General features: G+C 38.2%; 1 protein-coding gene and 2 non-coding genes across 3 annotated transcripts in view; all 3 read left to right on the plus strand.

The window, feature by feature from the left end:
- Window positions 1-11283: 11283 nt before the first annotated feature.
- On the plus strand, window positions 11284-11356 carry Trnav-uac (transfer RNA valine (anticodon UAC)). The gene has a single exon. It is a non-coding gene; the product is annotated as a tRNA-Val (tRNA).
- A 9823-nt stretch (window positions 11357-21179) lies between these two features.
- Window positions 21180-21252, plus strand: Trnav-uac (transfer RNA valine (anticodon UAC)). The gene has a single exon. It is a non-coding gene; the product is annotated as a tRNA-Val (tRNA).
- Window positions 21253-42709: 21457 nt separating this feature from the next.
- LOC129764505 (collagen alpha-1(III) chain) overlaps window positions 42710-72089 on the plus strand; it is a 30450-nt gene continuing 1070 nt past the window's right edge. Inside the window, exons 1-8 of the mRNA XM_055763630.1 lie at window positions 42710-43377; window positions 59138-59235; window positions 59302-59402; window positions 59470-59568; window positions 59624-63735; window positions 63791-63990; window positions 64053-64178; window positions 64363-64436. Of these exons, the coding sequence (XP_055619605.1) occupies window positions 43309-43377; window positions 59138-59235; window positions 59302-59402; window positions 59470-59568; window positions 59624-63735; window positions 63791-63990; window positions 64053-64178; window positions 64363-64436 (4879 nt within the window). The 5' untranslated portion in view covers window positions 42710-43308. The remainder of the gene's footprint in view (window positions 43378-59137; window positions 59236-59301; window positions 59403-59469; window positions 59569-59623; window positions 63736-63790; window positions 63991-64052; window positions 64179-64362; window positions 64437-72089) is intronic.

The following is a 72089-nucleotide window of genomic DNA, read 5'->3' on the forward strand; positions in this document are numbered from 1 at the left end:
GATGTGACAACTAGGGGCGCTCAAGTGAATAAAAATAAGCGACCAAATTATAACTGAAACACTCTTTATTTCTTAAGCTGCATTATAAGAACGCATACTTCTAAATTATGTCTGTGTTATTGATTATTTTTTCCTAACCTTCTGAATATGGATAGCCTGCTCAAAGTGAATTATGGTATAAGTGACAAGCTTTCTCAAAATTTCAGAAACCCAAAGTTAGTGAAAAAATCAAATAAAGTTTTTTTTTGAGGCGCCATTTTCATAGTTTGCCGGGGGCGCTGTCTACCCTCACTACGTCGCTGGTGGTGTGCAAGTCAAGCTAGAAATTCAAGAATGAAATGCTATAGTACAAACATTGGTAGCATTGAATGAATGCCTTCATTGAGTGAGCGTTTCGAGAAACGATAAAATCCCAATTTGAGCAGATTTTCAAAATAATTCCCAGAATGAACATGTACTGTTGATTGCTCGCTGACTAGAGCGACACCGAAACCCTGAACTTACTGAATATCCTAGTAGTTTTTCAGTATCGCTTAGCAAAAACAACATTCACTCCCAAATTAATATCGTCCATTTTTAGCAGCCCTAAAAAATTTGGGTACTCGCAGATACCTTTTGAAGTCTTTGGTTAAGGAAAAATTAGATATAATATTCCAAGGGCAGCGAAAAGGTATTTTTTTCTGGGTGGCAATATAAAGACCCTCCACTGCCTTATAAAGAGATAAAGCTTCTCAACAATTCTTCCGGAGTTTCTGGAAGCGTTAAAAATAATGTATTTTGATGATTATTCTATCAAACTTTTCAAATATAAATAATGAATGAAATTTCACTTTCCAGTAGCGAATCTGTATAGAGTAACACATCTCATACTTTTATCCATATTTTAACACACCCAACCGCTTCCAAGCCTGGTGGAAACTGTCAATGTTGGGCCATAATTCGGGCCCCGAACTCAATGTTTACAAAAATGTCCAATTAGTGGTGAAAATGCCCAATTAAAAGGGTCGCATTACATGTTTGCCCAATAAGCTAGATGTCGAATTGGATGTGATTTACTGTATTTTATTTTGCTGTTTTCATTGAACAATTTTATTAATTTTCCCTTTTTTATCACCATGTTACCTCTGATAAGAATATCTGTGTATTGTAATGTCCTACAGGAACGTTACCAAAATCAAATAAAACTGTTTGAAAAGTTTAATTGGATTTGCTTTTGACTTGGTAAAAGATTGTGTTAGTCTACAAAATCTTCGTAAAAACTAAAAGTAATCGATTTATTATGTCTTCCCGATATTTTATTTCACTACATCTACACAAATCAGAAAGTTTTAAGCTTTAATATGATTTACATCCCATCTTCATGTGCTTATTTTTTACAAGGTTGCAGCATTTCAAAAATCACCTAAAAATTTCAACTTCGCATTCTGTTCCTCTAATTGCTTTACCGAGTGTAAGGGAAGCAACATTAAATTTGCTGCCACCATTACATGTTCATTCGTAGTTTATGAAACTGTTCAATCTATTTCGTACAGTTGTTACAAGAAGTAATACTAGATGGCCGACTGGCGATCATGGCGCACTCTAGTTTTGAATAGCACGCAATTGGCATCTTGAAGATACAGACAGTGTCGCTGCCTATCATGAGCGAACGTAAAAATAAGACATGCGCATAAGCATCTCTAGCATCGGTAACGAAGGATGGTAAGGCGAAACCAACAAAAAAAAATTTTTTACATAGGGAGGAAATAGTGATCACCCAACGAAATAATAAAACATACCGAAGTCGCTTAACGCCAGCGATCCCGGGGACCCTGCTCGTTGCAACTTGGTATGGTCGATGTGTAATGGATCAGTTTTTTGTTACTCATAAAAAGCGTAATTTAGTTGCCGTTATGAACGGTAAATGTCTAACCTATTTAAAAAGTTGTCTCCCCTACACTGGATGAATCAATTAGAACAGAGTGCAAACTCGAAATTTTTAGGTGACTTTGAAATGCTGTAAAAAACTCAACGCATGAAGATGGCATGTACATAATTTTAAAGCTTAAATTTTCAAGGTTTGTATTATTTTACGAACAAATTTTCATCCTTATTTGTGTAGATGTAGTGAACAAAAATATCGAGAAGACATAATAAATCGATTTTCAAAGATTTTGTGGAATAACACCTTTTTTTTGCCATCTAAGTCAATAGCAAATACAAATTAATCTTATCAAACAGTTTTCATTTGATTTTGAAAACGTTCTTGTACGACCTTTCAATACAGAGAAATTTTACGATATATTCCGAAGAAAGCAACACTATCTGCTCCATTATTTTTTTTTACTTATCATAGCTAACCTAATGATAAAAAGGGAGGCTGTTTTGGGATGTTAAAATATGAATGAAAGTAACAAATGTGTTACTCTATTATATAGAACACATATTCGTTACTGGAAAGTAAAATTTCATTCATGATTTATAATTTAAAAGTGTATTTATTCTATCCTAAAAATAGATTATGTTTTTCGCTTCCAGAAACTGCGGAACCTTGGTTGGGAAGTTGTAACCATTTTTCATAAAACCGTAGCCGTAGCTGCACTTGGAATATTATATGTTTTGTTTGGAATATTTTTAAAGACTTCTAAAAATATCTGCGAGTACTCAATTTTTTTAGGGCTGCTAAAAATGGACAATATTTATTTGGGAGTCATTTTTATGTAGAAAAACCGAGATTTTAGAGCTGTTTATCGAGTGTATGAGGCTTAGAAACGATATAAGAAACAAAAGGAAAAATACTAAAATTAGATATTATAATTCCAAGTTCGATCGTTGTGAAATAGATCCTAAAAACTTATGGTCTATAATAAATGAAGTCGTATTCAACGAAACAAGCAAAATTCTAAATAGGGAAATAACGTTAATTAAAAATGGCATTAAAATTGAGTTGGCATACCGTATAGCTTAAATCAGTGAAATTTCTTATCAGTGGAATTTCTCTATCGCACGAGATATTTTGAGACAATAGAATTAACAAAATTAGCAAATCAAATGCTTAGAAACAGTATTTATCCTAAAACGTTAAACATTGCTAGAGTTATTCCCTTTATTTAATTCAGGCGGTCGTACTTCGAAAACATGTTTTAGACCAGCGGACTTTCTTCAGAGGGGCTACAAACATGTGTTATTGATGGTGTTGCGGGCCGCAAAAAAGGAGGGTGATGTGCAGTGGCGTAGTGTGCGGGCGGCAAACTCGGCATTTGCCGGGGGCACTGGCCCTTTGGGGCGCCAAAATCCAGAAATTTCGAATAGCATTTTTTCCTACTATTATATTTCCCAATTATTATATTTCATCAAGAGTAGTTGTTTCTGTCCGTACATTAATGAAACCAATAGCCTCTCTCTGATTTTCGCAAATTTGAAACACCCAATACCACATTACATCAACACCGTTTTGATTATTCGCTACGCATACCTGGGCGCCTCTCCATGCAATGCAAAACAAATGCATGGAGCCAATACAGAGGAGCGGAGGAGAGCCGAAATAGGCCGTGAATATTAAAATTTGGTCGCATAAAGTAGGACATTTCTCAGCATAGAAATAACGTAAAAAGGGAAGGATGTTATTTTGTAGGTTCATCAACTTTAAGCTAAAAAACATAAAAATTTATTTTCGAACTTTTCGTGTGATACGTTCAATTTCTGCACAGTACTGCTGGTAACTGTTTTTGCTATCTTCTTGGAAAAGTGGTGCATTTGAATAGTTTTTTGATGGTTCTGCCCCATTGCTTCAATTTGCCTTTGATATTGTCCAATATCTCTCGAAAATCCGAACAATTTGGTGGATTGACAGTTTTTTCAATGAAGTCGATTTTATTCTCCATATACCACTTGATGCCATCCCGGTTGTAATGGCAGATTGTCAAGTCAGGCCAGAACTTCACTGGACCATTGTGTGATAGAATGAATGGCAAAATCCTGTTCTGAAGACATTCCTCCTTGTGATTGTTGCCCCAGTGATGACAACTATTGTCTTCGTTCCACAACTACAGATCCCTGGCCAAATCATCAACTTACGGGCAAATTTATCTGCAACACACATGTGTCCTCCATGCATCCCTGGTAGGCCAACGAAAGGATGGCTTTTAGTTCCCTCGTCGCATCAATCGATCGATGAGATCAAGGAGACGTCGGTGTTCGACGTTACCCGGTAACGTTTGAGTACGGTATTTACAAACGATATTGGAAATTTGAGGAATTTTGTAATCTTTCCTCCCGACCACGTCGGGTTTTCAATGTGATTGCGCGAATTTTTTTTTTGCCTTTCTCGTTCCATCGTCGATAACTTTTTGGTGTATCCTTCAATCTTGACGAATTCTGTACTACAGAATAAACAAACCACCCGAATCAAAACGCTGGCAATAGTTTCTCGATGTGACAACTAGGGGCGCTCAAGTGAATAAAAATAAGCGACCAAATTATAACTGAAACACTCTTTATTTCTTAAGCTGCATTATAAGAACGCATACTTCTAAATTATGTCTGTGTTATTGAAAGGCATCGTGCGCATCGTGCGAACACAGTTCAGCAATCGTAAATTGAATGAAAATTTTTTCGATCGAAAATGAATCGCTAGCAGATCTTGATTCAAATGCAATCGAGGATCAGGATCAGTTGAAGCACGCACGGCAAAGATTCGACTAGCGAATAAGCGAAGCTGGTAATTATTTTTTCCTAACCTTCTGAATATGGATAGCCTGCTCAAAGTGAATTATGGTATAAGTGACAAGCTTTCTCAAAATTTCAGAAACTCAAAGTTAGTGAAAAAATCAAATAAAGTTTTTTTTTGAGGCGCCATTTTCATAGTTTGCAGGGGGCGCTGTCTACCCTCACTACGTCGCTGGTGGTGTGCAAGTCAAGCTAGAAATTCAAGAATGAAATGCTATAGTACAAACATTGGTAGCATTGAATGAATGCCTTCATTGAGTGAGCGTTTCGAGAAACGATAAAATGCCAATTTGAGCAGATTTTCAAAATAATTCCCAGAATGAACATGTACTGTTGATTGCTCGCTGACTAGAGCGACACCGAAACCCTGAACTTACTGAATATCCTAGTAGTTTTTCAGTATCGCTTAGCAAAAACAACATTCACTCCCAAATTAATATCGTCCATTTTTAGCAGCCCTAAAAAATTTGGGTACTCGCAGATACCTTTTGAAGTCTTTGGTTAAGGAAAAATTAGATATAATATTCCAAGGGCAGCGAAAAGGTATTTTTTTCTGGGTGGCAATATAAAGACCCTCCACTGCCTTATAAAGAGATAAAGCTTCTCAACAAATCTTCCGGAGTTTCTGGAAGCGTTAAAAATAATGTATTTTGATGATTATTCTATCACACTTTTCAAATATAAATAATGAATGGAATTTCACTTTCCAGTAGCGAATATGTATAGAGTAACACATCTCATACTTTTATCCATATTTTAACACACCAAACCGCTTCCAAGCCTGGTGGAAACTGTCAATGTTGGGCCATAATTCGGGCCCCGAACTCAATGTTTACAAAAATGTCCAATTAGTGGTGAAAATGCCCAATTAAAAGGGTCGCATTACATGTTTGCCCAATAAGCTAGATGTCGAATTGGATGTGATTTACTGTATTTTATTTTGCTGTTTTCATTGAACAATTTTATTAATTTTCCCTTTTTTATCACCATGTTACCTCTGATAAGAATATCTGTGTATTGTAATGTCCTACAGGAACGTTACCAAAATCAAATAAAACTGTTTGAAAAGGTTAATTGGATTTGCTCTTGACTTAGTTGGTAAAAGATTGTGTTAGTCTACAAAATCTTCGTAAAAACTAAAAGTAATCGATTTATTATGTCTTCCCGATATTTTATTTCACTACATCTACACAAATCAGAAAGTTTTAAGCTTTAATATGATTTACATCCCATCTTCATGTGCTTATTTTTTACAAGGTTGCAGCATTTCAAAAATCACCTAAAAATTTCAACTTCGCATTCTGTTCCTCTAATTGCTTTACCGAGTGTAAGGGAAGCAACATTAAATTTGCTGCCACCATTACATGTTCATTCGTAGTTTATGAAACTGTTCAATCTATTTCGTACAGTTGTTACAAGAAGTAATACTAGATGGCCGACTGGTGATCATGGCGCACTCTAGTTTTGAATAGCACGCAATTGGCATCTTGAAGATACAGACAGTGTCGCTGCCTATCATGAGCGAACGTAAAAATAAGACATGCGCATAAGCATCTCTAGCATCGGTAACGAAGGATGGTAAGGCGAAACCAACAAAAAAAAATATTTTTACATAGGGAGGAAATAGTGATCACCCAACGAAATAATAAAACATACCGAAGTCGCTTAACGCCAGCGATCCCGGGGACCCTGCTCGTTGCAACTTGGTATGGTCGATGTGTAATGGATCAGTTTTTTGTTACTCATAAAAAGCGTAATTTAGTTGCCGTTATGAACGGTAAATGTCTAACCTATTTAAAAAGTTGTCTCCCCTACACTGGATGAATCAATTAGAACAGAGTGCAAACTCGAAATTTTTAGGTGACTTTGAAATGCTGTAAAAAACTCAACGCATAAAGATGGCATGTACATAATTTTAAAGCTTAAATTTTCAAGGTTTGTATTATTTTACGAACAAATTTTCATCCTTATTTGATGAAAATTTGTTCGTAAAATGTGATGTGATGTAGTGAACAAAAATATCGAGAAGACATAATAAATCGATTTTCAAAGATTTTGTGGAATAACACCTTTTTTTGCCATCTAAGTCAATAGCAAATACAAATTAATCTTATCAAACAGTTTTCATTTGATTTTGAAAACGTTCTTGTACGACCTTTCAATACAGAGAAATTTTACGATATATTCCGAAGAAAGCAACACTATCTGCTCCATTATTTTTTTTTCTTATCATAGCTAACCTAATGATAAAAAGGGAGGCTGTTTTGGGATGTTAAAATATGAATGAAAGTAACAAATGTGTTACTCTATTATATAGAACACATATTCGTTACTGGAAAGTAAAATTTCATTCATGATTTATAATTTAAAAGTGTATTTATTCTATCCTAAAAATAGATTATGTTTTTCGCTTCCAGAAACTGCGGAACCTTGATTGGGAAGTTGTAACCATTTTTCATAAAACCGTAGCCGTAGCTGCACTTGGAATATTATATGTTTTGTTTGGAATATTTTTAAAGACTTCTAAAAATATCTGCGAGTACTCATTTTTTTTAGTTCTACTAAAAATGGACAATATTTATTTGGGAGTCATTTTTATGTAGAAAAACCGAGATTTTAGAGCTGTTTATCGAGTGTATGAGGCTTAGAAACGATATAAGAAACAAAAGGAAAAATACTAAAATTAGATATTATAATTCCAAGTTCGATCGTTGTGAAATAGATCCTAAAAACTTATGGTCTATAATAAATGAAGTCGTATTCAACGAAACAAGCAAAATTCTAAATAGGGAAATAACGTTAATTAAAAATGGCATTAAAATTGAGTTGGCATACCGTATAGCTTAAATCAGTGAAATTTCTTATCAGTGGAATTTCTCTATCGCACGAGATATTTTGTGACAATAGCATTAACAAAATTAGCAAATCAAATGCTTAGAAACAGTATTTATCCTAAAACGTTAAACATTGCTACAGTTATTCCCTTTATTTAATTCAGGCGGTCGTACTTCGAAAACATGTTTTAGACCAGCGGACTTTCTTCAGAGGGGCTACAAACATGTGTTATTGATGGTGTTGCGGGCCGCAAAAAAGGAGGGTGATGTGCAGTGGCGTAGTGTGCGGGCGGCAAACTCGGCATTTGCCGGGGGCACTGGCCCTTTGGGGCGCCAAAATCCAGAAATTTCGAATAGCGTTTTTTCCTACAATTATATTTCCCAATTATTATATTTCATCAAGAGTAGTTGTTTCTGTCCGTACATTAATGAAACCAATAGCCTCTCTCTGATTTTCGCAAATTTGAAACACCCAATACCACATTACATCAACACCCTTTTGATTATTCGCTACGCATACCTGGGCGCCTCTCCATGCAATGCAAAACAAATGCATGGAGCCAATACAGAGGAGCGGAGGAGAGCCGAAATAGGCCGTGAATATTAAAATTTGGTCGCATAAAGTAGGACATTTCTCAGCATAGAAATAACGTAAAAAGGGAAGGATGTTATTTTGTAGGTTCATCAACTTTAAGCTAAAAAACATAAAAATTTATTTTCGAACTTTTCGTGTGATACGTTCAATTTCTGCACAGTACTGCTGGTAACTGTTTTTGCTATCTTCTTGGAAAAGTGGTGCATTTGAATAGTTTTTTGATGGTTCTGCCCCATTGCTTCAATTTGCCTTTGATATTGTCCAATATCTCTCGAAAATCCGAACAATTTGGTGGATTGACAGTTTTTTCAATGAAGTCGATTTTATTCTCCATATACCACTTGATGCCATCCCGGTTGTAATGGCAGATTGTCAAGTCAGGCCAGAACTTCACTGGACCATTGTGTGATAGAATGAATGGCAAAATCCTGTTCTGAAGACATTCCTCCTTGTGATTGTTGCCCCAGTGATGACAACTATTGTCTTCGTTCCACAACTACAGATCCCTGGCCAAATCATCAACTTACGGGCAAATTTATCTGCAACACACATGTGTCCTCCATGCATCCCTGGTAGGCCAACGAAAGGATGGCTTTTAGTTCCCTCGTCGCATCAATCGATCGATGAGATCAAGGAGACGTCGGTGTTCGACGTTACCCGGTAACGTTTGAGTACGGTATTTACAAACGATATTGGAAATTTGAGGAATTTTGTAATCTTTCCTCCCGACCACGTCGGGTTTTCAATGTGATTGCGCGAATTTTTTTTTTGCCTTTCTCGTTCCATCGTCGATAACTTTTTGGTGTATCCTTCAATCTTGACGAATTCTGTACTACAGAATAAACAAACCACCCGAATCAAAACGCTGGCAATAGTTTCTCGATGTGACAACTAGGGGCGCTCAAGTGAATAAAAATAAGCGACCAAATTATAACTGAAACACTCTTTATTTCTTAAGCTGCATTATAAGAACGCATACTTCTAAATTATGTCTGTGTTATTGATTATTTTTTCCTAACCTTCTGAATATGGATAGCCTGCTCAAAGTGAATTATGGTATAAGTGACAAGCTTTCTCAAAATTTCAGAAACCCAAAGTTAGTGAAAAAATCAAATAAAGTTTTTTTTTGAGGCGCCATTTTCATAGTTTGCCGGGGGCGCTGTCTACCCTCACTACGTCGCTGGTGGTGTGCAAGTCAAGCTAGAAATTCAAGAATGAAATGCTATAGTACAAACATTGGTAGCATTGAATGAATGCCTTCATTGAGTGAGCGTTTCGAGAAACGATAAAATCCCAATTTGAGCAGATTTTCAAAATAATTCCCAGAATGAACATGTACTGTTGATTGCTCGCTGACTAGAGCGACACCGAAACCCTGAACTTACTGAATATCCTAGTAGTTTTTCAGTATCGCTTAGCAAAAACAACATTCACTCCCAAATTAATATCGTCCATTTTTAGCAGCCCTAAAAAATTTGGGTACTCGCAGATACCTTTTGAAGTCTTTGGTTAAGGAAAAATTAGATATAATATTCCAAGGGCAGCGAAAAGGTATTTTTTTCTGGGTGGCAATATAAAGACCCTCCACTGCCTTATAAAGAGATAAAGCTTCTCAACAATTCTTCCGGAGTTTCTGGAAGCGTTAAAAATAATGTATTTTGATGATTATTCTATCAAACTTTTCAAATATAAATAATGAATGAAATTTCACTTTCCAGTAGCGAATCTGTATAGAGTAACACATCTCATACTTTTATCCATATTTTAACACACCCAACCGCTTCCAAGCCTGGTGGAAACTGTCAATGTTGGGCCATAATTCGGGCCCCGAACTCAATGTTTACAAAAATGTCCAATTAGTGGTGAAAATGCCCAATTAAAAGGGTCGCATTACATGTTTGCCCAATAAGCTAGATGTCGAATTGGATGTGATTTACTGTATTTTATTTTGCTGTTTTCATTGAACAATTTTATTAATTTTCCCTTTTTTATCACCATGTTACCTCTGATAAGAATATCTGTGTATTGTAATGTCCTACAGGAACGTTACCAAAATCAAATAAAACTGTTTGAAAAGTTTAATTGGATTTGCTTTTGACTTGGTAAAAGATTGTGTTAGTCTACAAAATCTTCGTAAAAACTAAAAGTAATCGATTTATTATGTCTTCCCGATATTTTATTTCACTACATCTACACAAATCAGAAAGTTTTAAGCTTTAATATGATTTACATCCCATCTTCATGTGCTTATTTTTTACAAGGTTGCAGCATTTCAAAAATCACCTAAAAATTTCAACTTCGCATTCTGTTCCTCTAATTGCTTTACCGAGTGTAAGGGAAGCAACATTAAATTTGCTGCCACCCTACATGTTCATTCGTAGTTTATGAAACTGTTCAATCTATTTCGTACAGTTGTTACAAGAAGTAATACTAGATGGCCGACTGGCGATCATGGCGCACTCTAGTTTTGAATAGCACGCAATTGGCATCTTGAAGATACAGACAGTGTCGCTGCCTATCATGAGCGAACGTAAAAATAAGACATGCGCATAAGCATCTCTAGCATCGGTAACGAAGGATGGTAAGGCGAAACCAACAAAAAAAATATTTTTACATAGGGAGGTTAGAGGCGAATGAACTGCAAAGTTTAAAGCCTCTTAAAAACAAAGAAAGAAAGAAAGAAAGAACATAGGGAGGAAAAATAGTGATCACCCAACGAAATAATAAAACATACCGAAGTCGCTTAACGCCAGAGATCTCGGGGACCCTGCTCGTTGCAACTTGGTATGGTCGATGTGTAATAAATCAGTTTTTTGTTACTCATAAAAAGCGTAATTTAGTTGCCGTTATGAACGGTAAATGTCTAACCTATTTAAAAATAGTGTAAAACAGTAAATACCTCAATAAATCGTTGAGTTGCATTGAATTAAACGTATTCTCTTTCAAATCAATAAATCCGAAATTGAACGTATAGTTGAACATTTAGAAATTTTCAAACAACAAAAATTACATTATCAACATTCAAGCTTATGACCTGAACTTTTGAAATGTTATACTTATACTCAGGGAATTTCATTTAGTTTCACTGACACCGAAGACTTCACAATTGGATTATATTCGACTTTGTGCAAACCTATCAATCTATTCGGTTCCATAGTGTAGCGGTTATCACGTCTGCTTTACACGCAGAAGGTCTCCAGTTCGATCCTGGATGGAACCATATTCTTTTTTCCTATTTCATGCTTCCCTTCAATCACCTGCATCCCGGAAATCTCATAAATCGCACACACCTGAAGCTCGGCGGAAAATTTACGATCTTTTGCAGGTGATGATGTTATGAGCACCAACATCACCTACCGCCACGCACCCCCCCCCCCCCTCGATAATAAACATCCGATGATGAACAATCGAATCGTTTTTGTGGTACTCCGCAAAGGCTCGATCGAGCGGTTCGCAGCCCATATCAACCCCGGGATCTTGTTAGATTGAAATCAAACTGCTACCGCCCGGTACAAGAGTTGCAAACTGACCTTTGTTAGGTTTGGATTTGATGATGAAAAAAAGACGTGTATACGCAGCCTTCACACGTCATAAACGTATAAATAATGCTACTTAAGTTACGCTACTTAAGAGCGTATTATATGGAAATCTCATATCGTTCGTTTTCCTTTCGGTGTGTTCGAGAGAGGAAAGCATAGCGACACCTCAAAATTTATGGTTATGAAGATACGGTGTGAAGTGACTGACGCATAGCTCGATCGGAATACATGTACCTGTGATTGATGTTTAACTTAACCTTGTCCGATTGATGCGTGGCTGTCAAAACTTAAGTAGCATTATTTATCTGACAATGATATCACTAGTATTTATGCATAATTATTATGAAAACAAGCTTAGATCATTAATAAATTGGACAGATTCAAATGTGTCTATTTCGTTCTCAATTCAATCACTCGGAAAGCTTTTATTAATAGTAATATAGCTGATAACTTGAATTTTAAGGAAATTTTTAGGCTTCACACTTTCATGATCAGTCAATAATAGAACAATCATTATTAATAGCAATACTAGTCATTGTCCAGTAAAAATTAATTCAAACAGATTTCTGGTTTTTTCCTGAATTACCAAATTTCGAAGAAGTTTCACCTCCTGATGTAATAAATAATAACTCTCAAGAATTACTGAAACAAATCCTGTTCAGAATAATAAAGTAATACGGAGAAATATTTCATCAAGAAGGACAAAATTTAAACTTCTCAAAAGCTATTGCGAGTACATTAGAAATCCTTCAGATATCTTTGTCATGAAGTTGAAGTGTAACTGCAAATCAACAAAATTCTCGATCAGATTATTCTTTCGATTATTCCTCACTCGGAAGATTCTGGGTCTTTACCGGTGTGGATTGTCCCCAAGAAAGAGGACGCACCAGGGAAGCTTAAACGGCGTTCAGTGATAAAGTCCCCTCTACCCAATATAAACGAAATATTGGACATACTGGTTCGATGTCACTGCTTTCTTAGCTAGTGGATTTCATCAAATTGAAATCCAACAACGGGACATACCAAAAACACCTTCAGTGTTAACCAATGGCACTATGAATACTTTAAAATAGAGATGGGCGAGCGCTCACGAGCCACTCATTTGAGTCGGTTCGTCAGAACGAGCGTACGATCCACGGTTCTTTACAAATGAAACACGGTTCAAAAAAGAGCCGCTTTTCAAAAAGTCTCGGCTCAAAAAAGAGCCGCTGGTCAAAAAAGAGCCCCGGCTAAAAAAACATTTTTCAAATGAGAGCGTCGGCTCAAAAAAGAGCCCCAGCGAAATAATCGGGCGAATAACGAAAATTGCGGATAACGCGATATAGAACTAAAAATGAAGTGCAATGACGAAATCAAGATGTTTCAGTATGAAAACTATATTTTCTCAATATAGAAATTATTAAACTATCCATCTGTAACATTGGTCATTGGTCAGATAATGTGAAAGTCATAACCAAAATAAAAGTGCAAGTGCCGCGGATCATCCGCTCGCGGATGATCGGGGTCCTACTGTACTCATTGATTCAATGCAGCAGTTCCTGTCCCTACATTTCACTTCTTGCAAAAAGTACTGGATAGTCCTTACTTAACGAGCAAACCACTCGGCCTTCTATCGTACTAATTCCACTTCATTGATTTGGGAGTTGGCGGACTCAAAATATTCTGCTTTGACGATATATCCATCGATCGCAACGTTATTCCATACATTAGCTAACGATTCCGTTCCTAGGTCCAGGTCCCTTGTTTTGAGTTTTTTTTATCCAAGTAAGATCCCTCATGATCATTAGGAAACATTCAACTCGGTTCAAAGCACTGCGTCCTGGAGCATTTGTAGCAACGAATATTGTATCAAGATTCATTTAATTGAAATGTTAATTCGAAAACATGTATGATCTTTTTAAAATGAGGGTTCTCGTCTGGTCCTCCATCCACATTAATCATGATTATTGGGTTGATTATTTCTTGATAACGAATAATCTCGAATCCAGGCAGCTTGAACACCATTTCAAAATCGAGCCCATGAGAAAATGTGTTCGAAGAACAGTGCCTTCCTGAACGAACTGCAACGTACATTGAACCACTGTATTTAATTACTCAAGCATGACCAAGGTGCCCAAGCTTTATTTTACATCCTGCGATAACAAACGAAATGAGCTTATGTTTAGCAGCCATGACAAAATCATGATCTGAAAGATTAAAGCGATATTCGAGATGCAATAATCGGTGCCTGCCTATTGACTGCTATTTAGACCACCACAACACGTGCCTAAGGAAACACACCTCGAGCCCACCGCGAGTAATCGGGTTTCCACCTTACTAACCACAGAGTTAAGAAAATTGTCTATGTATAGCTTTAAAAATATATTTAAGAATTTGGCTCCTTTAAACTTATGTAACTGGGCCTGTAAAAATAAACGAATTAAAAAAAAAGGAAACACACCTTATTCCGCCTCAGAATCGAAATCAGCTGCTCAATCATATAAGGGCGCGTTGATTTGTTTAGGAATTAAAAAAGGAAATTTTGTTACTATTACGGCCACAATTCGAAAATAATTGAAATTTGATTATAATTGAAATTTACCTGTTGCCTGTAATAGGGTAACACGGGGTGATTTGGTCATATGGGGTGATTTGGACCACCCCTTTATCTCAAAAATTACGGCTCGACTTGGATTTTTTATAATGTCATTTCCTTCTATTGTTGAACCGTATGTACATAAAGTAAAAAAAAATGGTAAAACTTCACAAAGTAGAGGGAAACGGTAGCACTTTGATCGTCAAAAAATGTGAGTTTTCCGATAGTGGTTTTAAGGTTTTTCCCGCTAATTAAACAAACTTTTCGTGTAAAGTAAAGTTTTGTTCGCCTACAGAAGAGGAACAATTTGATGTAGCGAAACCGTAAGTTTGATAACAATAAATGAAATTAATTGCATTTTATTATTTGCGTGTTGTGTGGGGTGACATGGACACGTTTCTGTGGGGTGAATTGATCCTACAGGTTTGAGACTTTTCTTCGGTCTAATTGATTCCAGATGCCGCTGAATTACAAAAAGAGGATGGACAGACAACGTTGGAAGAAGGAAGAGCTTGAAAGAGCAACGCAGGCCATCGAGAACGGATTTTCTTTGACCAAGCATCAAAAGTGTTTGAAAGACACCTGGTATCGATCCCAAAACATTGTTACTGATTGTAACATTATCCCAAAATACTTTACATAAACATAAGTATGTTTTTTTCGATGAAACACACACTGGACCAAATCACCCCACAGACGGTCCAAATCACCCCGCATCAAATTTTAATGTCCAAAAATCATCTTTTTATTTTATGATATATAATATTTGGTAGATTGAAGCTTTATATAATGATTAAACATTATTTATTGAGAGAAAAGTGTAGCTCAGTATACAATGTGAAATTTTTTATTTAGACCTTATTGGTTTGGAAATATTAGGCGATTTGCTTAGGTGGTCCAAATTCCCCCCTTTTCCTCTACATGGCATGCCGATATTTGAAAAATATCGGGGTTGCTCTGAATAGACTGACCAAACGTACCGTTTTTCGACCATTTTTTACTGTCCCGTCTGTTTATCAATTTGTACCATATTTGAGGTATAAAAAATATTTGTAATAATGTCTTGTACAACAAGTTATGTAACGAATAAAATAGGTGAGTTTTTCCGGCAAGCAAACATTTATATTTCCACAATGTAACAAATAACTTTTAATTAACAATCAATGCTGAGAGTTAATTTGGAAATATTGCTGTTGTGCCGATTGCTCATTGCCACTTAATGGAAATATTCTGAGTTATGGGATATGTGTTCATTGAATAGAATAAGGAAATCAAGTCTTTCTTATGGACGAAAGTTTAATTTTTGTTTTTCAAATTGCTTCAAGCTATTCAGGGCTAGAAGCAAATGAATTGCAAAAGTTCTAAACCTCTATAGTTAAACACACTCGCTCTCTCGGTTTAGTTTCGCTCTAGACATTGATAAGCCAACATATGTTAAAACTGAGAGTTTATTTGGAATTTGTTACTTATTGTTATTTATTTTTTTGCCGGGAAAGAGCTTCTTGGAAGGTTTTTCCTTATTTCGTACATTGTGTTCGAGTTACCGTTCTGAATCATATTTCGGACGCTTAAGGCATATGATGTAGAAAACAGATCTCAACTTTATGCACAGGTATTATTTGGTTGATACTTTTAATAAATTAGTTCAATATGCTTTTAAAATTTCTACTTTGGTACCTATTTGATTGAAAACATTAAAAAATCATCGAATAAAATGCTTTTCAAATCAAGCGAATAAGAATCAAACTTCGGACACTATTTATAAAAAAAAATCAAATTTCGGACAGATTGAATTCAAATTTTGGACACTTTATTTTGTAATTTTTTGAACGAAAATTACATTACACTTGATTGCATTTAATAGTCAACTGCGAAATACTTACCAAGCAATCACAGTAACCTGATAACGATGATGAGAACTGATGCAACACGAGAGAAATTTAAATATTAATGAAGTGGTAAATTCCACGTGCTCACGCTAAGCAAACGTCAAACACAAACGATAATGAGTAGTGCTGTTGGATTTTTTCCTACTATGTAATAATTCAAATGTAATCCTCAAATGAAGTGATAGTGAAACCAAGAGTTTACTCTAAAGAAGCAATTGTGATACTAATTTTATAGTTATATCATCAGTGCATTAGGCATTTCAAGATATTAGAACAAAGTGTCCGAAATACGATGTTGTCCGAAACATGAATCAGAACGGTATAACTGACGTCAAAGTGCAGCACGTTTCAAGCCGGATGTGAACAAGGTATTTTACTGCGTTGGGAGCTGTGTTCTTCCATTGAAAACTGTAGGAGAAAATTTGTCCCGCTGCAGCTGCTGTCGCCGCCACAACACAACCGATTTCGTTTGGATTTTCTACTAAAAGTGCTACATTGTTTGGGAATGATGTTTTTGGTGGCAATGGAGTTGTTATTTTGCTAAGCAATATCGAAAGGCTACTTGGATATTGAATAATTTATTTCAATTGAGAGTCCTAGATCACCTTTTTTCGGTTATGTCTCCGTAATTATTTACCCGTCTTTATATTCCCGATTTTATCTCACTCCATAAAATTCGTCAAAAAATATTTTGTTGTTATTTTTTTTGTTTGCGTGCCCCGTTTGCATTCCTGAACTAATTGGTCAGCCTAGCCCTAAACCGACCTAATAAAGGTGGTCCTAAACCGAACCTCTGTTTTTGTTTCGTTGTTGGTAGGAGTACCGGTAAGTTTCTTCGTCTTTTTTTCAAAAATTTATGCTTTATTATTAAATGGTTACAAATTTAATATTCAAAGTATTGCCCATCGCTACTCACAACTTTTTCCCATCTTCCTGGCAATTCACGGATCCCTTTACGAAAATAATCGGCCGGTTTGTCGGCTAACCGCGATTCGATCCAATTTTTGACTTCATCAACATTGGAGAAATGCTGGCCAACCAGGCCATGTTGCATCGATCGAAAAAGGTAGTAATCGGATGGAGAAATGTCTGGAGAATACGGCGTGTGGGATAGGACCTCCCATTTCAGCGTTTCCAAGTATGTTTTGACCGGTTTCGCGATATGCGACCGAGCATTGTAGTGCTGCAAAATAGCTTTATAGTGTCTTTGCTCGTATTGTAGCCGTTTTCCTTCAGTGCACGACTCAAACGCATCAATTGTCGTCGGTAGAGATCCCCCGTAATGGTTTCATTCGGTTTTAGCAGCTCATGGTACACCACACCCAGCTGGTCCCACCAAATGAATATCCCACGCGGTCATCGATGCTGATGCATTGCCGGGATGTCCATACGTTGCCCGACGCTTAGGATTGTCGTAAAGAACCCACCTTTCATCGCCAGTAACGATTTGATGCAAAAAACCCTTTATTTTATGCCGTTGGAGCAGTTGTTCGCACGTGAAAAAACGGCGTTCGACGTCTCGTAGCTTTAATTCATACGGCACCCAATGTTCTATCTTTTGGATCATTCCCATTGCTTCCAAACGATCGGATATGGGTTGCTGAGCTACTCTAAGTGTATCTGCAAGTTCTTGTTGCGTTTGTGACGGATTATGATCAAGTAAAGCATCCATTTCTTTATCTTCGAACTTTGTTGGCGGTCCGGAACGTTCTTCGTCTTCCAAGTCAAAATTACCACTTTTAAATCGTGCAAACCACGTCTGACACGTTCACTCAGTTGGATCATGGTTACCATAAACTTCCACCAAAACTTTCCGCAGCTTTTTTCTTCATACTGTAGTAATGAAGCAACACTCCCACAAAAACACTCTCGTTGGTACGAAATTCGACATATTCGAAGTGGAAAAAAACTTTGTTGTTTACACTTCAACTTTTTGACATATACTGAAAAAGACGCGCAATGACAGTAGCTCTCGAACAAATATCTCAAGTTACGCCATCTGTTGTACAATCGAAGAAACTTACCGGTACACCTAATATTTAATACGTTCACTCATGTGCTGATCATCAATAACACGCACAAGCTCGGCTCATCGGGCGGCGCTCATTACCGAGGGAACGCATTTCATTATGGCATCAGACGCCCTCAATTAATTCTAGCCGTAATCGTTACGTAACGAAATTCCATTTTGAACCTAAATGAATTCACGCGTCCATGTATGCTTGAGCAGCTAGCTCAGACCCATACTTTGGAAGATGAACAAATAAATTTACAAGGAAAAAGTTTTTCTAACAACTTTGTCATGTTTTGTTTGAAAAAATTACAACTTATTCTAATGATGTTCAAAGTCACGATAGCAATATAGCGTATTCAACAAAGTTTTAGATCTTTTTAAAATATGAACTTTTGTCGAAGATATCAACTTTCAATATTTTACAGTTTCTAGAATAAATGGTAAATAAATGGCATTTTTGTATGGAGACTCCTGAAATAAAAGCTTTATTCGTAACATTTTTGTGTATACATTCTCACATTTGACATGTTCTTGACGTGTTGCTCAACAGAAAAAAGTTTACAGAATATGTCAATCGCGATAATTTACACATAAAAATGTTACGAGTTAAATATTCGTAGTAATTTTTCAAAGAAAACATGAAAAAGTTGTTAGAAAAACTTTTTCCTTGTAAATTTATTTGTTCATCTTCCAAAGTATGGGTCTGAGCTAGCTGCTCAAGCATACATGGACGCGTGAATTCATTTAGGTTCAAAATGGAATTTCGTTACGTAACGATTACGGCTAGAATTTATTGAGGGCGTCTGATGCCATAATGAAATGCGTTCCCTCGGTAATGAGCGCCGCCCGATGAGTACTTTGCATCGCTATCTTGACTTTACACAATTAAGTTAGGATTAGTTGTAATTTAAAGGAAAAAAAAACATGGACAAGTTGTTTTTTTTTTTATTAAAATTGTTATTTTTACAGGCTCAGTTACATAGGTTTAAAGGAGCCGAACTCCTTATTGTATTGTTACTAGTATATATACATTTTTCCTTAATTCTAATGTTAATAATATAGGAAACCGATTACTCGCGGTCAACTCGAGTTTAGAAGGGTGACATATTTTCTTCAGGAAAAGAAGGGGATATGAGGATATGTTGACAATGATCACACTCACACTCTCAATCACACTCATCACACTCAATTCTTAAACCTATCTTATATCTAATATGTATTTACATTTCATCTTATTCTTAAGAAGGGATCCGATCTCTCACAAAGGAAAAGGAAAAGGAAAAACTAAGGGTATAAGGACAATCACACACGAAGATCGATAGCTTTAAGGAATACATATATTTGGGACATGTAATCAAGGTCTAACCGAGCCAACACGTCTCTCACCGGCATCATGGGCTGCCTTCCTCGGGCCCGAAGGGTGACTACTAAATTCGATCTGGCGACAAGATACAGCTCGCACGACCAAACAACGTGCTCGATGTCGTGGTAACCTTGGCCATAAACACAAAGATTGTTGTCGGCAAGATTAATACGAAAGAGTAGCGCATCTAACGAACAGTGATTGGACATGAGTCGGGAGAAGGTGCGAATAAAGTCCCGACTCAAGTCCAGACTTTTGAACCATGGTTTGAGGCTAACCTTAGGGATAATCGAGTGGAGCCACCGGCCCAATTCATCTTCGTTCCATTTGCGTTGCCAGTTAACTATGGTATTTTTGCGGACTAAAGAATAAAATTCATTGAAGGCGATTTGACGCTGATAAATATCGCCTTCAATTGCACCTACCTTTGCTAATGAGTCAGCCCTCTCATTACCCAGAATTGAGCAATGTGAAGGGACCCAGACAAAGGTAATGACATAACAGCGTCTGGATAAAGCACTCAAAATTTCTCGTATTCTCTCAAGGAAGTACGGCGAGTGCTTTTCCGGCCTCACTGAACGGATAGCTTCGACAGAGCTAAGACTATCCGTTACAATGTAATAGTGTTCAACAGGTCGTGAGGCGACGCTGTCCAGCGCCCAGTGTATCGCTGCCAATTCAGCAATATACACTGAACAAGGATTCTGAAGACTGTGTGAGGTGCTAAAAAATTCGTTGAACACTCCAAATCCTGTGGACTCATTCATAGAGGACCCATCAGTAAAGTACATATTATCACAATTGATATCCCCATACTTTGCATCGAAGATCGTTGGAACGATCCTCGATCGAAGATAGTCTCATGTTCCATGGATATCCTGCTTCATGGACAGATCAAAATGCACAGAGGAATTGATGTAGTCAGGAAAACAAACACGGTTGGGAATATACGAAGAAGGATTAACCTGCATGGAGACGAATTCATGATATGAGCTCATGAATCCAGAATGAAAATTTAGCTCGATCAGCTGCTCAAAATTTCCGATCACCAATGGGTTCATAACCTTACACCGAATGAGGAACCCTGACAAGTTGTTGTCAGAAAAACTTTTTCCCTGTTAAAACGCGATGTAAGGGTGACTTGTTGGAAATTGTAAGGGCTGTTCATATAATTTTTCTTGAGAATTTGAAAACAAATCGTTTTTGAAAAAAAAATTATTTAGTTTTATTTCATTTTTTTTCAGTGTAATAAAAAAAAAAAAATTTTTTTTAATCTTTGACCATAATTTTGAAGGTATTAAAGGGTTTGAATATTTTTTTTTAAATAAGAAAAAAAACTTTTTCAAAAAGTAAGTTTTTTTTAATTTTTCAAATATGAAAAGTTGCCTTAATGACCTATGTCTTTACACCCACAACGTTTCACTGATATATTGCTGCCAAATGGCTGTTTTGATATCTGTAAATAATGTATAATAGAGGGGTATATCCCAAAGAATATCGGGGTCTTCATTTTTCAATTATTTATAACATTAATGTTCGGAGTATGAGTCTAAACGGTAATAATAAAATGGGATTTCAACCTTTCCTTGATGTACGAGAGATGATGCTGGTGTTATGTTCGAAAATATTCCCACTACGAGTAGTGTCAACTCGCCGCACGGAAGGTTCCATGGTGTAGCGGTTATCACGTCTGCTTTACACGCAGAAGGTCTCCAGTTCGATCCTGGATGGAACCATGATTCTTTTTTTCTTTCGACTATTTTCATGTGAATTTCACATTTTTCCGAGGAGTAACGAGTGATTTTTTGCTGTTTGGTTTTTTAGCACATTCGTGTCATGTGTCAAAATTAAAGCTGTAATGTTTTCATTGTCATTCCATTACGGAAATACTTACAAATGAACAACGATCACGAATCATTGGATTACATTATCAAAATCAATTCTCTGTGAGAAATGTTTTTTTTTATTTTATCGAAAAATGTTTTTCAGCGATGAAGCCTTATTAAACAAAATTACCGTATTTGGTTGATGAGCAATCCCAAAGCAATAGCTGCAAATGCATCCAGAAAAATATACTGTCAGGTGCGGCTTATAGTCCGGAGGAATCATTGGCCCATACTTCTTTCAAGATGAAGATGAGAACAACGTTACTGTCAACGGTGATCGTGCAATAAATCCCCACCATACACGAGCTAAATCTGGTTGACAAGACGACATATTGTGCAACGAATTTGGTAAACAATTCATCTCTCGTTTTGGACCAGCGGAACGTGGAACGTCTAGATCGTACGATTTGACGCCGTTGGATAATTTTTTGTAAAGGTTTGTCAAATCTCCTGTTAGTGTGGATATTCGAGGGCGGTCCGATAAGTGCTTAGCCTCATCGCCCGATGGTGTCAGTATCGCAAGAGAGATTACTTATCGTGTAGTACAGTCCTGTGAACGGCTGCTGTCAAAATTTCAGCCGAATCGGACTCGTAGTTTTGTTCTGACCGTGTGTGGAAGCGGGTGTGTCCGCGGATTTCAGAAAAATGGAAATTCCGCCATTCCGTCACCACGGCCAAATTGGTCGAATTGCACTATGAACTGCTGCCCCCGTATTCTCCAGATTTGGCCCCGTGTGACTTTTTTTTGTTTCCAAACTTGAAAAAGTCACTCGCCGCACTCCCTGAGAAAATTTAGGCGGCCAAATTTTTTTAGCTTAAAATCCAATTTTCGGAAGACTAGGGTTTTCGGATACGCAGAGTTCATTTTTCAACTCTGTTTCACCAAAAAACCGAAAGGAGGGAGGGGCAAGGGGGCAAAGTTCAAAAATTTCAGTTTTTATCGTGTTTGGTATCATTTGGCTCCGTGTGACTTTTTTTTTGTTTCCAAACTTGAAAAGGCACTCGCCGCACTCCCTTAGGAAATTTAGGCGGCCAAAATGTTTTGGCTCAAAATCCAATTTTCGGATGAAAAACTCAAGTACTGAGTGATAAAAGATACAGTGAGGAACACTTTCATTAACAAAGTTTTGCGGGAAAATGCGGGGCAAGTTTTATAAGTCCATCCGAAACCAAATTATACTTCCAAAATAGTACTTACTTTGTGTGGAGTTAACACATACTAAAACCAACCGAATTTTGAACTTTGAACAAATGCAAATTCTCCGTTAGAAATACTTCAAGAAACATAATGAGCCAAAAAAAAATCTTTATAAACTTCACCAAAACACATGTTAGAAAAACACACGCGGAATAGTTTCACCGGCGAGCATGCGAAACTGGTATCTTATCGCGTTGCCAGAGCAATGATGCGAGCGCGGAATGGGGTGAAACACGTCATCGTAGATGCCTTGAATATCCTAGAATAAGGGACTGTAGGATTTTTGTGTTTTTATGCAACTTCATTTTTGGGTTTTGGACGCCTAAATTTTCTCAGAGACCAGTGTTTGCCGGGCAGAAATTTGAGTCGAATGAGGAGGTCCTCGTCGCCACGGAGGCCTACTTTGCAGACCTCGAAAAAACGTATTTTTCAGATGGATTAAAGAAGTTGGTATATCGCTGGGTATCGAGCTAAAAGGAGACTAAGTACTTATTGGACTGCCCTCGTACCAGCATCGATTCAAGTACCAGAGCACAACATCACACGTGTTCTCGGTGAAATAACTGCAAGGATGCAAAAGAATTGATTTTTAACCAACAATTAGGGATCGTTAACCGGTATTACCGGTAATAACGGATCATTTTTCATTACCAACTTACCGATAATTTTGCAATCAATAACGGTAACTTCGGTAATTTTCATTTTTATACCGTAAATAATGTTTCCTTTTATGCCACTTTGAAATATTACTCGAGAATCCAAATAAGATCGAATAAACACATCTGGCAGTGTTGCGCCGATTCTACGACCTCCGAACTTAGGTCAAAAATTGCTGCTCGATCTGAAAAGTTTCAGCGATGAAGAACTGATAGAGATGAAGGAATTGGTTAATGCTCTCGAACCAGTTCTGGTTGAACTGCTATACCGGAAGAACTCAACCCCTTATGAAGTTGACGTTGGATTGCAGTTTATGCTAGAACAGCTATCGGAGTGACCATCAGGTGAAAATTGAAGCAAAATTGTCAAAAATCGCGATTTTACCCCTTTGTACATGTAATAGTCACTTAAATTTCACATTAACGTTGAAAGGTTATATTTCTTCTTCAAGTAAGTCATATTTGACTTATGAGTCTATATATAATCGAGTCCGATCTGTACATGCAAACACCTGAACTGAATTTTGGGGACTGTTTCGAAAATATCATGTGAATTATAGCATATATTTTTATATAAGAAAATAATACATTGAAACACATTGTTAAGTAAATACTTATCTGAAGTTTACATAAAAATAAGTAAATCTTGTTCTTCTTTCATAATCTCACAAATTATACATATTCTGCATATAATCTAACAAAGTTATACATCATTGCTTTTTCAAGTAAAAATAATTCTGACCGCAAAGGGTTAATGATTACTTCGGCGTCTTCTATCAAACGCCACGGGCTACATTGATCAAGCAGACATTTCTAATCGTTCGTGACTTGATGAAATTTGACGATTATTGCATTGATTCAGTAACTGGACAACAGGAGGGAAAAATCCAGTGAAAGATGCAGAACCTGCAGAACAGTTAAACATAAAAAAACTTGAACAACGATTGCAATTATCAATGGTATCAACATCCAGCTCAAGCTCAACGTCTATAAACGGATTGGAAGTGCGTTTTCCTTTTCTGGAAATTTCCTTAATAAATCCGACATAGATTAGAATACGACAAAATTAACATTATTGTGTCCTTAAGTATTACTTTAACTAACAAACTAGGTAGCAAAAATCTGCAAAATATTATATTGTAAACTAATCACCATCAACAAAAGCCGTTTCATCTAGAAAATGGTTTATTTTAAAGTATTTTTTACCGGTAGCTTACCGGTTTTACCGGTAATGTATTTTTCGTTACCGAATAACAGGTTATTGAAATTTTGGCACGGTAATGCAATCCCTACCAACAATTACGAATTTTCTTTTCATTTACAACTTTCCTATGTTTTTCATATAAATTAAAAACCAAACGCTCAAATTATCACCTCTATCATTACGAGCAAAATCATGGATTTTGAGATTTAACATGACACAATGACACAAAAAAAAATGCTCGTAATAATTATTTTCCACGAATAGAGAAAAGCATTTAATAATAGTTCAAAGACCTAGTTTATTAACGAATGTCTTCCGAGAACGGATCGCGGATCGTAACAGGCAATTATGCTTCTCCCGTATTTGCCCAGCCGATGCGATGGTGGCCAAGTGTCAATCCGACGATGAATTTATCATTTGCCTCAGCTGTCAAAAGACACAGGCCACTGACGAATGCGTCGCTCGGTCATCGTCACATCCAACGCACATCTGGGTCGGATAAATGAACAGCAGCAGAAGCACAATAATCATAAAAAAAACATAATCGCTTCTCGATCTCCGCAACAGTTTTCTTAATTGAATTAGAACCATCAGTAATCCCATGGTATCACATCTTTACATCTCGGACGGTTTCGACACATTTTATGGTAACCCGATACTCGCCAAATGCGAAGCAAATACGGCTTTGGTGAAAAAGTGCTCCAAATATGTTAATGGCCCCGCTGATCGTTTGAGCGGGTCGCTCAACGCTGGTGCCAGGGCGCACTCAACATAGCCAAGTATTGTGCAGCATAAGTTCTCTGCTTTGGTTGTTATATGGGGGAAGAGGAGGAGGAGGAGCAGAGTGGGAAATTAATATTGTTTGTTTTACTGATGGCCCTTAATTAGCTCGTATCAATTATTAAATTGAAAACATACTGAGGGTGGCACAGACTGTCGTTTTCGTTGGCCGATGGATGGATGCGTTTGCCTTTGGCAGTGGTGTTTTTGTTTGGATCTGCTATGGACGCACTATGGATAAGTTGGGAAATACGTCGAATTTTAGAATTAAGAAATAGCGATTGAACTTTTGAAGGTTTCTGTGGAATAAGCTGAAAGGAACAGTTCGCATCTTGAACTAGAAGCTAGTTTCCTGCTCACAGAAAGATTAGTTGTATTTTTTGCCGATTAACATAACTTAAATAAGGTAGTACACTGACATCTGGAGGTGCATATATCATAAATACAATTGTTTCTATTGCAGCTATTTGAATCTAATCGTATCCTGAAATTACAAAAATGGAATAAATGGCGAATGCGAATTGAACTCGGACTCAAAGTACAAATTGGTTATTGTAAAACCGAAACCCGAAATTGATTTTTGACGTAAGATTACGTCTTTCGGGAACATATTGTTACAAATTGAAAATCGAGCACATTTTGAAAATTGTCCAATTTCAAACGCTTATTGCTCAGTCATTTCATGATGGATTGATGAAATTTCGGCATTCCATAACAATTTTTTCTATTGAATAAAATAATACATGTCATGAAATTAAGTATCGAACAATTGATTATTCTCAACCCCTATACTAAAGGATATACCCACTTCAGATTGGTCGAAATTGACGACACATGCGGCGGTTCCCTAACAGAGACATCAAAACCAAACTGCCTGGGGGAATTCAGCATTGTAAATACATGAAAGTAGGGGGAACTTTTGCTCCCACCAAATGTGTTCCTTAACAGGGACATCAAAACTAAGCTGCCTGGGGGAAATCGATATTGCAATTACATTAAAGTAGGGGGAGCTTTTGCTCCCACCGGAATGTGTTCCCTAACAGAGATATCAAAACCAAGCTGCCTGGGGGAAATCGGCATTGCAAATACATGAAAGTAGGGGGAGCTTTTACTCCCACCGAAATGTGTTCCCTAACAGAGGCATCAAAACCAAGCTGCCCGAGGGAAATCGGAATTGCAAATATATGCAAGTCGGGAGTATTTTTATATTGCAAGTAAGGTGAGTAATACGATTAATTCTAGCAAATAAAATTTAAATTTGCAAGTTTATTGTTGGTTGCTTCGTGAAATTTCATAAAAAATGACCGTGTATGGTGAAAAATTTAGCACAAGTGTAAGTGTAAAATTATATATGTTACCATTTGTATAAAAAATAAATTGATAAATGAAACGATTAATTTCAATTTTCACAAATAAAAACCAAGGTGTGTTCCCGCTCGAGAACGGGTCGTTCGGTTTTTAGCTGTCTGTTTTGTTGTGTTCATTTTCATCCAAAGAAATTTTATACGGTGTTTTTAGTACAATTAAAATTCGCATTGGGTTGAATAAACACTCAAAAAGCAAAAAATGATAAATGAAAATTACTTTTTCCATTTCAAATATGTTCTCTCTATATTAAAGTATTATGTTTTTACTGATGTAAAAAAATGATAATTGTTACATATTATATTACTTATATTACATCGGTGAGTTCTTTTTCCTCTATTTCATCCATACACAGGGGGCATCTCGTCTAGGATCAAAGATGGTGGTTTTCATCATATCTCATTCCACTTCGGCATCTTCTATCTGATATGCACCATCCAATGACTGTTTACCATCCTCCTGTCATCATTGCTGTCTTCATCACTCAATGAACACTAGTGAAGTGAATGAACAATACCCAACAACCAAACAAAACGGTCTTTTCTGAGCCACCAAATCATTATCAATGAATTTAATGATGTTATTCTTCAAACATATCCAAAATCAACAGATAGCCTAACGGAATCCTACGTCAACTATGCGGTCGTGTCTCGGACACAACCCTCCTGTGACTTTTTTTTTGCAAAAAAGCATCATTTTTAGGGGTTTCGAATTCTCTGATTTGATTAAAGAAAAGGTGTACTTGAGATTTGGAAAAGTTTATAGAAAATGTTTTACCGTACCCATCCGTATTCTCTGGACATTGCACCTTCTGATTACTAATCGTTTCGACGCGTGCAGTACGATTTTTTATTTGTAGCTGGAACTATCTTTGCATAAAATAAATTTCGGAGAAAAATTAAGCTAGGCTGATGTCCACTGGTCAGTTTCATATTCTTATGTGTACGTTTACGAGAATTTCGTCGCGATATTCACTAAAATGTGTATGTCTTTTTTAGCATCAGATGATCCAATGTCAACGGAAATGAAACTTTCACTAAGGCGAATAACTGTGAGCAGCTGGGATGAAAAAAATATAAGAAGGTCAATGTCACTGGCAAAATTCTCAGCAAAAATGAAACGCCCGTGGCGCAAATTGATAACGTGGCGCACGCATGACTATTATCAGTCCAAAATTCTTTAATGAAATGACAGAACTGTGTACGCAGAAGAGACAAAATATTTGATTCATAACTCTCTCTCTCTCTCTCAATCAACGATGAAACCCCCGAATGATGTTCTTAGGAAAACGAACAACCACAGATCCGAAGTTCGGATCGACTGGTAGCCCTTCATTGTTGTGTAACGAAACTTTTCTCACTTTAAAAACTAAAATCACGGATCGTAAATTATGCATTTCATTCAGCGGACGATCGGCAGACACTCGAACCAGAATCGATTAATTGAAATGAATAGCCGTTGACGAAAGGCGTACCAATGAAGCCAATTGTCGGGAATCTTAACGAGCCATTCGAGAACGTGACAGATGATCATACGAGAGGAAGCAGTGCTCTCATACAATCTTCTGAGCGCGAGATAATTTCGGCAGTTTATTGAAAGCTTCACTCAGAGAAGAAGTCGAATCACTACTATAATATTTCATATGATATTTTCAGGATGATGAGATAGTTACGAGAGTTGTATAAGAAGTACCTAAACCATCTCAAAAACATATAGTCCATTATTTAATCGCGTATGTTATGAAATTTGAATCGAAGATCTTTCAAGGATGGATCAGATAGCCACCAAATTCCACTCGTTTTACGCATCGGTTGAAGATCGTTCAACTTCAGGCAACCTGTTGATACGAAGAAATTCAGACAGAAGATGGATATGCTCCATGCCGTGTCGTCCAGATGACGAAAACCGTTAGGGTCAAGATTAACTTCAACCACACACTTTTGATGGTCAGGGAGCAGCCAGAAAACGTAATTCCTAAAGCTGCATCCTCAGCACTACATCTCAGCCATCGTCGATAGTCTCGCTATGGGAATATTGCGCCATTCAGGTTTACATACCCAAGAAATACGGAAAGGACAATTAGCTCTACCCAAAGAATTCCCAGAGGTATGCTGTTGTCAACCAGTGACAGTCCTTTGACATGGGAACGCTGTACCAACGTATTCGAATGTGCAGACTTGGTTCGAACGATGCAAGAAGAACCCGCTCCAATTCGTGTATTACAACTGAGGGGCTCAGAATGAAAGGGATGTAAGTGATTTGATCGATTTCTCTTCATCAACTTTCTCTTTAGTTAATAACTCAACTGCAAAAACGTCCCAATTCGAGTTTGCTGTAGAATCCGATAGATGAGGTAGTGACCTATCTTCCACATTGTCAACTACAGCTGGGAATGTGTTTGAAGCTAAGTTATGACCAAAAGAGAAAGTCGATGTAGAGAAATCGATGATGTCATTTAAACCCCTTTTATTTCGAGCCCCTCAAATAAAATCTTTCGGTCGTTCGAATTATGAATATTTCGTATTGTGTATTCGTCTTCAAACCCAATTTTTAACTATGGGTTTATAGGGCCCTATTCCAGAAAACGAGACGAGCAGACGAGTGCTCGTCTCGTTTGTTTTCATATTCCAGAAGCCGAGCTCGACTAAAAACAGACGAGTAGCTCATCTGGCTCGACGACCGTTTGGCAGCGCTCGTCGATGAATCAGTCGAATCGTCTAGTTTGTTTGATGTGTTTGTTCAGCTTGTTGATTGAAAGCATCGGTATTCTTCTGCTCCGCCTTTATCTTCAAAAATTGTTTCACGGCTAAACTAGTATGGCATAAACAATGTATGCTTTCAACTGCAACCATCAAATTCAATTCAGTAATTGCAAGATTTTACAGATTTTCAAATGGACCTCTCCCAAACAACACAACCAAATGTAAACATTGAACTCATACCCAGGGATGCTAGATGACTGTTTCTTGTTTGAATATTAAAGTATTCCACCACAACTTCCGTGACAATTTAAATTTTTGCGCAAATTTATCCCGAACACGAAAGTTGAAACGAGCGATTACATTGAACATTTATTTAAACAAATTTTTGCTACACTACATTTATTCAACGAAACTACTAATTTTACTTAGACTACATTTAATTTTACATTACTACAGAAACAGGACAATTACTACTTTTCACTTAGATTCTAGGATAAAGACTGGACTATAGGACATTCAAAAATACATAATTGGCCGACTATCACAAAATGAACCTATTGTACGGTATCTTCTTCGCAGCATCATTTAAATAGTAGCGAGGGATTGGCCATCGTACCTTATGCTATAAAATACTTTTTTAAAGTTTAGTACACGTTGCATGCAGGCAACACACTAACGCTCACTTCTACACTCTATTGGTTTTGAGTTCGCTTGTTTGTAAACATAGCCGGCCACCTAAATTTACAATGATAAATTTACGTTACATTTCACAATAACAATACAAAATTACAATGTTTGTTTCATATTCTTCTCGTTCATTAATTCGGAGTGTGCTGTAGTGACATCGCGATCGAACGGTAGTGGAAATATCTTGGATACCGGTCGTTTGTATGACCCATTGGCTGTTTTTATCGTCACTACTCTGACGACACCATCTTCTCCTGGGTGAGTTGACTCAATTCTACCAAGTGGCCAAGCAATCGAAGGTTTATTTTCGTCCTGTACAAGGATCATCTGCCTCACGCGTATATCGATTGGAAGTGATGTTCGTTTGCGTTGGTTGTTGAGTTCCGACAGATACTCTTTTCTCCAGCGTATCCAGTGATCTTGTATCAATTTTTGTAATTGCTGGTAATGGCGAAGACGGTTTATCGGTGTGTGCGAATAATCGGGATCGGGCATTGAATTTAGTGGTGTTCCGATTAGAAAGTGACTCGGAGTTAGAACGTCGTACTCTCCAGGATCTTCTGACAATGGAGTGAGTGGACGGGAGTTCATATTTGCTTCGATTTGTGTAAGAACAGTTGAGAAGTCCTCAAACGATAATTGTGTTGTGCCTATTGTTTTGGTGAGTGAAGTCTTTGCTGTTTTCACTGCTGCTTCCCAAAGGCCGCCAAAATTTGGTGTTCTCGGAGGTATGAAGTCCAAGTGATTCCTCGGCTACTGCATTCATGCGTGACTGTGTCTTGGTGCTTCTTACTGTTCATCGTGTTGTAGAGTTCATTCAGTATATTTTTTGCACCAACGAAGTTAGTTCCATTGTCCGAATGTACTTCCATGGGTAAACCACGACGTGCGACGAAACGACGGAGTGCGGCTATAAATGCTTCAGTTGTTAAGTCACAAACTAGTTCATGATGCACTGCTTTGGTAGAAAAGCAAACGAATACAGCAATATAAGCCTTTCGTGATGCAGCTCGTCTATGCGTTGGCTTTAAGTAAACGGGGCCACAGTAGTCGACGCCGGTGATTGAAAAGGGTCGACTAGGAATAGTGCGTGTTTTCGGAAGTTGACCTACAGGTTGGGTAATTGGGGTTTGGCTAATGCGAAAGCATTTAGGGCATTTGCGACACACATTATTAGCTAGTTTGGTACCATTGATCGGCCAGAATTCTCGGCGGATTGTGGCTAGCGTCATTCGGGGACCCGAGTGTAAACAAAGGGCGTGAAAATATACTGCGATGAGGCGAGATAGGGGGTGGTTATTTGGTATAATCATGGGATGCTTCGTGATGTATGTTTCATTGGACCGCTGAAGTCGGCCACCGACGCGAATTATGCCGTTTTCATCGAGGAAGGGGTGCAATAGCTTTATCGATGATTTTGGTGAAACCATATTATTTGTTTTCAGGGGTTTTAATTCATCTGCGAATTGTTCCTGCTGGGCGCATTTTACTAACGTTTCTTTTGCAACTTTCAGCTCGTGTACTGTGAGAAATTCTTACAGCTTCAACTGGGATTTTTTACGGCGACATAATCGACAAAAACGAAGGACGAAAGCAGTAATCCAAACAAGCTTTGTGAAGGACGAATAACGATGGAATAAGAAAAATATTTCTATCGAAGTTTGAACCACAGCTACAGTTTTCCTTCTTTCCAGATCTTCTTCAGACGGTGGATTAGTATCGTCGTGTTTTGGCCAGTCATTTTCTTCCATTGTCAACCAATCTGGGCCGAATCGCCAGGATTTGATAACGAGAAAGTCTGCCGGGAGCATGCCACGTGAAACATAATCAGCTGGATTATCAGACCCTTTCACGTGATTCCAGTAGCGACCATGCGTTAGCGATTGTATTTCGGACGTACGATTTCCGACGAAGGTCTGCCATGTATTTGGCGGCGATTTGATCCAATGCAATGTCACTGTTGAGTCCGACCAAAACCAGCAAGGATTCCCCTCCATCCTCAGCGCTGCAGAAACTCTCGCGTATAATTTGGCTCCTAAGAGTGCAGCACACAACTCCAATCGTGGCAAGCTGAGCCGTTTGATTGGAGCTACACGTGATTTAGATGCTATGATCTCGATTTTAGTTGTTCCTTGCTTGCTGGCCCCGACAGTATCCTGAATCGGATCGTCCCATCCGAGAGCAGCTGCCCAAAGATGTTGCATCCGGATTTTTGCCCACATTATCACAGGTGATATTATACCAAGTGGGTCGTAAAGCTGTGCAATTGCCGAAAATATTTTCCGTTTTGTCCATGGATCGTGATTCAGCGTGGCCTTAACATCAATCCCAAGTTGATCTGATTCCGTCTCCCAAATTATCCAAGTGTTTTAATATGATTTTCTGGTTCCAGGTTCAATTTTGTAGCGTTATCGATCAACTCTGGTGGCAGATCTCTCAAAACTTCACGATGACTAGAGCTCCACTTCCTCAGTTGAAAACCACCTTCCTTCATCATTGACTGCATTTCGTGGAGTAATTGCTTTGCTTTTTTCAACTGAATCGGTGCCAGACAGAAAATCGTCCATATAAAAATCCTCTTGTGCAGCATAGGACGCCAATTTGAATTTATCGCTGTAGCTCACACCAAGCTGCTGAAGCACGCGAGTAGCGATAAAAGATGAGGGAGATAACCCGTAAGTGACCGTTTGAAGCTCGTACACCTTTATGCTCTCTGAAGATGTGAATCGCCATAGGATTCTCTGCAGGCAAGCATCGTCAGGATGCACACGTATTTGCCTGTACATCTTCTCGATGTCGGCCACCAGAGCAACTGCATTTTTTCGGAATCGAACCATCAATTCGAAAAGATCGTCTTGAATCACGGGACCTGTGAGCAGTGCATCATTAAGGGAACGGTTTGTTGTCGTTTTTGCAGACCCATCAAATACCACCCGAAGTTTGGTGGTAGTACTGGATTCTTTGAAGACTGGATGGTGTGGCTTATGTTTGTCCAAATTTTCCTCTGCTTCACCAATTAATTTCATGTGTCCGCTTTCCAAATATTCTTCTAAGAATTCATTGTATTTGCTTCGCAATGTAACATCTTTCTCTAACCGTTTTTCTAATTGGTGAAATCTCCGTAATGCTGTACCTTTTGAGTCCCCAATCATCTCGTGAAAATTCGCATTTTTAGGGTACTGGGCCACGAAGCGACCATTTTCGTCTCTGGCGATAGTATTTAGGAAGTGCAATTCACAATCTTCTTCTTCCTGTGACCGTGGGATTTTACTTTGAAATTCTTCTATTTTCCAAAATTTCTCTATTGCTTTTTCCAGGGGATCAGTCAGAGCAACGTTACAACCAATTTTTCCATTGAATTTCTCCAGCAGCCACCCAACCAAAAACTGTTTTTACGAACGATGGCAAACTATGATTCAATTTCTTCATTTGCATCCGGCCACCATCCAGGAGATGAAATTCGTAGAAGAATTGAGATCCTAAAATCATGTCTATGGGACCTGACCTCATGAAATTTGGATCAGCGAGTTTCATTGATGCGGGGAGATTCCAGTACTTCAACGGAAGAGAGATTGATGATTGATCGTCTGTGATTCGATCCAAGACAAGGAAATTCAATGGCAACGTGTATTCTTGAACACGTGAGGGGATTGTTGTTGACACTTCGCATACCGATTGTCTTTTTGATTGTCCAATTCCGCTTATTTCGACGTTTTTATCTCGTCTAGGAAGCCTCAGCAGTTGACACAGATTTTCAGACATCAAATTGGCCTGAGAGCCACAGTCCAGGAGAGCTCGAGCCAATTGCATCTTCCCAAAATTATCTTGCACCTTCAGCAATACCGTAAGCAAGAGGACGTGTGATGCAGAAGATCTCATCGCTACATTGATTGAAGACGATTCCACCGAATTTGAACCCAAACCACCAGAGTTTGTTGTACCACCAAATGTCGATGGGACTAGATAATGCGCATTGGAGTTCGAAGGTGCAGGAGAGGAACCAGAACCAGATGCAGGAAAACCGGGATGCAAAAGCGTATGGTGTTTCTTCGAACATGTTTTACACCGATATTTCGACGGGCAGTCTCGGGCCATGTGACTTCTCCCTAAACAGTTACTGCAAAGCCGTTTCGAGTTTGTTATTCTAAGTCGCTTATCAACATCTAGTTTGCTGAACGATGGACACTGCGTTAAATAATGTTTTTCATTGCAGACCGCACAGTTGGTAACCCTAATTCCAGTCGCCGAGTTGACCGAAACCTTCACTGGACGTAGCTTGTTTAGTGTCGTCGAAGCTGTTGTACCGGAAGCGTGCTGATCAACAGACACCGCATCGAGAACTCGTGTTCGATTCTTCAGAAATTCGATCAACAATGAATAGCAAGGATTATCATGATGCGTAGCATGCTCCTCCCAATGTTTTTGTGTATAATCATCCAATTTCGAGACCATCAAATGAGTTAACATTGCACCCCAACCACCTTTAGTTTGTTCTCCTAGTTGATCCAAAATTTTTGTATTGCGTTCGAAACTATCGATTAAATCGTGAATTCCAACAGCACACTCTCTTTTCATTTTTGGATACTCTAGTAAAGAATTCATGTGCCTTTTCTTGAGGAGATACGCATTCGAAAATCGCGAAACTAATCCGGACCACGCAACCCTATAATTTGACTCGCTCATCGGATATGAATCTACCAGCTTGAGTGCATCGCCCTTTAGAGAAGCCCGTAAATAGTGAAACTTTTGTATACCACTCAAATCCGGGGATGAATCGATGAGAGCCTTGAATGTATCATGAAACGCTAGCCAATTTTCGAAGTTTCCATCAAACTCGGGTAAATTTATTTGCGGAAGTCGTACGTTTGAGTGTACGCCACTCGTATTTGAATTACTTTGAGAATTCTGAGTACCGTTGTGTGTCGCTAATTTACTCTCTAGCCCTGCCCTTACCTCAAAATATTTCTCCTCAAACTCTGTGGTGACTTGGCTGTGGAGTTCCATGTTCTCCTCTTGTTCCTCTGAGAATTCGATTTCACATTGTATTTCTTCGAATTCTTTCCATTTCTCTTCCAGTTTTTCCAATCGAATTTTTATTTGATTTCCATCGATCGGTCCAGGTTTTTGCAAGAAGTCCTCCAGACGATGAATGAAGTCCATGATGCCATCTCTCACATGGGTTTTCGCTTTGGTCTTCTTACCCATCGCTGCTGCCGAAACGCCGATTCACGGAAGAGAACAAATGTATCTGGAACAAGGACGACAAAAGACGCACCTTTCGAGAGATATAATGTGATTTGGACAGCCACTCACCTTGTGAGCCTGTCTTTCAGGCCTTGTATTAAAATATCTCTCGAACTAGCCAACTTCCGGTCAAGCTTGCCAACTTCCAACCAAAGTCTTCGTAATTTACCCGTCGCACGTCGAACCGTTTAATAACATAGAATAAAATTATTCGTGCTATTTTCTGGTGAGTTGTATATTCAAAATCTAATTCCAATCCAAGCAATGTTTTGCTTCCAAATTTAAGTTTCCCGTTTCTGCTTCTGTGGTTCACGCTAATGCCTCGCCAACAGCCTCCCAGTCCAAACGTATGACCACCATCCAATAAGCACCGACCCAATCCTTGTGAGCCTGTCTAACAGGCCTTGTAATTTCGTATTTTTCCAAATCGATCCAGAGAAACACCAATATCGGTAGCCAATGATGGCGCCTTCCAATGAATATCCGTGCTTAATTAGCGATGGCGATGCGTATGATGGATTTGAGTAGAACCACAGATTTCCAATTTATGATGGCGTTGAATAAATATCCTCCAGAAATTTCATGTAATCGTCGTCGTTCAGATCCTTGGAATACACATCCTGGTCACGGCACCAATGTTTCTTGTTTGAATATTAAAGAATTCCACCACAACTTCCGTGACAATTTAAATTTTTGCGCAAATTTATCCCGAACACGAAAGTTGAAACGAGCGATTACATTGAACATTTATTTAAACAAATTTTTGCTACACTACATTTATTCAACGAAACTACTAATTTTACTTAGACTACATTTAATTTTACATTACTACAGAAACAGGACAATTACTACTTTTCACTTAGATTCTAGGATAAAGACTGGACTATAGGACATTCAAAAATACATAATTGGCCGACTATCACAAAATGAACCTATTGTACGGTATCTTCTTCGCAGCATCATTTAAATAGTAGCGAGGGATTGGCCATCGTACCTTATGCTATAAAATACTTTTTTAAAGTGAAGTACACGTTGCATGCAGGCAACACACTAACGCTCACTTCTACACTCTATTGGTTTTGAGTTCGCTTGTTTGTAAACAATGACTGTTTTGAATATATGAATACGGCACGAAAAGGGTCTTCACATATTGAACGAAAATGCAAATAACAGAACGTCTGAGTGATAAAACCATATGCTCGAGGAAAAATATCAATGAAACCCAAAAGATATATGAAACTTATTCTTTTTTATTATGTTTTTTTTTAATATTTTGGCAATGAGAAAAGAGTATCGATTGATCAATTTTAAAACTGTTTGTTAACTTCGTTGTAACTGTTAACTTCGAACGAAAATAATTGTGTAGCAATTCGTCTCGTCTCGACTTCAGTCACTGTCGAGACGAGCAAAATATTCTATTCCAGTACACGAGTTTCATTGAAATGTTTTATTTAGTAGACTGGAAAGTCTTCTGTCACTTTTTCTCGGTATGATCAGTGATGTCGGATGTGAGGACATGTGTTTATTATGAGAAAAACATTCAATTGCATAGCAATGAACTTCGAAATGTCTACGTACGATGATTGAAACGCATTACATAAAAATAAAAAAAAACAGTGGAACATTGTTTTATCAAAAATTCCTCAGAAATTGAGTCATACATTATTCTTTCTTGTTCATTATGATTATGAAGACACTTTTCGGGCAGTGTTGATATATTTGAAACAAACACCTGGCAGCCCTGGTTATGAAGTTCAATGTTTACGTTTGGTTTTGGTGTTTGTAAAATATCCATTTAAAAATCTGTAGAAAATCAAATTACTGGATTTAATTTTATGGTTGCAGTTCAAAACATACATTGCTTATGCAATTCTAGTTTAGCCGTGAAACAATTACTGAAGATGAAAGTGGAACAAAACTATACCGATGCTTTAAATCAACAAAGTGAAAACACATTAAACCAACCCAGACAACGACTCGATTGATTCTTTAGCGAGCGCTGCCGAACGGTCGGGCCAGACGAGCAACTCGTCTGTTTTTAGTCGAGATCGGCTTCTGGAATATGAAAACAAACGAGACGAGCACTCGTCTGCTCGTCTCGTTTTCTGGAATAGGGCCCTATATACAGACTCGATTATATATGATTCGATTACACACAATTTTAAACTCTATTATATTGTAGATTTACTTCACTGATGGATTCTGAGGTCATTTCAACTATCTATTCAAATCAATACTTTCTACGAGGGGTGATTAAATTCATAGAAAAAGCCTTGCTGATCACCCCTTAAACTTTGTTTCAAATGTCTAAAATGCTCTCACAAATCAAAATAAATCACGAAGAAATTAAACTGGTGAAATGGGTAAAATAGTTTACAAAAAAAGACGGGTGGGTAATGTCGGGGACATAACCGGAGTGACGTAGGACTATACAAAGGGGACAGCTTTTGTTAAATATATATTTTAAATATATTGTTTTATTTTCTTCTCCTACGTGAATACCTACCTATCTACCTGAAAAATGGATTAGTTTACTGTTTACTCTTTATGAATATGTTGATGGTTCTGAAAAGAACCTTTGGTGTTGTGTTTTTGTTATCACTCGATATTCCCATCTTGTTCGGTTAAACCTTCCTGTTTAGCTATTGCGTTTGCCACTCACCACAGCTTTCACAGTTGGAAAATTTCTTCCCATCCAGCTTGTGACATGTTGTTCAGTAAATTACATTTAATGAGACGTGCCGGTGAAACACTTTGCCACTCACTGAAACTAATTGTTGCCTTGATGAGCGCCGAACCGAAGCTGTTCTGTTCTTGATACGTGTTTTCTGATTGTCGTGAGCAGCTTTGCAAGTCAACTCGAGCACTCCGACGGCCGAAACTCTATAATCGCTGTTAGGTATACTGGTGCTCCGGCACCAATCCGTTCGGCCTAGTTACCCTTGCGGAGCAATTGGCGGATACACCTACGGAGAACTGCACACCTGCACGATTCGAGTGGGACTTTGCCTTTCCCTTAACTTGTCCTCCTTTGTTACGTCCACGATGCCGATGCCGTACAACCACACGGGTTTACGGTTTGAAAGAAAATAAGATATTTTTTTGGGGTCCGCGTGTTTTATACTCTAGCGGTACACACTCACAGGATAGAGACAAATCGGCAGACTCAGCCAGAGGGGCGAGTCCAACGAGACGAACGAATGAGCGTTAAAAGGGAGCGATGGCAAAAAAATACATTATATACCATTAAATTCAAAACCACTATATTTTATTCAAACTGTATTTCATTTCAAAGGGTCCTTTTCAGGATCACAAAATTATCTTCAATCTAAAGAGTTTATTGTTTTGTTTTCCCTCGATATCCCCATCTTGTTCGGCTAAACCTTCCTGTTTAGCGATTTGTTGCCACTCGCCACAGCTTTCACAGTTGGAAAATTTCTTCCCATCCAGCTTTGTGACATGTTGTACAGTAAATTACATTCAATGCGACGTGCCGAAGCGCCACTCAGTGTCACATTGGAGGCGATTTTAACCTGTAATTGAACATTTGCGACGACAGCGGTACAGTGTCGACTTTCAATGTGGGGTCATAATTTGGATCTCTATGTTTTCAAAAATGCCCAACTAAATAAGTCGCATTACATGTCCGTCCAATTAGCTAAATGTCGAACTAATTGTAAATTACTGTACTTTCAATCTGGAAACAATTTAAGAATTGGTGAAAATTGAATAATGATGTCCACCGAACCGAATGTGTTCTGTTCCGAATGCGGGTTTTCTTATCGTTATTCTTATCGTCGCGAGCAGCTTTGCCAGCTAACTCGATCACTTCGGCGGCCGAAACTATATAACGCCGGCTAGGTGGACTGGTGCACTGGTACTAACGCGCTCGGCCTAGCTACCCTTGCGGGGAACTCCAGATCAACACGGTTCGAGCGGGATTTTGCCTTTCCCTTCACTTTTCCTCCTTTACCATGTCCAGACATGGCTGCTTGGGTTGGTTTGTTGATGTGTTGTGATGCGAACCGATGTGGTGTACGGTTTGAATGAGAATGATCGTTACGGCAACGGAGCGGGGATTTTTAAGCTGACTAGCTGGCTCGAGAATTACGCATGTGTGAGACTGCGACCAATGTTTCGTTCATTTTTTCTTTTTCCTTTCCAATCGTGCTTCATTCTATTTCGCTGCTGCTCTGGTTGCCCGTTTTGGTCGGTACGATTTGAGGAGCACAAAATGGACCAATCAAAAATGGGCACATAGTGCATTTTGACAATGCTTGATATTTCACAATTATTCAATTATTTATCTCAAGAAAAATGAAATGTCATGATAGATGCGTAGATATATTTCCTATCAATTGATGCAAAAACCATTGCGATCTATTGAGAAATGCTCGAGTTATAAGCGTTCCAAATCTTGCATTTTTTCCTACTTGTTCAGTGCCTAGATTTCCATTTCACCCCCTATATCTTCCGGTTAGACGTAGTCCTACGTCAAAAAAATGATACGGAAATTTACGGTAAAACTATGATGTTGCTGTAATTTTTCTTTTTATGTAATTTTAATCGGTTGAGCCACAGGAAATGAGTCAATATACGATTGGTAGATTGATTATGGTCATACTTAACTTCGAACGAAAATAATTGTGTAGGCTAATCAAATCGCTCATGATTTCGCTAAACAACTGATGATCGACATATCAACTTAACGTCAATTAGCTAGGCTAGTCTTTTTTGAAAAAATATTATACTTCTTTTTTGAAGTCATTTTTGGAAAATTTGATTCTTTGGCCATTGCACAATGGTCTAGAAGGTGCGTTTAAGTGGAGATTAGCATTTAGAGCTCGACAGATATTCTCTAGACAAAAACTGTCTTAGACGAAATTGTTACATATAAAAAAGCGCTCATTTTATGTTATCAAAAATAGGGTGACCAAAATTGTCGATAAAAAAAAATTATTTTTTTTAAATTTATATGTAGGGGTAAACATAGTGCGACAATGTTGTAGTACCAGTTATTCGAGACATCTTTGTAGAACAAAGTTTTTTTTCTATCTCTTGAAATAACCGATATAGCGGCTTTTTTCTAAGTTGCGTTAGGGTCACTGTTTTTTGCTCTAACTTTTATATTTCAAATTCTACATGCAAACTGTCTTCGGAAGACTTTTAGAGCTTGCTAATACAAACATGTTTCGATGCAGAACTTATCAATATATCAGCTTTACTCAAAGTTATTGATAATTTTTTCCCAAAAAATACGCTTGTTATTTTTTCTGGGGCAAACATAAACAAAGTTTAATAGCGGCACTTGAAACAATATATTTCACTCTACGTGATGTGTGATTTTCATAACTATGTTATTTTTTGTATTTGAGTAAATTAAAATTGAATTCATGAGTTTTTGGGTAAAAAACCATCAGTAACTTTCAGTAGGACTAATATATTGATAAGCTCTAAAAGACGTAAGAAGACAGTTTTGATGTAATATTTGAAATATAAAGTTAAAGTGAAAAACCCGTTTTTCATGGTCACCCTAATTCAACTTAAAAAAAAAGCGCTAAATTGATTATATTAAAAGATAGAAAAAAGTTTTGTCAACGAGCATTTTTTATGTTTGCCCCAGAAAGAATGTAAAACAAATGAAAAGAGCGTATTTTTTTGGGAAGAAATATCAATCACTTTGAGTGAAATTGAGATATTGACAAGTTCTGCATCGCAAAATATTTGTTCGATAAACCTTTCGAAGACAATTTGTGTGTAGGATCCCGCTGAAGCGGCTCAGACGGTGGCCAAGCCCTCATTAACGGCCAGGAAGGTTCTGCTGTGTGTTTGGTGGGATTGTCAAGGAATAATCTATTATGAGCTGCTTCCCTATGGCCAAACGCTCAATTCGGACCTGTACTGCCAACAACTGGACTGCTTGAAGGTAGCACTCATGAAGAAGAGGACATCTTTGATAAACAGAGGCCGCATTGTCTTCCATCAGGACAACGCCAGGCCACACACTTCTTTGGTGACGCGCCAGAAGCTCCGGGAGCTCGGATGGGAGGTTCTTTTGCATCCGCCGTATAGTCCGGACCTTGCACCAAGTGACTACCACCTGTTTTTGTCCATGGCGAACGAACTAGGTAGTCAGAAGTTAGCCACAAAAGAGGCCTGTGAAAATTGACTATCCGAGTTTTTTGCCAATAAGGAAGCGAGCTTCTATAACCATATTATGAAGTTGGCATCTCGTTGGGAACAAGTAATCGAACAAAACGGCGCATATTTGACTTAAAACAGATGATTGTAACTAATTTTATGAACAAATGAAAATTAAAAAAAAATACCGCAGGACTTTTTTGACAGCCTAATATATTGATATCGCGGGACATTTTCTTTTATTTTGCCAAATGCGGGAGGTTATCTTACGCGGGACATTTTGTTGAAATGCGGGACTGTCCCGCGTAACGCGGGACGTCTGGTCAGTTTATATTATTAGCAACTAGAGGCTTGGGTCTTCTCAACAAACCCAAACTCGTCTTGATTGCATACGATTTTCATGAATGAAAATAGTTTTGCATTTACTAGTTGCGTGAAAACACCAAAAATCGGACAAACCAATATCATTTACCTGACCTGTATGAATGAATTCGTTATAGTTGATTTATCATTTATATAGTTTTGAGGTCACATTTTCTTGCACCTTTCTATTTTCTGGTAGGTTCTAACCACTAGCTGGCAAAGTCTTACTGTTGTAGGCTTTTCCACCAGATTCTCTTCTTTTTTTGTTCCAACTTAAAAGAACTTCTTTTTTCAGATAACTGCCGCAACTAGAGTTGGAAGATTAATTACATTAAATAGATGTTATATTTTGAGTAGGGAAAAAATGCACCGCATTCCCATATATTGCTCCAAACAAAAAAGGATGAATAGAAAAGATTGAGACTTCAAAACACTTGTCCGTGGAACATCATTAATCTGATATTTTATGGCCGTTCAGAATTGATCATGTTTCGTTACTAAGCGCAGGTATTTCTTGCATGTCTGTCTGTCGTTTCACTGTAGCGTGCCTGACGAGATCCGCGTGTTTTCATTATTTCCGATTTAAATTCCTATTGATGGTGTTCATCTCCGTGAATACTTTTCAATGGAGTGATATAAACAAATATTTCGATTGTTATAATGTCTTTAATAAGAGCAGTGTGAAGTAATTTGCGGTAATTCTAGAATCGAATTCTCATGTTTCACTAACAAGAACACTTCTCTCTTCGATTATTGAATTGCCAGGCTCACGTCACACTTCTTCCATCCATCTCCGATGAATCAAACAGTAACACTTCGGCGGCGCTATCAATATAATACAAAAAAACAACATTAAAACATCAAGTGCATTTGAAAACTCTCCCATACTCTCTTGGGCTCTCCGTTCATCTCGGGCCAATTCTGGAGCGCGGGCGCTGCATCATTCCGATTCGATCGAACGGAGGTTTTGTATTCGCAACATAAGAGATCGTCCGTCACTTGCGGTTGGACAGCTCCTCGGGACAGTCGAGTTTTTTTTTTGGGAAGTCCATCTTCCGTGAACCATGCGACCGGGTCAGAGTGTTGTGTTTTAGTGGAAACGGCGGAATAAGAAAAAAATATCTTCCCCAAGCGTGCGTAGATGCAGAACTTTGCGCTATCTGCAAACGAAAGTGAAGAAGTTTACTTGGGGGTCGCATTTTTGGAGCGACACTTCAACAAGCAAGGTATCGAGGAATGTTTCGGAGTGGCGCTTCTGGATTAGCGCACATGGCGATTAAGTGAGCAGAAGTGTTGAATGAATGAAGTGCGGATAGATAGTGGATAGAGTGCCAGGAATCATAAATAGAACTCCAGTATTGCTCTAACCATTTCATAGAGAGCCAATGAAGAAATGTGTTGATGAATAAAAAAGTTTGATAATGAAGAAGATGTATATTACATAACAATATTGAAATAATAATAATTATATCAAGTGACACCAGTGGAGTGTGAAGCATCAAAGGACTGTGGTCAAATCCATTACACGGAAGTTACAAGAATACGGGAGGTGGAAAACGATCCAAAATGCAGCCCGTAAGATGGGCACTTCTGGTTTCACTGTTCATAACGGCTAAAGGAGATGAATTCAAAAATGTAAGTTCTTCAAATCATAAGATGTTGAATGTGGATCAACAAGTTATTCATGTTAAACCTCGAACATTATCTAGTAACTAGAAACCATTCTCATCACGACTGTTTCCGTGGTGTAGTGGTTATCACATCCGCCTAACACGCGGAAGGCCCCCGGTTCGATCCCGGGCGGAAACAGAAATCCTTTTTTTCGTTTTTTTCTCGCTTTCTACAAACGCACTGATGATGAACACATTGGCTTCATATTTTGCCCCCGATTAAAATTTCCGTCTTCGATTTGTTCTAATGCCTGATTGGCGGAACGTGCGATGACGAAGCGAGCAGCCGCGTTTCGATGATGCGAAACCGGAGGCTGCAAAAAGATGTGTGTACTCGATTTCTTTCCACTAGTCACAAATTGGGAATAACAGTGATAAGGAAGTCTCGGTCGATTACATGCTTACATGCGTAGATTAGGCTGTTACACCGACGGGAAATAGGTCAATCGCTTCGAAAGCAGTCCTTTGAGCAAGAATGTGTGAACAGGGGATTAACTCGAAATTTGAATAAAATGCAATCTCTCACCTGTCCTTGAGTTTGTTGATGTTTGGTTTTTTACTTGTTTGATAGGAGAGCTTCAATGAATCTCATCGGGCATCCGTGTTTTTTTAACAGGAATAATCTATTCTTCCATTTCAATCACGACAGCAGTTTGGTTTAAAGCTCAAAAATGGGTTATGAAATCGAAAAAAATATAAGAGGAGCAATGTGCGATATCGAAAATTTATATGATATTTGAAACGTTCAAGCATACACACAAACGCATGAAAACCTGAGTCTCGGATCGTTCATTTCACAAGGAAGCCAACGAACGGGTTTTCTAAGTTTCTCAAAACATTGATCGATCAGATCAAAAAGGGGGGAAGAAAAACAGCTGAACGTATAAATATAGGCCTAACCTGCTAACAAATGCATTTGCTGCATTATTTCCAAAATTACAGTACATTTCTGGAATGCGTGGAATGCGAAAAAAAAAATTAATTCAGAAATAAAGAGTTACAATTCAATTACAAATAACTCTATAGTAAAACGCCCTACTGGACTTTTAGGAATCAAATGGAGTATAATCAAGTCAGTTTGAAAAAACTTTGGAAAAAATTAAAAACATTTTCCACGATTTTTGAAGTAGGTCTACGTCTTGCATTAAGGGTGCCAAATCAGAAAAGTCACGTTTTTATGAAATAAAGTTAACGTTAATAATTATTTTTGCTGCGAACGGTTTTTAACGATTTGCATACCAATCGAATCGGAAATTTTCTAAGATTTGTTTTATATGCTATACATTACAATCCCATGGTCTGTATATGGTTTGAATTGATGAAAATAGGAAGCATTCCCATTTTCCCATACATTTGTTCTGTCCATTTGTGTAGTTCCCTGAACAGAGCTGTCAACGAGCAACTTTTGCAGCTGCTAGAATAGAAACGGAGACGAATGAATCGTTGGATTTTAAGTCTCTGTAAACAAAGGAAAAAAAGAATTAGAATAGAAACAACGAAGGGGGATAGCGAAGGAGAATATTTGCGAAGTAAACTCCACCCTAGCATAGTAAGTAACCTGTCGCTAGCGTAAAAGGATTGCAGCTCCTCTGAGAAAAACTCTCAGAACCTTTCTGTGCCCGAAACAACAAAGCTAGCTTATTCTGCTCGTTTTGTGTTTTATGTTTCCCATCGAGCTGTGGACGCATGCGAATATTTCACTTGAAGTGCGTCTGGCGATGCAGTTAACACAACCATCCGAGCCATGGCAAAGCAGGCAAAAAAAGAGAAGAGTGCAAATGATTATAGGTCGCTTCAAGCCATCAGTTTTTGGCTTTGTGTGTGTTGCTTGTTTTCGTTGTGCGAAATTTAGAACTTGTTCATTTCCTGTAGGGTAACACGGGATGAGATGGACATACGGGGTGATTTGGACCACCCCTTTATCTCAAAAAGCACGGCTCAACTTGGATTTTTTCTAATTCTCCTTTTATTGTTGAACCGTATGTACCTAACGTAAAAAAAGCTTTGGTAAAATTTGACAGGTGGAAGGAAACGGTAGCATGAACACAGCAAGCACATTGATTGCCAAAAAATGAGAGTTTTCCGATCGAGGTTTTAAGGGTTTTTCCGCTGATTAAACAAACTTTTCGTTTATTGTGCAGTAAAGTTTTGTTCGCCTACAGAAGAGGAACAATTTGATGTAGCGAAACTGTAAGTTTGATAACAATAAATGAAATTAATTGCATTTCAATTTGTGCATGTTGTGTGGGGTGACATGAACACGTTTTTGTGGGGTGAATTGGTCCTACAGGTTTGAGGCATTTTTTGGTCTAATTGATTCCAGATGCCGCTGAATTACAAAAAGAGGATGAGCAGACAACGTTGGAAGAAGGAGGAGCTTGAAAGAGCAACGCAGGTCATCAAGAATGGATTTTTTTTACAATGTTTCGAAAGTGTTTGAAAATGCTCGAACAACAGTGAAAAGATCCATGCAGAATTCGAGATGGTCTCAATCCAATTTTTCTGGTCTGGAATCTGGCCAAGACACCTGGTATCGATCCCAGAACACTGTTACTGATAGTAACATTATTCCAAAATACGTTACATGAATATAAGTATGTTTTTTTTTTCGATGAAACACACACTGGACCAAATCACCTCAAAGACGGTCCAAATCACCTCGCATCAGATTTTAATGTCCAAAAATCATCTCTTTCATTTTATGATATATTTGGTAATTTGAAGCTTGATATAATGATTAAACATTCTTGATTGAGAGAAAACAAGTGTAGCTCAGTATACAATGTGACATTTTTTATTTAGACCGTATTGGTTTGGAAATATTAGGCGATTTGCTTAGGTGGTCCAAATTCCCCCCTTTTCCCCTACATGTGAAAAGCACACCTTCGATACTCTTAGTTGCCATTCGTATTTGCTCTCGTGCGCATCGACTCTGTTCTGATGCAACAAGCTCCTAGTTTTGTGGACGGTTTTGACCGAGAGTCGAGAAACAATTTTCCATAAACGGTCATTCTCGCGATGTACCATTTTTTATTACTGCAAGTGTGTGCATCTGTTAGACGCGTGTATCTTGCTTATTGAATGGCGATGCACGGAAGATGCCTCTCGTTAAATACTCAGTGCAATACGTGCATTGATATAAAGAAGCAAATTGCGGCATATGACTAATTAGTGTATTGTTCTCACAAAGGCAGAAAAGAATCGTTGCTTCTCGAAATAATTCTACAAAACCACGCAACCCATTAATCGTTTCTAGGGTCCCCGGAACTTTTTACAAAATAATTATTTATGAAATTTCTACGTATTGGCCAATAATATCCGAAATGGTAAACCAAAAATTTTTTAAAAAAAGTGTAGTCCTGAGCGGTCGTGTCTCGGATACAACCCCTGGATGTTTTTGTCTTTTCCGATATTTTGTACACTACGCTTACATACATCAAGAAAAACATATGTGTACATTATTCTAAGGAAACTAAAAAAAATAGCTTCAAAATTATGCATATCTTAGCTTCTTGTGTTGATTTAAACCAAAGTTATAGCCTGTCAAATATCACTTTAAAAATGGGATGTCGCACTTTGTTCCTCAGTTTTTTTTTCGCGGTTACTCTAGGAATCTGTGAGAAATCGTACCATGCATTAATTCATATAATATTCATAGACAATACCTAAGCGGTTTTTGAAAATTCGAAAAATTGCCAAAATGGCGGCCATTTTCGAAATCGTACCATGCATTAATTCATTAAGACGATAAGGAATGATGTTTTACAGTATTTCCCTACGCGCAGCGGTTTTTCAAAACTCAATAAATTGAACTATATGTGCCGCCATATGAAAAACTTATATTGCGATGCATTGTATCAAAATTATCAAAATTTTGCATAAACTTGAACAAATGATGAACTGAACATATAGTTGGAATAGCGGGTCATAGTACAGAATTCCCAAATCCATCAGGCACAGGACATGATTTTGAGGTAGACAATGCTGCCGTTCTACGCATTGTTGTCCCATGTTACTTTTTGACGATTTTCATTTTTCTTCATAAAACGTTGTTTTTTTGCATAATCTTACGGAAAACACATAAAAACATGTAGTTTATTACCAAAAGACAACATCAAGCTCAATTGTCCCATGTTGATATTATATTCATAACTGTCCCACCATATATTTTTTGCAGATCCATATCGAATAAGTCGGTTCAAGTACAAGAATTTTATGTAACACTTTTAGCAGCAATAATGTACTCTTTTCTGGTTTGGAACTATTGCTCAAACAAATAAGAAAAAGTTGCATAGAACACGTGAACACCTTGTTAGCGAATGTCTAATAACAATGAGATTTATATTCTGTGAAAGTGTTTGTTTGTTTGTTCCCAGTATATCAAAAAACATCATCAAGTTCAATTGTCCCATGTTGATATTCTAGGCATAACAGTCCCACCATGAATTTTTAAACCCGTAATCAAGCTTGATTGATTCAGTGAGAAGATATCATCACATTTCATTAAACAATAGTAAGTGTTTATAAAAAACCCGGTGTATTACTAAATTGAAATACTTGAAGCTTTTGGTAGACAAAAATGCGAGAAAACTTCGATTGCGTTTTTCTCAGTTGCTGATTTTGGAACATGGACAACTATTGGACAACTATGCGTAGAATGGCAGAATTATGGTTCAAAGTTGTTGTAAATGATCCATTTTTCATCAATCGTCAGGATTTGCATCAAAAACGTGTTTTTGTTACATTTATCGAGTGGGTCGCGAATGAGGACGCAAGTCATTAAATGTTTTTCGACTAAATTGCATGGAATCCATACATCGCCATACGATTTACGTAAGCTCTCTGAATCTGTAGGGGCTTAGGGGCTGTTGTGCACATATAACGTGAGGGGGTGATAGACGTTCAAAAATGTTTGCGTTTGTCTACGGTGAGGATGGAAGTGGTTAGGAAGCATTTGAACGTAGACACGTTAAGGGGGGATCCCTGTCTGAAAGGTCGAAAATAATCAATTTTTCGGATGTTAGAAATAAAGTGAAATGTTTAGGTATTTTGGTGATTGTTTAAGATGTATTTTGCACGAATAATAATTATTACGCTGTTGACAACTGGGTGCGTAGATGTTGTCTGAAAATCGGTACCATGTTGGTGGCAATGAGGTACATATCGAGGTGGAGCAGTAGGCGAAGTGGCAAGCAAAATATCGTGTCGTAATTATTTGCATTCAATATGGAATGTATATGGAAGAAACAAAACAATGTTGAAAGTACTCACGGTTGCATGATAATTCGAGCTGAAATTCTCATGCAATCATTCAACTGTTTGTTATTTAACAGATGACAATTGTATTGTGGCTTATTTCGATTATTTATGTAGTAAAAAGGTCCATAGAGTCGTATACTTAGTTCTCGAAAGCAGTAACATTTTCGGTGATTTTTTTATTAATTGGCGATTATTTTCTCACAACATACACACCGACACTGAGAGCCTTCTCTAATAAAATGTAAACGGGATCTCTAATAAAATGTACGTTTTTAACACTTCCTGAATATTCAAATATAAACACAACGATTGACATCACTATTTGAGAAATAGTGATGGCAGCGCATGCTATGTCGCTCGGAAAAACCACCATCTTCATTACCATTTTTCCAGGACATTGTGTTGGTGGTATCGGTTCTGAAGCAACGGGGTGTCGCAGAAATCAAATATCGGAAAATCCTTCGAGAACAACATTTCTGATGGCATAAGTTTCCCAAAAATGCAAAAAAAAAAATAAATTAGATTTTTTCGACCTTCCAGACCGAGGTCCCCCCTTAACACGTTCGTCACCCAACGCGACGTTCCTGAGTTTCTTGCATGGATTAACAAGCGGATAAATTACTAGATGAAGATAAAACTTAGTTTGTAAACAACTTTTAAATTATTTAGCAATATTTCTTTGGATTTGAAGACAAATTGACAACAATAACACATGCCAAAGTCATATTATATGGGTTTCGCAAAAAATTGCAGTGCAAACCATCCGTAATATAAATTAATAAAAATAATATGGTCATTATTTTATTATTTTTCTATTATACATATCCTATAAGGGGCTGTCCACATACCACGTGGACAGAAAAAGCGTGATTTTAGACACCCCCTCCCCCACCGTGGACAAGCGTGGACATTTTCTATACCCCTCCCTCCTTCTCGTGAGCTTTTCTTCGCTTCTTGGAAACAAAATTTGGGGAAAAAATTCTGTTGCGTATAAATTCTATTTTAAATTCCTTTTTTATTTTCTATTCTCTGTTTTACTTGATAAAAATGTTAGCTTCATTAGAAATAGCGGTTTGTAATTAATTTTCGGTTTATTGCCTGACATTGCCCGTGAAGTTATTTGTATCGCTGTTTAGTTAGAAACATCACTAGTGAATCTAGTCTCGGACATTTTCTATCATAAATCAACGTAAGCTGGTTGAGTTGCTTCAGTTTTTAAGCTGGAATGTTCTTCAGGCTTCCGACTGAAATGGAGTGTAGGATATAATAACATTTGTAAGACAGTCCATTTGAACTTTATTGTTTTGTTCAGGCGCTAAAAATTCGAAAAAACTAAAATGCCGGTGATTTATAAATAAAGAACCAGATGGAAAACTATCACTCGTTTCCATAATTTAAATCGATTTTGCATGAATTACAACCAGTTTCGTAATCCGTAATGATACTGCTTTTTAGCTACATCTTCCCTTCACAAGATTATTCATCACAAGTCCTCGAATGGGGTTTGATCTGGGAAGTCCCTAATCCCTGAAGACCGGATTTCGTTAACTGGCGTTTCGCGGTGGTTTTGACACACAAACAGCAACAAATTATTCCGAAATACTATCGTTCTATATTTTGTTTTTTTTAATGTTTCGCGCCTGAATAGAACAATTAAATTCAAATAGTCAATTTTATAAACGCTCAAAATAATCAAAATAAAAATGTCCCTAATAGTTGATGCTGTTCACTTAACTTTTCTAAAAAATATCTATCCTCGTCTAATCATCAAACTGCACTACAAAAATCTACCAATGATCTTTCTGTACAATTTCGTAAGTTTTGGGTTATGTAGGATTATTCGAAATATTTTTGCCAAGTTTTAGGGGAAAAACAAAAGCATAATTTTTAGGATACACACTTATACGATTCTACACTTCGTTTCATAACTATAGAACCACTAATTTTTTTGGCCTTTAGAGATGTGAAAGATATCGGTCCAAATGATAAAATGGTATACAATGACTATTTTAGTTTACAAAACAAACTTTGTAACCTTCATCGTTTTGTAATCCTTCAAAAAAAAAAAAATATATAGTACTGGTGTTTCATAACTTTAGAACCAGATGTTACTCCCCATTTAACATTATCACTTCTTTATAAAATTAACGAAGATAGTTAATGTATCCCACTATTTACATTTCTTTTCAACCGAGCTTTTTCTGATCGCTGAAAAATTCAAAAGCTTGAATGGTTCTAACTTCTTGAAAGGTACTGTATGTGCACCGTTTTTTTCTCCACAAATCCACATATCTTTTGTTTTCTCGTCAAAAAACTGTGCAGGATACATTTTATGCCATCCCGTGAGTCGAAATTCTTGCCCTTTTTTCCAACGGCATCTGAAGATGCAATATCTGGTGAGTACGGCCCAAATAGGTATTCCACCGAGTACCCACATCCCAGTCAAACTCCAAGAATTTTTTCGGGCTGCCAAAGAAACATGGGATTTGGCATAATTCTGGTTGAACGCTTACCTATCATATTGACTATTTATAAATCGCTGATTTTGGTTCGTTCAGTTGCCTACTTGAACTTGCTGGAATTTATAATGCATAATTCAGAATTGCGTTCGAATCTCACCAGATACAAAGATGAATTTCTCCGGGTGAAGACCAGTTTTGGGGATAGCTGATTATGGTTCATTCTGCTTGCCTCAAAGATACACTCCAAAACACAATCTCAGAATACAAATTTATACAAAGAAGTTCAACTATATAAAAAATATAGATGTTCAGCACAATCCAACAGCTCAATCCATTTTGTCGATAAATACGAATGAATTTATTGAAAATGCAGAAATTTTCATATATTGTTGAACACAGATGTGAACAGTTTTTTTTTTCAAAATATTCATTCAACGTGTCCACGTGGATGTTGTGGACAAGCGTGGACATTTCCGTAACCCTTACCCCCCCTAAAGTTGTCCACGTGGTATGGGGACAGCCCCTAATTACATTTAGGTGCCTTTTCTGTCAAATTCCATTAAAAAATCCTATTCAATTTGAACGACGAAAGTGTCACCCATATCTGGGTGACGGGGCAACGAACGTGTTAAATAAATGTTATAAACGCATCTATATCCAAAAACAAATGAAATTGTTATTTGTTATCGAGAATTCTGAAACTTTGCGCCAACCATGCTGCTGCCTGTGAGTGCTACCAGGTCAAACATCCATATTTTTTCTCTTACTATTGAACTTTTTCACTGTAATCAGCCTATCTAATGGCTTCAAACTTCTATAGCTTTGCGCTACGCATGTCTAAAACTCGTTCTCAATGGAAAAAAGATCTCAACTCTTCACCCTATATATAAAGTTTAATAACATGTCAAAAGTCAAAAAGTTCAAAGTTAGTCCTTTTTAATGTTTTTCGAAGTTTTCTCTCAGAATTTTATAATGAACTTTATTGTTATGATCAACATGATTAATCATTTCATACTGGTCATTCATACTGAGCGTCACTCGCGTTGTACAAATAAACGAGAAATTAGTACAACACCAGATATTTTAGCTCCTATTTTATTTTATACTAGCTAACCCGGCCTAGATTCGTTCCGCCCAAAATTATTCAAAATATGAACTCTTTCGAACATTCACGTTTTCTCACTAAGCGAATTTTGAGAACTCGCCATTAATTGTTCTTCTAATTGACCCTTTACAATTTCCTTTCACTATAATTTTTCAATTACTTCTACCAAAATTCGTCATTATAATATTAATTTATTTTCAGACGCAAAAAGATTCTTGATTCATTTGCAAATAACAGGCTGCTCTGACGCATGGAACACATGTTTGATAAAATTTAAAATATTTAACTACACTCGACAAAAAAATTAGAGGAACCGAGTGCGAAGTCGGAAATTTTAAGTGATTTTTGACATGCTGTAACTTCGTGAAAATTCAACACTTATTTTAATTTTTATACACTAGCGTCAACATATTTAGCCCTAATGAACGGATTGAATAAATTTAACATATATTTAATTTACTAATACAGGCCGGACTCGATTATCCGGAGTATTGATTTTTTTTTCACTCCGCATAATCGAATCCTCCGGATAATCGAGTCATAAAAAAAACAATTTTCTCTCGGTAAACGTATCATAATTATGATTTGCACTTATTTATTAAACGGTTTTATCTAGGTTGACCCTTTTGTATGTTTGTGACTTTGTAACTTTGTATGAAGCGCTGTACCACATTAATAGAAATTTAACCCCCTTCCTGTTGACCGATTGATCTGAAATTTGGAACACATCTTTGTCTCTGGTGTCATTATAAAACTGCGTATTCCATGATCTTAAAAATGCAAGATGGCTGCCGCTACAAAATGGCGGATTACATATGTTCTCAAAACCCTATCAATATGGGTATCGAATGAAAGGGCCTGACTAATAGTACACAGTTATTCATGAAGAATGTAAATCCAAGATGGCGGCCGCTACAAAATGGCGGATTACATATTTTCTCAGAACCGCTTCAATATGGGTATCAAAAGGAAGTTCTTGACTAGTAGAATATAGCAGATCATGAAAAATCTAATTCCAAGATGGCCACAGTCCCCGAACAACTAATTACTTTTTAAATGGTTTCAATTAGCTTGACCTGTTTGTATGAATGTTTGAATATTTGTAAGGTTGTCCCACATTAATAGAAAATTGAATTCGTTCCTGTTGACGGATTGATCTGAAATTTTGAAGACACCTTCAATTCTACTGTCATTATCAAACTACGTATTCCATGAAAAATTCAATTTGGCCATCGCTAAAAAATGGCTTGACATGGAGAACACGAAACAAAATAAACAACATAAATTCAAAAAGGTCGCCGCCACTAAATGGTCGACTATGCATTTTTTGCAATTCCCTCAATAGTATCAAATGAAATGATTTGACTAATAGAATACAATACATCATGAAAATATTCCGAAGAAAATTAGGTAAGAAATATACGTTGGATTTCCATTATCCACAGTTAGTTGTTTCATCATATACCCCACGATTTTATTTTATTAAATTTTTCAAGAACATGGAATACGCATTTTTATAATGGCAGTAGAATTAAAAGTAAATGTTCCAAATTTCAGATCAATCAGTCAACAGGAACGGGGTCAATTTCCTATGAATGTGGGACAACCCTATAAGCACTCAAACATACATACAAACAGGGCAAGCTGAATGGAACCATTAAAAAGTAATTGTTTATTTGGGAACTGCGGTCATCTGGGATTTGGATTTTTCATGATCTACTGTGTTCTACAAGTCGAGCACTTTCATTTGATATCAATATTGATGGGCTTTGAAAAAAAATAGCGCCGTTTTATGATAGCGGCCATTTTGGATTTGCATTTTTAATAATTTTTCATAAATTACTGAAAATATGTAATCCACCATTTTGTAGTGGCCGCCATCTTAGATTTGCATTTTTCATAAATAACTGTGTTCTACAAGTCAAGCCCTTTCATTTGATACCCATAATCTGAGAAAATATGTAATCCGTCATCTTGGATTTGCATTTTTCATAAATAATTTTGCCTACTAGTCAAGCCCTTTCATTTGATACCCATATTGATGGGGTTCTGAGGAAATATGAAATCCGCCCTTTTGTAGTGGCCGCTATCTTGGATTTGCATGTTTCATAAATAACTGTATTCTACTAGGGGGCCGTCCACATACCACGTGGACAACTTTAAGGGGGGTGGGGGGTATCAAAATGTCCACGCTTGTCCACGGAGAGGGGGGGAGGGGGTATAAACTATATCAACGTGGACACGAATAATAATTATTTTTTCAAATATAATCACCGATTCATTCTAAAATAAATAAAAACTGTTCCGGGATCAAGAGTTTTAGAACTCCGCCCAACCTGAGTATTTCGTAATTATCAATAAACTGATTGAGTTGCCTCATAGTGCTTCATATATTTTTACTAAATCATTGGACTTCTTCACTGAAATCCATATTCTGAAAATGACTCACGTGAACTGTGAACGACCGAGCTGTTTCCTATGATCCTATGACTTTTATAGTTACAGGCTACGCATAGAAGTTTTTAACCAAAAACTATAAACATTAAACATTTCCATAATGGTTGAATTTTCAGGATATTGCGAATATGATTTTTTCATCAAATACAATTTTCTATAGATTTTGTTCTATCTCGAGAGCAGTTAGTCTTAGAATGAAAATGTATGTATAGTTTTTCATGCGGAATGACGTGTAAAATAAATTTGTTGTATTACTTTTCTCGAAAAGTTGCAATTTTTCGAAGCATTGGAAATTTTGTTTTCAATTCCTAGGATTTAATGTGTAAGTGTAAATTGCGTATGATGATTCATGCACCACACGTCGTCATAATTTCCCTTGAATGAGATCGTATTATCTCTCTACGCTAATAATCTTTTGTTTACACCGAGTCCGTTATCTATTATCCATAGAAACTTCGTATTGATTCGTGATCAAATTCTCTAGACATTGAAATTCGTACAAATGAAGTGTAAATTATTGCATGTGGTAGGATAAGGTATTTAGTATGATTGCTTGCTGTGGTGGCTGATAGCAGACATACGACCGCAAAGAGTTAATGTATTGCAGAATGGTCGATAAGGATATGAAAAATAATAAAATTTTAAATACGTTTTCAATACCCTCTGAACATTTTACAAATTATGGCGGAAAAGGTTTCGTATTGCGCTACCGACTAAAGGTGAATCGGAAATCCAGAGTGAAGATGGATCGGCATTTGCTGTGATCAATCATATTCCGCAGTGGGCAAAGATCTGGACTCAACAAAAAAGGGACCAGAATGCGACATCGAAAATTTTGAGTGGGTTTTGGAAGGCTGTAACTCTGTCTTAAAACGATGCATTTGTCAAAGCAATTACTGGGTCTTGTATAGAACATTTCACAACTGCCCATCGATTTTCTGTGCGATGAAAAATCCATAATCCAAAATGAAAGGATAATTTTTTCTTCCGATCGAGAATATCTATGTGAAAAAGGTTCTACTGGAATTTCATATAAAACGAATGGAAGCGAATCAATCAGGTTAATTTGATTATTACTGGCGAATATGTTCCAGATGGAATAAGTACACTTCTGAAATAAAGCTGTGAACTTGAATTAACATTATTGTATCTATGTATTCTACAGGGTGGGCCATTTAAAGTGGAAGGATTTGTTTTTGCAATAGCAAAGTAAAGAAGTGGAATTTTAAAATATTTTTTTTGAAATTCATTTATTTTGGTCCAAGGAGATTTGTTCTAACTACTTTTTGATTATGATATCTCGTAAATGACCTCTGGCCTTGACCGCAAAATGTGCCCTTTTTTCGGCATTTTCCATCACTTTGCCCAATGTTTCGGCCGATATGGCAGCAATTTCTTGTCGGATATTGTCTTTCAGCCCAGCCAGGGTCCTTGGTTTACCAGTGTATACCTTGGATTTTAAATATCCCCATAAAAAAAAGTCAGGAGGCGTCAAATCAGGTGATCTCGGTGGCCAGTCATAATCGCCGTTTTTCGATATTAATCTTCCGGGGAACATTTCGCGCAATAATTTGGTCGTGGCAGCCGCTGTATGGCATGTAGCGCCGTCCTGTTGGAACCAGTAATTGTCCAATTCATTTTCACGAACAAATGGCAATAAAAAATTGGTTATCATTGTCCGATAACGCTCCCCATTCACGGTTACCGTTGCTCCATTTTCGTTTTCAAAGAAGTACGGGCCGATGACTTTATCGGCATAAATGCCACACCACACAGTAACTTTTTGGTCGTAAAGAGGTTGCGTTTCGATGAATTGAGGGTTTTCAGTAGCATAAAACCGACAATTTTGTTTATTCACTCTTCCATTCAAGTTGAAATGCGCCTCATCAGACATTATGATTAACACAATTGAGAAGTTATTTTGAATGTACAGCTGAACAATTTCAGCGCGTTGTTTAGGTGTGTATTGTTCCATGGTTAAAATTGTACTGAAATGACGCTTCCAACGCGGTATGACATTTGTTAATCTGACATCTCTGTCAAAAGTTATGGGGTTGCCAGATGCTTCCACTTTAAATGGCCCACCCTGTATGTGATATCATCACATTTTATTTCTAGTGTTGAAAACATCCTGAATTGTATTAAAAAAATTATTTTCAACCCATTTATTTTTATTCGATTGGCGTTTGCAATTACAATTAGTAAAGCTCAAGATCAATCTTTGAAGTTGTGTAGTTTATATTCAGATGCGGCTTGTTCTTCACCTGGTCAACTGTACATTACGAGTTTGCGTGCTAGCAAACTAGATAGCCTGCATATAATCGCAGATATTGGTAAAACAAAAAAATATAGTTTACTCACAATTATTTCAAAATTAAATGAAACATGTGCTTTGTTATGCTACTCATTTCTCTACCGAACAATAACAATGAGCCACAGCAAAACTGGTACAACAGGGTACAGCTAGTAAAATTTGAAATAAAATAAACTTAAATAGAATTTAGGCGCAATTCAGTTATTTCCTTAATTATTTTAATTAAAAAAGGAACAATGTCCACGTGGACAAAGGGGGGTAGGGGTATGAAAATGTCCACGCTTGTCCACGGAGGACGAGGGGGGAGTCTAAAATCGTGCTTTTTTCTGTCCACGTGGTATGTGGACATCCCCTAGTCAAGACCTTTCATTTGATACCCATATCAGCTATTCAATATGGAATTATTATACAAATTATTCAAAATTTCCGAAAATCAAAAATAATAATCGAGACTAAAATTCCGGATAATCGAATCCCGGATAGTCGAGTCCGACCTGTACCACTTAACTAGACAACTATCTAGTTTAATAATGCGTAATGTGCCAATCTCCATGTTTCTTAGATGATTTCTCAAATTTTCATGATTGTTACACATACAAAATGGTAACGGAATCCAAAAGAATCAGGTGGGTCGCCAGTTGAATATAGCTGCTCTAGAGAAACTAGATAAGACTCAAATGAGAATATTCGCAAACATGTCTAGATCAAACAGTTGAATACAAATCTGCTGCAGAGGCCTAGTTTGAACCGAAATCTAATAATGGAAATGCACAATCCTGGTGTTATCCCTGTCACAATCACTACTATTATGCGTCATTTTACAAAACGGTTCGTCATCCCCCGCTCGCTGTCATTACTAGGATGATCTTTGCCCCAATCGTTTCCATCATTGTTGTATACACTATTCGAACAGGACGTTTTTTCTTACGGTTCAAGAGCAGAAGGACAGAGGAGATGGTGGACGAGTTTCACGAGATCATTTGTATTCAGAATGTCTACTCCCACAGAAACTATCATCATTTTTGCAGGATTCAATACGGTTTAATTGTACGTCTCTTGTGGTATATGAAGCCATGTGTTATGTTATTCTATATTCTATATTCTATAATATTTAAGCCACCCTATAGCAATGAATACTGATCAAAAGTGGAAAAGGGAAACAAAAACCGAAAATCAAACATGATTCCGCGTGTGGATGTAATTTTAGCTGCTTCGATATTAAGCATTTTGAGTGGTTTAATAACAAACTTCAATTCGCTAATGGTTATATTTCAGTGTGTGAGTTTACAGAGAAGCGATATTAGGTATGTACGGAAAGGGAAATTCATTTTTGAGTGGAAAATTTAAATTATTAAATTAAAAAATTGTACTGGTACGGGTAAAACGGACAGTTGGCAGTGGGAGTGAGATGGACTGTGAAAAGTGTGTTTAGTCTATTCCTAAGGAATGCGTCTATAAATGGAAATTGAATCGCCAAATGTGGACTGTTTAGAAGCTGATTAGAACCAGAAGCAAAATAGTTGAGGGTCTGTCCGTTTATACTGCTGAAAAGCACGATATCACTTCTAGGTGGAATCATTCGATTTCACCTTTTTTCATTTAACGGACATTCGTGATGGGTTCAGACCTTGGATGAATAAAATTATTCCTCTCGCGATCGATAAACCTCTACGCTGCATCAAAGTTTTAGGAAACATCAGTTTCCAAAGTTATAATTGAAGTTCTTCTTAACATGTCCGTTTTACCCCCACCTCCCCTACATTGAAGAAATTGATGCGTCCATTTATGAACGGGCAGTTGACTCATCGCGTTTTCCACAAGAAATAACCACACTTGTAAAGGACGAAACAATTGAACGATATCATGTAAACAAAAACAAAGAAAATGAATCGAAAGGCATTCAAATGAACACCGAGTCGCTAATAATTCATTGCTTTTCTCACTTAGCAATGAACCTATCCCGCAACAATCATAGTAGACCAAGGAAAATCTTGTGACTTTAATCCGATTACTGCTTTCTCAAGCCATTCGACGCACAAAGTCAGAAGCAATTTATTTCAAATGCCCCCTCCCGTGACATTCACCCACCCGCAAAGGAACAGTTAAATTTTATTGTTTTGCATTGCAGATCGATGATCCTACTGGAAGTTTCAAATTGCACCCACCAGTAATAACAAATGGTCCACTAAGTAGAGTTAAACGCAACGGTGCTAACATACGGGGAACGTGAGCATAAAACATTGATTTTTTTTTAGTTTAAAAAGTTCACAAATCGATTTGTGTATTCCGCAGATTCCGCGGTCAAACTCAGTCTCAGTATCTACATTTTGGTGATAACAAGGATGGCAAGGCAGAAGCCGAAGCGACACAACACGGATCCCGGGCAGTTGTTGGTACAGTTGGGTCTAAAAAATCAACCAAAACAATGTCAACTCATCCATATATATTGTTTGCTTTCAGTTGGTTCCAACGGTATGGGACAAGCGCAGAGTCAATCTATGGGAGGCGATTGCAGTTCATGCTACGGTGTAGGGCAGGATACTGGCGGCTATATCTATGGTGCGTATGGTAATGTAATAAGACACTCTAAATTTTAACGAAATGTGCCATTTAGACTCACGTCCAGACCCGTTAAGGGTGCCGGATGGTGGTCCGGGTCAGAGGCCTGGTGATAGTTTCGGTCCTGGGGTACACCGTCCTGGAGGTGTACCTGGTGATTCGAGACCCGATACAGATGCTTTCGGTCGGCCATCAACCGGACTAATTCCTGGGACAGGAGATACTGGAGATATATACGGAAGACCTGGCGTGAGTGACGGCGGACGGCCAGGCAGCACAATAGACCAATATGGAAGGCCTGGCGGTATTGACGGTGGACGACCAAGTGCTATAGTAGACCAATACGGAAGACCTGGCGTAACTGAAGGCGGGCGGCCAGGCGCTACAGTAGACCAATACGGAAGACCTGGCGTAACTGACGGCGGGCGCCCAGGCAGCACGATAGACCAATACGGACGGCCTGGCGTGACTGACGGTGGGCGACCAGGCGGTACTGTAGAGCAATACGGAAGACCTGGCGTAACTGATGATGGACGGCCAGGCGCTACGGTAGACCAATATGGACGGCCTGGCGTAACTGACGGTGGACGTCCAGGCGGTACTGTAGAGCAATACGGAAGGCCTGGCGTAACTGACAGTGGGCGACCAGGCGTTACGGTGGACCAATACGGAAGACCTGGTGTAACTGACGGTGGACGACCAAGTGCTATAGTAGACCAATACGGAAGACCTGGCGTAACTGAAGGCGGGCGGCCAGGCGCTACAGTAGACCAATACGGAAGACCTGGCGTAACTGACGGCGGGCGCCCAGGCAGCACGATAGACCAATACGGACGGCCTGGCGTGACTAACGGTGGGCGACCAGGCGGTACTGTAGAGCAATACGGAAGACCTGGCGTAACTGATGATGGACGGCCAGGCGCTACGGTAGACCAATATGGACGGCCTGGCGTAACTGACGGTGGACGTCCAGGCGGTACTGTAGAGCAATACGGAAGGCCTGGCGTAACTGACAGTGGGCGACCAGGCGTTACGGTGGACCAATACGGAAGACCTGGTGTAACTGACAGTGAACGTCCAGGCGGTACAGTTGACCAATACGGAAGACCCGGCGTAACTGACGGAGGACGTCCAGGCGCCACAGTAGACCAATACGGAAGACCTGGCATAACTGACAGTGGACGCCCAGGGAGCGCTGTAGATCAATACGGACGACCCGGAGATTATGCAACGGGACCAGGAGTTGGTGTGGATTCATTAGGAAGACCGATCGGTACAGGAGGCATGCCTGGCCAGACAGACATACATGGTAGACCAATAGGTGGTAGGCCTACAGATGTTGACTCTTTCGGAAGACCAATAGGAACCGGAGATTATGATGGACACTACCGACCTGGTGTACCTGGATCACCAGGTGCTGAAGCATTCACCGGACCAGGAACAATCAGCAGACCCGGTTCAATCGGTCCACCGGGTGGCCCTGGAACAGTTGGTCTTCTTGGACCTCTAGGACCTGGTGAAAGGCCTGGAGCAATTAATGGTCCTGGAACTCCAGGAGGACATGGTTACATTCAATCACATGGACCCGCATATGGACCAACAGGCCCTCAAACTCATGTTATGGGCCCACCGTTAACTAATATTGGTACTACCGGTACATCAACTGTCTACCACTCAGGTGGAGGTCACTCCGTGACGCTCCCAGGACATGACCACACTGTTGTGAATCCTACCGGAGGTCTGACTGTTCTTGTGGGTACAGGTAGTCCAAGGCAAACTGTAATTGGTTCTGACAGCAGACTCGATGGTCACGGTCCAGTAAAAATTATTCCTGGTCATCCCGACAGCCACGGGCCACCTAGACAAACTGTTTATGCGCATCCGAGTGGGGTCACAGTACTGGTAGGCACAGGGGGACCACATCAAACAGTACATCATCTGCCGACCACTGGAACAGGTTATCCACATGGTCCGATGCCAGGACCTCAACAAATACAGACCACTGGAATGGGGGTAGATTATCGTCCTGGGGGACAGATACCAGGAGTAGGAGCACCAGGAATGACGGGACGTTACCCCACGGACCGATATCCAACCGGTACTAGTCAATTGCCAGGAACGGGTGTAGGCCAATTGCCAACTGACACTGGGACTGGACAGTGGGCCGGACAACCAGGCACATTTCAATCTCCTGGTGAAGGTCGATATCCTGGAAGAATTGATGGTCCCGGTATTCAATACCCACAAGAATTCACGGGACAGCCACCATCAGGCATGGGCCCAGATACCATCGGATCGGTTCAAGTACCTGGAGGAGCTGGCGTTGGTCAGTATCCTGGAGCAGGTATTCATCAAGGTGCGCAATATCCCGGAATGCGACCTTCTGTGCCGGGTCAGTTTCCAGGAGGAGTCATAACAGGCTCTGTATCAGTTGGAACAGGTCAGTTCACAATTACTCCCGGAACTGGAGTAGGTCAGTATCCAGTGGGAACTGGAGGTGTTCAATACCCTTCGGGTGTAGGAGGGGCTTATCCAGCTGGAGTAGGATATCCATCAACGATTGGAACTGGAGCTGGACAATTCCCAGGGGGTGTAGGCACAGGACAATACCCTACAACTGGTACTAATGGCAGATACCCAGGTGTTACTGGTCAACACCCAGGAGTGACTGGAACTGGAACTACGGTGCACCAAAGGGAAGAAGGAAGTGGTACAGGACAATACCCTGGGGCTGGTGATGGTAGATATCCTGCAGGAATCAGGCCATCCGTGGGAGGGAACGGTGCCGGTACAAGCGGTGAGCGATACCCAAGTAGACCAAGCGTTGGTCAATATCCCGCAGGCGCTGGTACACAACACCTCACAGGTGGAACAGAAACGAGCCAATATCCTGGCTCAGCAACTGTTGGCCAATACCCTGGTGGCACAGGTAAATATCCAGGAGATTACGGTACGTCTCAATATCCAGCAAGTGAACACTATCCTGGTGCTGGTGCTGGAGTGGGTCAATATCCAGGTGCTGGTATAGGTCAACATCCGGGAGCTATAGGTACAGTACAGTACCCTGGAACGGCTGGAATAGGCCAACATCCTGGGGTCTCGGGAACTGGACCAAGTGGTCAGTACCCTGATGTAACTGTCGCTGGTCAATATCCGGACGGAACCGGCTCTGGACTATATCCAGGACGATATCCTGTAGGGCCAGGAACTGGTACTGGTCAAGTTCCAGGAATAGGCCAATATCCTGGTGGAGTTAGTACTGGACAATATCCAGAAGTTCCTGGAACTGGACACCCTGGTGGAATAGGAACAGGCACGGGACATTTGCCGGGAAGAGATCAGTATCCTGGTGCAGTCAGTGGTCAATACCCTGGAGGGACTGTAACTGGTACCGATCATGTTGCGGGAACGGGTCGATATCCTGGTGAAATCGGAACCGGAAGATATCCAGGAACACCGGGAACTGGCCTGCAAACAAATGGCGCTGGAGTTGGCCGATATCCTGGAGCTGGAGTTATAACAGGTACGGGCCATGTTCCAGGAACGAGTCCATACCCTGGTGCGGTTGGAAGTGGTCAATACCCTGGTGTTTCGGGAGTTGTTTCACAAACGAATGGTGCAGGAGGTGGACGCGAAGCAGCTGGAACCGGTATTGGTCAGGTACCAGGTGCTATCACTGGACTTCACCAGGAAGGTGTAGTACATCCAGGTGGCCAATATCCCCCGGGACAACGACCGGCTTCGATTGACCAGTATCCAAGCACAATACCACAGGGAACTGTCGGTATTGGTACGGCCCCTGGCGACCCACCATCCAACATTCAATTAGTAGGCGAAGAAGACGATTCGTTTTCACAGGCCGATTCTTCTGTGAAGAATGGCGAGGTGATAGCAAGTGCACAGGGACGAAAGAACGGAGGCACAGCGCAAACTCAAGTATCTGGCACGTATACTGGAACGGGTTCCTTCAGTGCTAGTGCCCAGACAAGCGATAGTGACAGATCAGCGCAAGCGCAGGTATCTGGTGGTAAGGATGGCGCACTAAGCTCCGCTCAAGGAAGCGGAGGTGTTGGTAAATCACAGTCCCAGGTTCAGGTTAATTCGAAGACTGGAGGAACCTCGGCAACGTCTCAAAGTGGTGGTCTTGGACACGAGAGTCAATCAGAGGTACGCAGGTTTCTCGGAAAAATTGACAAGGTGTAATAAATGTGGAAAATTTTAGGTCGTAGCTAATGAAAAAGGAGGTTTGGCGGATGCACAATCCAGCGGTCCAGGTCAGACATCTTCCCAGGCCCAAATCGGTTTCCGTCCCCAGGGAGAAGAAAACGACCAGGCTAACATCTTCAACGGTGGAGGACAGGCTTCGGCTCAATCGGGAGCCCATTCCGGCCAAAGTCAGTCCCAAATCAGTGGAAATTTCAAGTCAGTTGTTACTAATAACTTCAATAAATCCAATGAACATCAAAGCATAACTCCTTCCTCAGGTTCGGCATTTCATACCACGGAGCTGCTCAGGCAGCGTCCGGAACAAAGGAGCAGGTACATAGCTACCGAGAAAAGGGGAAACAACTGTTCCACTCGATTGGACTGTTTGGAAAGACCAACAACGGGTACGACTAGTAGTTGAATGCATGCCGGGAACACTATTTCATCTCAATAATACTAACTAAGATAGCTGTATTGCATGCCATGAACATATTTTGAAGACTTTGGTCATTATAAAACATCAATATTCTATCCTTTTCATGTCACGAATATACACACAATACATAAAATTCGCACTTTGACGTACAGAGCATCCGTCAGGCGAGAATCGGACGTTGTCGATCCCAACGGGCTGAGGTTACGGACTTCTCAACAAAGCGCAGGTATGTGTAGTAATGGTACAGTGATTGGCAAAATAAATTGTCCACTCATTGTCCACTTTTTCATTTCTCTCATTATCTTGGTTAAAATAAAAAGTAAGCACATCATAATCATTATTAAAATTTTATTTATTATGTTCTTTTTGAACTTCATTCATGTTGCAATAAAAGTTTGTCTAATAGAAAAACTCAATTAGTATTCCAGAAGAAAGCAGTGACAAAAGAAGTGTCAAGATCAGAGCTTCAAATAAATTCAATCAAGACCCGTCTTGATGACAGATTTTCACGCAAGATGTGCGGTATGACTCTGCCGTCATGATTCCGTCAATCTTCGTCAAGCTGCCCACCTCACCCCATGAAAAGCGCTCATTGCCACCTGCATGTTTAAACATCTCTGGATATATGCTATGCTTTTGCAGCTCTCCACCCGACTGGCGCCCCACGCGAGCCCGCCTCTGCGATTGAAAATCTCGAACTTGGATTCCTCTGTCCACAGCACCGTTTTCCAGTACTCCAACGGCTTATCAGCGTACTCTGACAGTTCATTCGCCTCTCAATATTGCTAACGAAACGTCATTTTAAGGTCATCCTCCTGCTGCTGAACCCATGCGCTTCGATGCGACGACAGACAGTCCGAGGCGAAATCAAAAGCTGAAGCTCTTCCTGGATCTTCCGGATTTCCCCAGACATGATCTTCATGTCTCTTCTAGCATCTGTTTTGGGTTTCCTTCCTCTACCTGGGCGATTCACCACCGGTACGAATGTCTTCAGCTTCTAAAGAATTTTTCCGACCCCTGCCTTGCTGATGTCATACTAATTGGCAACCGTCGCCAGGGGTCTCATGATCAGAGTTGCAAAATCTCACACTCACTTTACTGACAGCGCAAGATATTGAGACAACATCAAAATCAACCACCAATTCCCCTGCAGTTCATGACAAATGAACCAAACTTAATTCCATGCAACCGACACTCCGTCACGTGGAACATTTGGTTTTTGCATTATTCCCCACACTCATTCGTTCCACTGTCTCACTGAGAATTTACGCCCGAAATTTTCATACGCATCTTCGATCAGCTGCAGTGTTTGCCAAATGATCCACTCATTGAAAAAATCGCTTTCGTTCGTTCAAATATGATCTTTCAGGAAACATTTCCCCCAGCGGTATTCTATTGTTGTTATGTGCTGCAAATCACGACACAAAAGAGAACGAGACAACTCTGCATCGGTTCGCACTTCATGATACACCGACACGCAAGCAGAACCATCATATACGATTTCGGGGCAGAAAGCTTATTTTCTTCTTTGCCTCTAACATATGCATACCGACCTCTCCATGCATCATGAAACAGCAGGATCGTACGGACAACGCAAAGCGAAAGATTCATATTCAGCTAATGTAGCAGATCCTGATTTTTAAGTCTCAGAGAGTGCAAACTATATGATTATTTAGCTCGATAGAGGCTAAGAGAAGGGTAGTCAGATTATATGTGCCATTTTTAACGCCTCTATCCCTTGAAATGTGTATATTCATATAGACCGCATAGTTTTACTAGCAACACCGCTCTCTTTCCCCATTTGTTGCTCTCCGCAAATGGTGACCGAATGATGACGTAATTTTTCTTGTATCATTTATTGCTTTGCACTTGCCTGTGCAGTGGGTTTCGCTATAGTAGAGCGGGACGATATATGCGGTTCAAACTTGTATGCAGGTTTCGAAAATGGTATGCGATGTTTGATACAGATAGGATATGCAATCAACAGTCTTCGTTCCTCTCTCAGTTTAATCACTAAATATTACACAAGTGATTACTGACATTCATACAAGTATCTGAATGATCCTCTCATATTTGGTTATATGTTCGTGAGAGTTTACTTGCATGACACATTGTGTATCATTCGATTTTGATCGAAATCCAAACACTGATCAGCTGACAGTGGAAGGGAACAAAATTCCATACAAGGAAATATCATCTCACTGACACCGCGTCAGACGTTTAAACGCGTGTTCGTGTGTGTTTTCCTAGTATGTTTCTAGCCCCGGTCCCATTTTTGTGCCGCTTATTGCACACACATCGATGGGCAACGGCACATTTGAGTGCTGAGTTTATGGGTGTATGACCAACGAAAATTTCACCAGGACGCAATGAAAGGTGATATTTTTGGCTTGAGCATTCACTGACATCGAGAATGAACCGATATTTCTGTTGATGGAACGAAAACTATATCAAAACAAACGAGATGGTGAGCCAGCGGTCGTAGGCACAGCGGCACCGCGATAGAAAGAAGTGAAGAATGTCGGTGGAGATATTTAGCACTGATAAAAATTGCTTTTCGATTTCAACATGTTCTTTCGAAATTTTGCATCCTTGCTCATGATGGTAACTTATCGAAAATATATTGCTTTTCACAGCCGAGGCATTCCACCGATTAACACGAAATTTTAAAGAATTTTTGAATTTCATGTTTTTGATTTTGTTGAAACTTTGCCAACTTGTTCGGCGCTAGGTACGATGCCATTTTACGGTATTAGTTTTTTGAATACGATCACGGCTAATTTTTGAAAAAAGGTTATGCATAAATGGTATATTTTAAGAAAATAAACTATAATACCAAAATAGGTTATTCGATCGAAATGATGTTTTAGGCAAAATTATAGATTAGAATTCTGCGATTCTGGAGAAAGCACACTGAAAAAAAATGTTTGACACAAAAAAAAATGGAAATAATGTTCAAAAGTAGAATAACTCAAACACAATTTTTTTAAACTACATTTTGACACAATAAAATCTATTTTGTTTCCAACAACTGGTTTTTCATTTGATCCTGGGCAAATAAAAAATAAATGTTTTATGGCATTTTAAAATCTCCGAGTTTGAAAAAAATCTAACTCAAAAACTATAATACCTATATAATTCTCGTCAGAGTATGAAACGTAGGAAATTGTTTAAATTTTCTTAAAGATTTTTTTTTAATTACACTGGAAAAAAATTGTTAAAATTTTTATTCATTCATTTATAATAGTTGTAGTAGTAGGTAAAAGTTGAAACCCAATATCTTTCAATCGAAAGATGCTCAGGAGAGTTAGGCGGATTAGCGTATCTAGGAACCAAAATCACATTATTGTCTTCATACCATTTCGAAGTTGCTTCGGCATAGTGACATGAAGCCAAATCTGGCCAAAACAATGTAGACACATTTCGTTTCCTTATGACGTCTGCTAAACCAGAAACTTCTTTGGAAATGCGGATTTCTTTTTTGTTTTGAATTTTTCGTTGACATCTCCACGTTTCATCGCTGAATAAAATCCTGACCAGGGAGTTTAGAGAAGTCACACAACACATAAGTTTCGTCGTCCAGAATACAGCATCTCATTAAAAAAAATCTGAATGTGACTTTCTTGTCCATTATTTAGCTTCTGTATTTTGATCAGGATCTGTCTGAACTTTGAATGTCTTCAGACCTGCACTGGCTTTCATTCGCCCGCTGAACTTTTATCTCACTACAATTCTGTTTTTCTGCTATATTACGGTTAGAGAGTCCTGGATTTCTCTCTAAGAAAGCTTCTACTCTTTCACAGTTTCTGGATATTTGAACCCTTACTAACGACCCGAATCAGCTTTCCTGTTAACATTTAAGTTGTGTTTGAACGTTTTAATCACTCTTGATACAGTACTTCGGTTCACTCCAGCTTTATTGGCGATTGTTTGTTGGAACCAGCGCGGATTTTGTTAGAATAATCGAATTAGGAATTCGCGTCTTTTCACTTCTAACGACATTCTGCTACTATAGGGTGCGTGACGATTTTTTGCAGTAAACGACATGTTTTAGAAAATTTACACCAGTCAGTGCTATATGCGATGAATGTTTTGTGGTTTATTTTTTTTTCGTAACTTATGAGAATTGTAAATTATATCATTCAAAAAAATCGCCTCCCTTTCCAATGCACAATGTTCCAGGAGATGCATTTAAGTGGAAATTAGCATTTGGAGCTCGACAGTTATTGTCTAGACAAGAAATGTCTTCGACAAAGTTGTTACATACAATAGAGCGCTCATTTTTATGTTATCAAAAATAGGGTGACCAAAATTGTCGATTAAATAAAAAATCTAACTTTCTTATCTTTATAGATAGAAGTAAATATAGTTCGACAATGTTGTAGTCCCAGTTGTTTGAGACATCTTTATGAAACAAAGTTTTTTTCTATCTCTTAAAATAACCGATATAGCGCTTTTTTACGTTAGGGTCACCATGAACAAAAATGTTTTTTTGCTCTAACTTTTATATTTCAAATTATACATACAAACTTTCTTCGAAAGACTTTTAGAACTTACTAATACAAACATTTTGCGATGCAAAACTTGTCAATATCTCAACTTCACCCAAAGTTATTGATATTTCTTCCCAAAAAACACACTCTTTTCATTTGTTCGTCATTCTTTCTGGGGCAAACAAGAAAAATGTTTGTTGACGGAATTTAAAAGAACAGATTTCACTCTATATAATATGTGATTTTCAAAACTATGTTATTTTTTGGGTTTGAGTAAATTGAAATTGAAATCATGAGTTTTTGGGTAAAAAAAACATCAATAACTTTGAGTAGTATTAAAATATTGACATTTTCTGCATCGCAAAATGTTGGTATCGATAAGATCTAAATGTCATACGAAGACAGTTTTGATGTAGAATTTGAAATATAATAGTTAAAGCAAAAAAAACGTTTTTTCATAGTTACCCTAATGCAACTTAGATAGAAAACGCCAAAAACAACTTTGTGGGAGATATTTGTTCTTTAGACAAAAACTGTCTTCATTGTTTCTTCTATTTTTGATAACATAAAAATGAGCGTTCTATCGTATGTAACAACTTTGTCGAAGACAGTTTTCGTCTAGAGAATAAATGTCGCGCTCTAAATGCTAATTTCCACTTAAATACATCTCCTGGACTATTGTGCAATGACTGTTGCTAGACGTTTCTGGAAACTGCCGCATGCACGTTGTACCATGTTTGGATCCATAGATGTCATCACCTCTATGATCTTAGTTTTCAGCGACCTACACAGTATCTGTTGCCATCTGTTGAACGTTGATAACATTAGAAAGGTGAAAATAGTCTCACCTTTCAAACGCAACCAACTTTATGTAAGTCGGCTGACAGGTTAAAAAGTTACGCGCTTTTTAATGACAGTATGTTTTGTGCTTGTGTCGTAAAAATACAATGGAACAAAGAGCAAATATTAAATTTTGTTTCGTGATTTTTTCTAGTTTAGACAAAAGAAAATAGTTGCATGGTGATAGATCAGAGGAATACGGAGGGGGGTCGATGACACAAATCTGTTTTTTCATCAAAAATTCCAAACTTACGAAAGAATCACGAAACAAAATTTAATATTTGCTCTTTGCTCATATAATTTTTTGAGAATTCGAAAAAAAACGTTTTTGAGCAAAATAAACTTCAAATTTTCAAATATTTTTTTAAGGGCAATTAAAAAAAATGTATTTTTTATGAAAAATTAAACAATTTCCTACATTTCATCGTTTGAAGAGAAGTTGGTAGATATTATAGAATTTGAGTCAGAAATTTTTGAAAAAAAACCTTGCTAATTTCAAAATTTAATAATAAGAATTATTTTCCATTTTCCCAAGATCAAATGAAAAACCAGTAGTTGGAGTCAATATGGGCTTTATTGTACCAAAAATTTATATTAAAAAAAAGTTGATGGGTCTGGGACTAGGGGCACGGACGGGATCTTGACATAGGACTGTGATTGTGTGCAGTAATTGCATTTGAATTGAGTTTTTTATTGTTCAAAATTTGTATTTTTTTCTCTTTTGGTACATCAAATGAAAAAAAAACCGTTTCCTATATGAATTTGTATCCTTTGACCGGGTTAAATGAGATAACATGGTAGAATCCGGAACCACATTCTGTTCAAAAATGTACACAAAAATATCAAATCATTATTACCCTTATTATGATTTTTATGATTTTTGAACAGTGTATTAACTTATTCAAATATTATCATATTTCAATTAGTTTCCCAATAAAAATGTATGAAAAGATACAAAAGTCGAAGCGCACATTTGCGGAAATTTTAAAGGGCGCTTCGCCACTGACCCAACAACAAGAACAACCAATCTCAACACACAATACCTTTTCCACGTTGCCAGTTGATGAAATGGAAGCGGACACAGCTAGCAGGGGCACACCGTTTATTTTCAAAGGGAATCCCCGGCGCAAAAATGTGACCACTCCCAAAGTTCAAGAACAAGTCCCCACGGTTATATCCTCTGTTAGCTTGCCTAAAAAATCGAGTGCAGCGGACAAGCAAAATCAGGTTCCTCCTGGCTTCCGTGGGAATATTTCATCTTCGAACGACCCAGCACTCGAGGGCACATCAAAAACCCCAACTGTCCCTATTTTTCCGTCCAGTTCAACTTCCCACTCGGGATTTATAAAGTTGTCTGACCTTTTGGATCAAATCTTCAAGTGTTTTAATGTTTCCGACTCCATCAGAACCATTGTCATCTCAATGCTTCCAGTATTAAAGACAATTTTGCAACAATTGATGCAAACATGGCCCCTCCTTGCAATGATTATCTCTCTTGATGTCTAATTCAAATAGAGAGGTCGGAGATATCACTGTTTTACAGTGGAATTGTCGTAGTCTTATCCCTAAATTGGATAAATTCAAATTTTTAATTCATAACTTCTATTGTGATGTTTTTGCTCTGTCCTAAACTTGGCTTGATATCAAATTAAATTTTTGAGTAAGATTTATTAACAGCGTATTTAAAATGTTGTTTTTCCTAAATACACGTCGGACTCGATTATAAACAGACTCGATTATATGTGATTCGATTATATACAATTTTGGACTCTATTATATACAGTTTGAAATATAGTTTTATATATAGTTTGAAAAATAATACTTTTTTTATGTTTCAAATATGACTTAATTCAAGAAGAAATGTAACTTTTCAACGTTAAGGTAAAATTTAAGTGGCTATTACATGTACAGTGGGGAAAAAAGTGATTTTTGAAGATTTTGCTCGAATTGTTTCTATCGATATTGCAGCCAAATTAAGAAAGATCGAAGTTGGGTGTCAAAGAACAAATTGTAGAACGCTTAGAGAGCTTCAATTTAATTGATAGAAACAATCTAGTTTATTATAATTTTTTAGGATAAAATTAATGATAACGCATCAAAAATTATTAACTTCAAAGTTATTCACTTCCAAAATGTTAATAAAATCCACTAATTTAGATGTTCCACTACTATATCCTATACAAAATTTTCTCATCTTTTAAATGCAACAGAATTCGAAAAAGAAAAAAGTTCTATAACTCTGTGATTGTTGAAATTTGACCATATGCCTAGAAAGATTTTTTTCATCAAATATGATCGTCTATCACCTCCTGAGAGAATCTGGATAAATTTGTTTTCTTCATGTGAGAAAGGTGTTTTCTGACTTTAAAGGGTTGAATAATTTTCTTTTTTATTTTCAAAAAACCAAAAATACATGCAACAAGAATTAAAAAAAATTTTTTTTTGGCTCAATTATATACATTTATATAGATTTTAGAAATGATTACGATGTGTTTTTTTTATTGTAACAGACAAATGAAAGAAAAGAAAAAAAATGAGTGTACACT

This window comes from Toxorhynchites rutilus, chromosome 2 (assembly GCF_029784135.1).
Source record: "Toxorhynchites rutilus septentrionalis strain SRP chromosome 2, ASM2978413v1, whole genome shotgun sequence".
Taxonomy (NCBI): domain Eukaryota; kingdom Metazoa; phylum Arthropoda; class Insecta; order Diptera; family Culicidae; genus Toxorhynchites; species Toxorhynchites rutilus.